Genomic DNA, 68,156 nt, shown 5'->3' on the forward strand with positions numbered 1-68,156 from the left:
TTTTTTTCAAGCGGCTTAGAGGACCCTCCACATATGGTCGTAGGACCCTCACTTGCGGGTCGTATGAACCACTTTGGAGGACACTACATTTTTTGCTCTAGGGACTTCCGCTTCCACCGGAACATGCTTAAAATCCATGAAAGTATGGAGACTGTAGGTAGGAAAATATACGTAAACTTTGAGACAAATTTTAGACACAAAACAAAAAATATATGAGATTTTGTAAAAATTGGCTCGTAGGTCCCGCCCTTCCCCTACATGTATGATGGTAACAAAACTGAATGAATACAAACGTAGCACAATAGGTAAAATTCACGAAGTCTTCAGCAGTAGTGGCAGATTTGCCTGTTCATTGTATGTTGCATATTTTTCCCGGCCACTGCAAAGTCATCCAAGAGAGAAAGTACTCTATAAACCTTGAAAACAATTTTATTGAAATTTAGGTTTGCCACATAAAGTGTTTTAATTGCGTTCGCGGTTGAATAAAATTTATATAAATGGCAGATTTGCCCTAGGCAGATTATACAATATTCATTCTAACGTTTGACATGGCAAATCAAACCTCACGACACTATTGTTGTCCGTTTATGGTTCAACTCAATTTAAAAAGGTTTTGGATTTGGTTGGTTGATTTGTTTTTGAATCTTTATCCTCGGACTGACAAAGCCTTGATTGGTTATTCCTGGTAGTTTCGTGTACTTGTAGAGCAGGGCTACTCAACTAATGTTAGCAAAGGTCCATTTTGACAAGTTGAATATTTTTGCAGTCCGGTAAATATTTCATATGCAACCACTAAAATTAAACAACCCGTGGCCTACGAGCACGGAAACACTTTTCAGGTATTATGTAACACGACTTGGATTTTTGTCTGACCCAAAGAAATAAAAAAGGAAAAAAATGTATTTGTGTTTCTTTGTAGTGTAGCTGTGTGGATCGCACATCAGAGAAGACGGCAAAGCGTTGGGGGGTCTGGGAGCGAATCCCCAGCTCTTTGGATAATCACAAAAAATTGCTTTTCCTTAATGGAAATCTGTTTAAAGAGGCCCTAAAATGTGGCAATGAGGTTATTCTTCCAGAAACCCGAGGTCCACCTTCAACACCCAGAAGGTCCGGATTCGGACCGCGGTCCGCCAGTTGAGTAGCCCTGTTGTAGAGACTCTTGACGCAGGGCCGGTTACCGAGATTGGCAGAGTGAAGTTTATCGATTGTTGAATTGTTTTTGCCTGGGAATTATTCCATTCACTAGGTGCCGCTGAATGGAAAGCAACCTGAAATGCGTTGCTCAAGCGCACACCCGGAAAGTCGAACCAGCGCCGCTTGATTTTGAGCCGGGCGTGTAACCACTGAGCTAACGGGTGGATTTAATCAGCACAACAAAGAAATTAAGTTTAACATATTGAAACTTTTACTTCTCAAGATGAATTAGACTTAATACGCCGTTGAATTCATCATTCATAGATTTATTAAGCGTATTTTAATCTTTTACTCTAACAACTGGATGACGCTATGGAGCTTTGTCGAGTGTATTTTTGGTCAAAGCAAATGGCAGCAAAAAGTAAATGACCTCACTTGATTTGTGAGAACATACCCTCTGGGCGGCTTGACAATGCGCCGATCAAAAAATCAATATTCTGTGCAAGAAGTAAAGACCTTTCTTAGAGATACTGTTTCATAACATTGGTTCTCCTTTTATTTCTAACTTCTTGCTTTCACTTTGTTAATTCGCCCCTGCTCGCCAGTGATCTGACAATGGACTGACATACTTGAAATGGGGATACAAACATTTACTGCCTTGCATGCCAGCCTTAATTCTAATTCTTCTTTTTCTACAGTCTTGGTAGCCTTTGTAATGTTTTGTTTTTGCTGTGATGGGCAGAAATGAAATCGAATTGATTTTTTTTACCTCCAAGCATGTAGGCTAATACTAACTTAAAAATTTCAAAAAGTATATTTTTAAAACTTTATTTGTTTTATTGAAGATGTCACGAGTTTCTGAACTAAAAACCACGTTTTTAGTAGTTGTTTTCTCCAGTTTCTTTGTATCTTTCTTGTATTCAAAGTCAAATGGATTATCGGATGATTGGAAAACGAAAGTTTTTTCATGGAATGAGGCCGATTTAAGAAATCAAGCTCAAGCGAAAAGGACTTTCCAAAGAATTTTAATGGAACTTGTAAATGCTTCAAATGCTGAGAGCGAATTAAATGCTGAAACGGTTGAGACAAACAGCAAAAATGAAGAAAAGAAAACAATTAAAGTGCAGTTAAGGGAAGCATTGGAAAGAGCGCAAAAGAAGGTTTGAAACTAAGTTTTTCTTTTCAACAATATATGCATATTGTATATTTAGCCATCTGAACTCAAGTATAATATATTGAGCTTGACAACTGGTTAGTGAGCCATTGGTTCTTGTGAGTTTAGATTCGATTCCATGTCGGGTCATATCAAACAAACTTTATTTTACAGCAACACGTTTCTTGCGCAAAGCAATAGGAAAATTTGTAAAAACCCCAGCCCCAAGAGAAATAGCCCAAGCAGTGACAACAACACAGTAATGATTGTGTGTTCTTGTACAAAGCAGTAATAATTGTAGATGTGTGTTGCTTCATAAAACATACAGTTTCAGCCCAGCAGCATGAGGCGTAACAGGGTATGTACGTTCTTGCCTTAAATCCATTCTGCTTATGCTGAGTGCCAAGCAGGGAAGTGATATAGTTTCATGTTTTTTCTAATGTTCTATGACCAGATTATGTATCGAACCAATATTTACCGACTCAGAGGCTACCACTTTATCCACTAAGCCACAGAGCCGATATCAACTATACGAAAGATTGAAACACTTTATGCAATAAATGCGTATTACTACTTTTTTTGGATCTACGACAAATACAAGCACCCAAACTATAGTCTCAGACTTTGGCGAAGGGGTTTATGCCTTTTTCAACATATTAGGCTATATATTGAGATTTTATAAGTGTAATGATTAGCAACAAGAAGGGACAAGAGATTAGTTTTTCCCCACGTTTTGTATTCCCGACTGCCAATGTCCAATCAGCTGCACAGCCGAGTGATGAGAGTTCTCACTGGACTTTCGAAATGACGTCGATTCTACGCCAATTGAGAACACGCCGCTGTGTATTCAGCAGAACACATAACAACACACTTGAAGATGGACACGAAGATTGTGTTCCTTGCTTTCCTCTCCACTCATATAAAATTTTTACACACTGAGCATAAGCCTGGGCGTAACAAAAATGTTTTTAATACAAAACTGGAATCGACTCTTGATAGTTCATTGATGTGTGTGAATCCTATGCTTCTAGACATGACATTATTTTCAACTGTAAAAAAACTGTTGGATTGGTCCATCAATGTCGCAAATTTAAAGTTTTGACTTCTCCATGCATGCGGTTGTACAATACACAAATTAAATTTGTTGGACAAGTGAAATATTTAGGTATACTGATTGATGATACCATCAGTGATGACGCAGATATTAAAAGGCAAGTGCGATCTCTTTATGTCGCTGCCAATCAGCTTAGGTCCAAGTTTGGAAATTGCTCTACCGAAGTTAAAAATGTAATGTACCAATCATATTGTATGCCAATGTATGGTTCGCAACTATGGTGTAACTATAAAACTTCTACTTTAAATCGCATACGAGTTGCTTACAACGACTCATACAGAATTATCCACAATTTGTCAAGATGCGACAGTGCTAGAGTGTATCAGGTACAGAACGACGTGTTAACATTTGATGCTCTATTAAGAAAAAATTGCTATGCATTTGTAGAACGTTGCAAAAGATCAATTAATCCACTTTTGCGCAATATTATGTCTTCTGATTATTACTTTAATTCTACATTTTATATTCACTACAACAGTATTTTGTACGTTGTTTGATGTAGCCTGCTTGATGTTGTGTTAGTCTGATATTTTGTGTGATGACTGTTAAAAATTTAAATTCTATGGACTTTGAGTCTGATTGCAAATAAATAAATAAATAAAATAAGTTTCTATGGCGTCATAACTTGGAGTGTTTGCTTCTAGGAGCACCATATCATAATATGGAATCCTTTAAAAGCAAAGAAATCTGACGTTCCATCTCCTGTCAAAGTCAGTGCAAAAAACTGTGGAAAATGTTCCGTCAGTTATGACCAATCGAAGGTAATATATGGAAGTAGAATACGTTTGTTGGCAGCCGATTGTAGCAAGAATTGACACCGATAGACACCGTGTTTCGCCCATGAGGCTGGGCTCATCGGTATTGCACCACTAATTCCTGCCACTAATTCAGTTGAAACCTTACCGTTGTGGAAAAAATAACTAAACCAGCATGTGCCAAGGGTAAACAATGTGAAACGGGATGCTCTTCCTGGCAGTCAGCACAAGGCTGAATTCGTTAGAACAACGAGCTATTTACGAGTCGCTCACCATCGCGGTCAAGCGAGCGGCGGCGTTTCGAGGTTATGTGTATTAGTGGTGCGATACTGATGAGCAAGCCTCATAGGCGAAACACCGGTATCTATAGCTGTCAATTCTTGCTACAATCTGCTACCGACAAACATGTAGGCCTACTTATCGAGTCTCAATGGCTAGCGAGCATGCTACACTGCGATGGTAAGCGACTCGCTAATAGCTCACTGTTCAAGCAAGTTCAGCCTTGTGCTGACTACCAGGAAGAGCACCCCTTTCTACATATTATCGAACTAGAGGTTAAAGTTCTCAGTCAGCAAATCAGTTGTTTGTACTATTGCATTTTAAGACGTTGAATCGATGACAAACGGACTGATTTGCTGATTAACGTAAAGTTATTAATGGGATTATTAATCGTTTTTTGCACTATACTTCTCTAATACTAAATGCATGATACTAACAGAGAGTGAAGTAACTATGATGATAATGTGATAATAATAAAGATGATAATGATGCTAGCACCAGTAATGAGATCCTTGTTTAGATGTTTTAATCTTATCTTTTTATTTTTCAGTTAAATGAAACTGCGACCAAGGCTGTAGTGTTCAACTATCTTGACCTAAAAGCTTCATCTTTACCAACACATAGGTTGGTGTGTTCAAGTTATTGTAAACTTTATTTGCTGTATATTTTATCACACTAACCCTTTTGAATCATTGGGAAATTCAGAGGAAGATTTAGACGAATTTGTATTTTGCATTATGATTATTTAATTTAGTTGAAGACTTACTCTCAAAATTGCTTCAAGGTTTAAGAATTTTCTATTTGTAGAAACGATCAACTCTTTGTGTGGTGGTCAATGGAAGCGCCCCCTGCATTGTTGCATTTTCGAGGGATAACTTTGAAAAAATTTGACGGGCTTTTCAATCTGACCATGACTCACAGGTTCGTGTAGATTCTAGAACATTCGACCAACTGGCACATAAGTAAATCAATGCAAACTTCAACAGCTACTTGGCTTGCACAATGGCTTTCATAGGCCTATTAAATTATTTATTCTATTTGCCAGTAAATTAAATAAATTTTCCATTTATCAAATGAAATCGATGCATTTTTGTGCAAACAGATTTTTTATTCTTTTGTCGTATCCAGGCTTCCGCCCGATGGCTGAAAACTAAAATGCGAACGCTGCGAGCCAAGTATGTGTTGGAAATTCGCAGTCGTCGTGATCACCTTCAAACGTAGTTTGGTTGGTTTTGAATTTATTCCCGGACTGACAAAGTCTCTGAAAGGTTTTTCCTGGCAGGTTTGCGTATAGCATACTTGTAGAGGCTTTGAACCACTGACGCAGGACGGTTATCGAGATTGACAGAGTGAAGTTTCCAATAATTTTTGAAGTGTTTATTGTTGAGGAGTAATTCCATCCACTAGATGCCACTGGATTTAGAGTAGTCCTAAAATGCGTTGCTCAAGCGCACACCGAAAGAGCCTAACCAGCGCCGCTTGATCTTGAGTCGGGCGCGTAACCACTGAGCTAATGGGGCATTTCATTAAGTGGGTTGCCATAGGCATTGCCGAATGCTGACGAACCTTGTCCAGTCGGCGGTTTTTTGCATTTTTCATTGATTATTTTGGTTCAATATGTCATTCACCGGATGTTTTATCTTGTCACTTTATTTGGTTAGGAGAGATTCTGACGTCTATTTTGGATACTCACTGGCTGGAAGACTTTGGGAAGCTTTCCAGAAGACGTCATCCGGTGACGTAGAGAAAGACATCAGTGATACAATTTCAAATAAACGCAAATTAGCCCTTTGGATTGTTTCAAATTGTAACGTAACCATCGGGGCCAAAAAGCGAATGGCATACACTGATCAACTTCTGGCAGCTGGCCTTTCCTTGGACCGGTTCGGGGGGTGTTTCCCGGAGCGTGGCAGGATTTTAACTATGGAAATAACCAAAATGTACATGTTTTACTTTGCTTTTGAAAACAGTCTGGGCTGCAAAGATTACATCACTGAAAAAGTATTTAACAATGCGTTGAAAATGGGAACGGTCCCTGTTGTCATGGGGGCCCCCAAGTCAGATTACGAAGCTATCGTTCCACCAGGCTCTTGTATATATGTTGAAGATTTTAAATCTCCAGCAGATTTAGTGAAATATTTAAATTATCTGTATAAAAACATTACTGCGTACAAAGAATACTTCAAATGGAGAACTATGTCATTTGAGGACATGCCTCAACATAACAGAACTAAAGGTTTTTGCAATTTATGTCGCATACTACATGGTATCAATGTGGACGATATATACAAACCGAAACATATCACTAACCAAGAAAGCATTCCTTTATTTGGGTATCCCAGTCATCCAAGAATTGTATCGTCATTACAAAGATGGTTTTACACAACAGAGAACAAAGAATGTTTGGCCAAACAATAATAATAGACTACGAAGGCTGTAATAGACTGTGGGTTGTTGGCCATATGCGCTTCTTTGAGACATACTGTAAATAAGGTGTGTCACAATTCCTTATGACCACTATGCCTCAGACCACTTCACCTACCTTGGTTCAACGGTCACCAGCAACCTGTCCTTAGATAAGGAAATCGACAGACGGATAGCCAGGGCTGCAGGAGTGATGACTCAACTCGGGGCGAGAGTGTGGGACAATAATCTTTTAACAGTTAACACGAAACTCAAAGTGTACCGTGCGTGTGTTCTTAGTACTCTGCTGTACGGTAATGCATGGACTTCTAAATAGTAGCATCTGGACTGGAAACTCAGTGGGCAACATGAGGCCAAACAGTTGGTACAACAGTTGGCCAACAGTGGACCAACAGCCAAGTAACTAACCCTTTTGGCCCACTGTTGGCCAACTGTTGTACCAACTGTTTGGCCTCATGTTGCCCACTGAGTTTCCAGTCCAGATGCTACTATTTAGAAGTCCATGGGTAATGAGTCCTGGACCACTTATGCCAGAAAAGAAAACCGCCTTGAAAGCTTTCACCTTCGTTGCTTGAGGCGCATTCTTGGTATTTCCTGGAAGGACAGAATACCCAACACCACTGTTCTGGAACGTTCTTGCTCCCTGAGCATACACTTCCTCCTCTGCCAGCGACGTCTACGCTGGTTGGGGCATGTATCCAGAATGAAGGATGGGCGCATTCCAAAGGACATTCTGTACAGTGAACTTGCCACAGGGAAAGGCCCAGTAGGACGACCTGCACTGCGTTACAGAGACGTTTGCAAACGCGACCTGAAGCTAACTGACATAGATCCTGCCAGCTGGGAACTGATCGCAGCAAACTGCAACAGATGGCGCTACGAAGTCAGTGCGGGTCTAGCAAAGGGTCAGTCGAAGCGGAGGAAGCAACTAGAGCAAAGAAGACAAAGAAGAAAAGAGAGACAGCAGCCTCAGAACTCCGCTGATTTCATATGTCCAAACTGTGGACGAGACTGCCACGCCAGGATTGGACTTCAGAGCCACATGAGAAGCTGTTGTACCCAAAGTGCTACCATCATCTGAAAAGATGGAAGGATGCCTACTACTATGCCTCTGGTTTAGATAATTGTTATTTTGCAAAGTTCACTTTGAATCAATTTGTACTATCTCTTATCAGCTCACTCAGTGTAGTCCGAGGACATCGTAAATCTGAGGTGGTAAAAAGATAGACCATCGGCCCCAGATGCTCATACGACGACGACGACCTTAATTGTTGCACAGCGACAATAAATAAATCCATAACATTATTATTGTTTTTGAACCTCCTAATGTTTGCCACTATTGCTAAGTTTGACTATAAGTGCCAAGTACAAAGCAAAGACAAGATTATGCTAGTTTGACTCTCAGTGTGCGTGATTGATCTTAGGCTATTGAATAACCTTTGTGCCGATATGAGTTACGCTTTGCCATTCACAACTAAGTATAGTAAAACTGCATTGTTATTACGTGTGTTACTTTACTTGCGGCTGTTGGGTTGTTGCATGATTCTGTTATAGTCAATGATTGAATCAGTTCTACCATGTAGAACAGTGGCTCAAAAGCGTTGCATGCTGTGTAGTGTACAGTGTGAGTGTATCTTTTATTTATTGAACTTTTTTGTATTCTGTGGGTTTAAGCTAATAAGCAGTTTATTAAAGCTTCAAAAAAGGCCAATACTATAGACGACAGACGTGTTCTATTTTGATGGTCTGCCCAAGGCCGTTGAGAGGATGATTAGGGCTGGGTACCAAAAAAATGCTTTGGGCCTTATTCTCAACGCACTATATCCAAAGAGTACGAGATGTTTTCTTCAAGTTTCATGGCCCCCTGGAAAGGCTACAGGCCCCTGAAATCATCCCAGTCCAAAAATACCCCCTGGACCCTCTCTCCACGCTACTGCTGATAGTATGCCTGTCAATGGTATGCTATCTCAAATATACATCTTGCATATTTAACTGTTTAATGTACAATTATCCAGTGATATCTAGACGCTGGTTCGACTCTCAGAGTGTGTGCTTGACAAACGCATTTTAAGGATTTCTCTCCATTCAGCGGCACCTAATGTATGGAATAATTCCCCGGCAACACTTCAACAATCGGAAATTTCACTCTGCCAATCTCGGTAACCGGCCCTGCGTCAAGAGCCTCTACAAGTATGCGAAACTACCAGGAATAACCAATCAACGCTTTGTCAGTCCGAGGATAAAGATTCATAACCAACCAACCAGTGATATCTATGCATTGACTCAATTATTCGTAATTACTTACACAATGACCATCATTTAATGGTGTTGAATGTTACGATATACTGCACAACTGCACTGTAACATTATTTTTATCATTTTGTCTAAAAGGTCATCAGTCAAATTAATAAATCATGTTTTCTTTTGTGATCAAATTGTGATCTATAAATTAAGTTCGAAGGTAACTCAAATGCTATAATTGCTCCTGCAACATTTGCTATTACCACGCCAATTTGTATGTCGTAGTGCAGGGCTACTCAACTGGCGGACCGCGGTTCGCATCTGGACCTTCTGGGTGTTGAAGGTGGACCTTGAGCTTTTGGAAGAATAACCTCATTGCCACGTTTCAGGGCTTCTTTAAACAGATTTCTACTAGGAGGAAGCAATTTTTACTTTGATTATCTTAGTTGCTGGGGGGCTTCGACCCCTAAACTCCCCAACACTTTCTCAGAAATCCAAGTCAAGTTACATTTTACCTAAGCAAGTGGTTTGGTACAGATAGTTTAACTTCATGGTTGCGTGGGAAATAATTTATTTATAGGACCGCTAAAAGTATTCAATTTGTCAAACCGGACCTTTGTTAACATTAGTTGAGCAACCCTGTCGTGTAGTGAGAAACCTTGTTTGACACTTGTGACGTGACATTGCTTATAAAGCGATGGCAATGATTTGTTCCCGGATTGTGGGTTAAAATAAGTTTTTTGTTTATGCTTTAAAAGAAACGTAGGCCTTCCTTGTTGCTGTAACCTTGGTCTGATTGAACTTGGAAACACGATTCCGAAAATACGTATGTTAAAACTATGATGTCACTTACACTTTGACCAATAAATTTAGCCAAACATAAACTTCTTTGCTTTAGCACGTGTGCACTGAACTGTGACAAGCAATCAAGATTTCCACCAATAGCGAATGCCAACCACAGCTCCTCACAGTCAACACATCAGCTTCATATCTACTGCAGAGTTGAGCATGGAGTGGAACCGGTGTTTGCCCGATTTTCAGAAAATGGAGTGGATTTGGAGTTTGATTCAGCGACTTTGCATTTTAGTGTAATCAATTATAAGTTCCGTACAAGTCTGTTTGTAAAAGAAAAAATTAAAAATGTCCACACGATTTTTGACCCAGCGGTTATGCTTATAATGAGCTTGCGTCTGTGCTACACAAAAAACAATTCCGTGTTACTAAACTTGACAAAGATTTGTGCACTCTTTGAGCTATTTCATGTTATTCGCATTAGCTGGTATCACGTTAACTCATAATTTGATTTTGGAGTGGATTTGGTGTCTAAAATCATGAGATGTTTTGGAGTCGGATTGGAGTGGAGTCTGGTTTCATGGAGTAAAAATGGAGTCGGAGTCTCAAAAATTACACTGCGCTTAGCAGTGCAGTTTCAGGCATTGCTGCATGTCAATGTATCCATGCTGACTCACTTATAATGTCAGGCTGCGTATACTCAGAGATGGGCAAGATCACCAGTATTGGTGATCTTGAAGATCAAAATCACCAAGAACAGGTGATCTTGAAGATCAAGATCATCAAACTATGTGATCTTGAAGATCAAGAACAAGATCGTGATCTTGAAGATTAAGATCACTTTCAAGATCACTTTTTGTGTACTTGAAATAAAAATGAAGTTTTTTGATCAATGATGTTGCAAAAAATAATTACTATAAGCAACCTGGGTAAAGGTATATAGTTGGTACTGCTAACTTTTACTTTTAACTGTGACTCGATCGCTGGCCTAAGAATTGTAATAAGGTAGTGACTGTTGCTATTGGGCCTATCAATTGTTGACGTAGTTTGCGTAAAATTGCAACGTCACACCCAAGGCCGAGGTTAATTACAGCAGTACTGAAAAAGTCGCTAAATTTGCAAATAATTTTATACTTTTGTTTATAATAAATAAATAAAATAAATTTTGAACTGCATTATTTTTTACCAAATTTTTGTTTGGTTCATGTGGGAGTTTTTATACGTGTTACAAAGTAGTTTCAACTACCACTGTATTATGCCAATGTTTATTGCATCATTTACCCATCTGGCAACCTTGATACTGTTGTCTGCTATCAAAAAAGTTCAGAGGTTTGCGGTCAGACAAACCGCTCCATACTCAGACCCTAAACGAGTCTTGGTCTGGTTGATTTGCTACAATAAACCACTTTACATGACCAAAGTCGGCTAGAGTCCAGATTTTTTAACACCGCCATTCTAGACTTTTGAAACATCTAAAATTGGTTCAAAGAAGGCAAACATTTCTTTAAAATTCACACATGGAAATTGTGAACAAAGTTAAATCATTTTTATTATATGTCAACATAAAGTACACGGAAGTTGACTTCTTTATTATGACCAACACAGAAACTTTTTTCAATTTTGAAATGGCAACACTGACCAGATTAGATGGATACTTTAAATCGCCTTTTGTTGGACACGTATCATATTAACAGTGGCTTAATGTCAGTAATTGTCACTAACTACTTTGTACAGTACGAGTTCTAAAAAAATGCCTCTTTCTAGTAAGTAAACTTCAATTTTAAAGTGATCTTGATCTTATTGTTCTTCAAGATCAAGATCACACAAAGAAAAGTGATCTTAGATCAAGATCACCAAAAAAAAGATGATCTTCAAGATCAAGATCACGCCCATCTCTGCGTGTAGGCTAGAGTAGACTACATACGATACTTTCACTTAATGCTGCGTCTGAAAAATAATTAGCCACAGGTATGCAAATTTTGTTATATTTAAAACTTATTTTGTTTGGAAAGCAATCGTCCCATTCATTGATATGATAACCATTTGCAGAAGTGATTCCAACTGTCGCAAAAAGTGACCAAAACGAAGTTAATCTTGTCTAAATTTTCTGGCGGCAAGCCCAGTCATCCACACACACTGGTAGCCTACTCTTTTTTTTATCTTCAAATTCTGTAGTTTTACACTTTTAGGCAATTATTTTATTTGTCGGAACTTTGGTGCTATCCAAAATTTGTTTTAGATCCGCAACTATTTGCGAGTATGCGAATTTGCGATATAGGTAGGATTAGATTAAGTTTTTTATAAAGTCTTGCGACCGTGCCATATTTTAAACTGATTGTCCTGTGCATGTTATAACGTCCTCGTTTTGTCGCTTATACCTTTTCTTGACTTCTGCTGTGTTTGGCACGTATTGTTTTCGTTGCGATGGTCAGAAATAAAAACAAACTGAAATATGTAATTAAGTTTTTAAAGAAATTTTGAAACCCGAGAATAAAGATTTCTTGTATCATGTGTGGGGTGAAAACGAGAAGGGAAAAAAGGACTGAAGAATTGTTGGATATGCTAGAGATGAGAGAGACCATAGACCAACTGGCAAGGGCAAATGGAGTAAGATGGTATGGACATGTGATAAGGAGGGAGGAAGGAAGTTTTCTTAGAAAGGCACTAGATCTAAAGGTGGATGGGAAGAGGAAACGCGGTCGTCCAAGAAGAACGTGGAAACAACAAGTGAAGGATGAATTTAAAAAAGTCGGACTGAAGGAGGAAGATGCAAGGGACAGGGTGAAATGGAGAAAAGGGATTAAAACAATTGCTGCGCGGAAACAATCGGCCACCCCCACTAGTGGGGAACAAACCGACGATGGATTATGATGATGATGATGATGTATCAATTAATGAATTTTCTTGTCACTTTCTAGTAGATTGAGAGTCCCACTATTTATTTTTTTATAAATGTTGTTTTCTTACTGTGGTTTTCCCAGATAAGGTCACGATTCGACGTGTTATACCACGTGATAATCACATGATAAACCTGTCTTCCGAAGTCAGCTACCGCTCCAACATCCTGCAAATGAATAGGAAAGATGCACACAATGAATTAGCAGTTTCCTTTTAATTCTGTTCCAATTCTCAAGCCTGCATCGGTTTTCACGTTTTTTGCTGCTTCCTTTAGCTTTGCAACGAAAGCGTCCATATCCTAGGAATAATTTTTTAAACCGATTAAATTATCTTCAGATCTTTCCATTATTAATTGATTGATGGTGGGAATCTTCCTTCTCGTACTAAAACTGCTTCCTTGAGATCTTAATTCTGGTACTTTCGCATAATTCTAGACAGTTTTGTTGTGTTTGTTTTTCAGTTGTATTTGTGCGTAGCTCAATGCAGATTGTAATTAATTTCAGTCATTTAGCCTATTATTAAGATTTTACGAATATCTATAGTTTTGTTTAGAATTCAGTTGTTTTCAACCTTTTTTATACCGCCGACCCATTTTAACAACCCAATGCAACTAACGACCCCCTTCCAAAAAATTTAATTCGGGCATATGTAATACATTTGCAGACAGTGCACACCGTTTTGGCCTTTTGGCGTTCTCAGTGCAGTAGGTAGGCTACACTGGGTATGGCCACGGAGATATATACCTCCGTGTGACGATTACCCATTTGTGGAACCTACGTTCCAAAAATGATACTACTGCCAACCTTGCCAAAGTGCTCAAACTGCAAGCAGTGAGCTTTGCGCAATGCACAGCAAGGTGACTGCAGTAAAGTACTCAATCGGCATGAGCCAAAAGCGTAATACATTTGTGTATGCGCAATAGCACAAAAAATATAGGCCTACAGTAATTAAAAATAATATAAATTATGAATGAAACCACTCTGTTGAAAAAAATACTCATTTATTGAATTGATGCACAAGGCAGCACCAGTGAGATGTTTTTTTTTCTGCTTAAATCTTTTACTTTTTTTACTGTTCGTCTTCGTGACCCCCAGAGAAAAGGCAAACGACCCACCCGGGGGTCGCAACCCCCAGGTTGAAAACCATTGTTGTAAAGGGTTTTGACGCAGGGTCGGTCACCGAGTTTGGTATAGAGTAAAGTTTCAGATTGTTGTTGAAGTGTTGTTGTCTGCGAATTATTCTATCCTCTATGTGTCGCTGGATGAAGAGCAGTCCTGAAATGCGTCGCTCAAGCGCACTATAAAACCACGTGTTTCATTGCAAGCTGGAGCTTCATAGCTCCACCTAGAGGTCAAAATGATACATACGAAGTGATACATACAACGCAGTGTTAGTTGTAAGTGTGTTAGTCGTCGGATATTATAAGGGAATCAGCATCGAAACTTGACTTGTCCTACTGCAATGCCTGAAGCTGATGGTTGAATTACACTTAGCACATATTGTGATTGAAATTCACTACAGAAGTGTGCAGTAATAAGATCTTGACCAGATCTTACTGTTTTTCAACGGAATAATTCGGCATAACTTTTTTAAATTTTGAACACAAAAACGAAAGTTTTAATTATGCTCACAGCAACATTTCCAAACCTGGAAAATGTTTTGAACCATGGCGTTTGCGTATATTACTGCGTAAAGTGTAGCCTACATGGTTTTGCCTAGCAAATTCCATGCTTTCAATGTTTTGTAAACATCTTTTATCATTTTGTAATAAAACATTTTTAATAAAATTTTAGAAATAAAAATATTTCGGATTTGTTTTGGATCCGGATCTGGGATATCTAAAAGTTGCTGCATCCGTCTGGAATTGTCAGGATTAAGCTTTTAAAGAAGTCTTCAATGAATATTACTGGTTTGGTTTTGAATCTTTATCCTCGGACTGGCAAAGCCTTGATTGGGTATTCCTGATAGTTTTGCATACTTGGGGAGCCTCTTAACGCAGGGCCGGATACCGAGACTGACAGAGTAAAGTTTTCGATTGTTAAAGTGCTGTTGCCGGGAAATTATTCCATCCATTAAACGCCGCTGAACGGAGAGCAGTCCTTGTAATGCGTTGCTCATTATGCTCAAGCGCACACCCCGAGAGTCGAACCAGGGCCACGTGATCTTGAGGCCGGCGCGTAACCACTGAGCTCACTGTGAACTAAAATCTCGCTTATTGGTACACGCAGTTAGTTAAAAGTAACTTTGATTTCTTTTACTTGCCTATTTGATATTAAATGCTGGACTATTCAAGATAACTGCAAATCGAAAGTCTTTAAACCTGCAACCAAACCTTGTCTAATTGATTATGCAAAATAGCCTTGCGACCAGTGGCGTATCCAAAAAATTAGGAGGTTCTACACAGTTTGGTTTAAGGTAAACATTGCAAGAATCAAAAGAACATAGGCATAGTGGCTCAGCTTAAGTTAGAGCCCTAACGAATTTAATGTGAAATTGTGACACACCTTGGTCGTTTTAGCTGAAAGAAGCGCTCATGACCAACTGTTCAAAAAGATCTGAGATCGATTCCAGGTCGGGTCAAACCGAAGACTTTAAAAACGATGCCGATTGTGTTCTATCCTCCATAGCGCAGTGAGAATGAGTCGGGTGATAAATTGATAACATCGTAACCCTGATATTAATTAAAAATGAGCCCTGTTGCTAAAAGACCTTAGCTGTTGTAGAGCGACAATGAATAAAACCATAACATTATTATTATTATTAACTGTTCAAAATCCGTTACAACCTGTAATCTAGTATTGTTGTTTGGCCAAACATTCTTTGTTCTCTGTTGTGTAAAACCATCTTTGTAACGACGATACAATTCTTGGATGACTGGGATACCCAAATAAAGGGATGTTTTCTTGGTTAGTGATATGTTTCGGTTTGTATATATCATCCACATTGATACCATGTAGAATGCGACATAAATTGCATAAACCTTTAGTTCTGTTATGTTGAGGCATGTCCTCGAATGACATCGTTCTCCATTTGAAATATTCTTTGTATGCAGTGATATTTTTATAAAGATAATTTAAATATTTCACTAAATCTGCTGGAGACTTAAAATCTTCAACATATATACAAGAGCCTGGTGGAACGGTGGCTTCGTAATCTGACTTGGGGGCCCCCATGACAACAGGGACCGTTCCCATTTTTAAAGCATTGTTAAATACTTTTTCAGTGATGTAATCTTTGCAGCCGAGACTGTTTTCAAAAGCAAAGTAAAACATGTACATTTTGGCTATTTCCATAGTTGAAATCCTGCCACGCTCCGGGAAACACCCCCCGAACCGGTCCAAGGAAAGGCCAGCTGCCAGAAGTTGATCAGTGTATGCCATTCGCTTTTTGGCCCCAATGGTGTGTTCACAATTTGAAACAACCCAAAGGGCTAATTTGCGTTTATTTGAAATTGTATCACTGATGTCTTTCTCTACGTCACCGGATGATGATTTCCGAAACTCTTTCCAAAGGCTTCCCGTCCGTGTGTATCCAAAATAGACGTCAGAATCTCTCCTAATGAAATATGAAAAAAGGATAATAGATCTATCGAAGAAGACGCTGAACCAAAACAATCAAGTGCTTTTGACTTAAACAAACTCCAAGAGAATTATTAAGACCAAAACAAACAAGTTGGACATAAATTTAAATTTTGATTTGACGCGTCAAAGTTTCAACCAGACGAAATCAAAACTTCAAAGTAGAAGTTTTTCTCGACCTGATCTAACTACAGTTTGATCCGGGATGTATAATTTTGTGCCAGGAACTTACAGTGATGAATTCTTGAGTTTTAAAATTGTACTTGCCCAGTACGAAGAAAATTTTTTGGTGTTTTTTTGATAAGTATCCAGCACATAGCCTGCTTGGTTTGCAGTTTGCGCAACAACTTTGCGATCACTATGCGTACGGTCGTTGGTGCGATGTTCGAAAGGACGCCGGTTCGACACCGCTCCACAGCATTTGGCAACATCTTTGAGAGGACACTTAATAAAATGCCTGAAGGTGGACACAAAAGTTGGTTTCTTTGCTTTCTCTTCCACATTATTTTTCTTATCTAAGTTTTCAGCCACCCAGCGTGAGCTTGGATAAGACAAAGGGATGAAAAATTTTGTTTGCACAAAAATGCGTCGATTTTATTGGATGTATAAAAATTCATTCCATTTACCGGAAAATAAAATAAATGATTTGATATGAAAACCATTGTGCTGAAGCTTGCGTTGCTTATATCAGTCAGCTGATTGAATTATCTAGATTCCAGAGTCTAGTCTAAAGGGGTCCGTAAATACTTTTTGGTGCGACCCAAAAAGCAATCGTTCGAAGTCTTCGCGACCCAAACGTTTCGGAAGCATATAATTTTGCGCAGAACACTTTGCAAATTAATATCAATTCCAATACGGTCGTCCCCACTTATTAAGGCCACATCGGGACCGGACGATTTTGGCTGCGGAAGACAATTTTCTACCACTCCTATACCTTCAGTAATTCCGGAATAGACCCAATTGGGCTTAATAAGCGGGTGGACCTATTAACCGTGCGCTTCGTCGTCGTGCAAGCCTCTGGGGCCGAGGGTCTACTCTATCCTTTTACCAGCCCAGACTCAAGATGTTCCCGGACTACACTGGAAGGCTATAATATAGAGAGCAGCCAGTATTTAGTTTCATCATCCATGACACGCAGACCTTCCACTCCGTTAGGTGGCTTGAAGATAGTACAGTTATTGATGATGTGGTCTGCAGTCTGTTCCTTGGCACCACATTCACAGGAGGAGGAAGAGGCCGATTCCCCAATGGCGCATGGTTGACCGGAAAAGCCCGACGCCCGTACGAAGACGGTTGAGGCGCACCCATGCCTGTCTTTGTAGTGTCAGGCCGATGGGGCATGTGTCGGCGTTGGGGATGAACGAATGAAGTCCGGTGGTACTTGACTTCCTTTCAGAATTCCATTTATAGTCCGCCCAAGTAGCCGCAGAGATGAAGTTCATCTGCTGCGTTGATCAGAAGTTGAGCGACTGGCACGAATGGTTGTCTTGACTTCAGTCGACTGGGGTGCTGGTTTTGGGAAGCAGAGATATTGTGGTGGAGAAGATGATTAGGCTTTAGTGCCCGTCGGCTAAGAAACAGAGTGGCTTGTTCGTGACGAAGCTCAGAAAGTTGGATGCCAGCGAGAATGGCAAAATTATCCAATGATGTGGGACGCATGCATCCGGTAACTGTGCGCAGGGTGCTGTTTATGGCAGTGTCGATGTTGTGGCAGTGTGCACTGCAGCACCAAACAGGTGCACAGTACTCTGCCGAAGAGTAGACAAGGGCTAAGGCTGCTATACGCAAAGTGTCAGCCCTCGCCCTCCAGCTGTGGCCTGCCAGGCGCTTGAGTAGTGCAGCGTGGGATGTCATTTTCTTGCACAGTGACACCAAATGGTGGCGGTATGTGTACGATCTGTCTAATGTCACCCCAAGATATTCTGTTTCGGGGCTGAAGGTCAGAGGTTTTCCATTGTTCTGAACATGTAGCTCACGATCAACTTCCCGACTGTAGGCTATAGGTGGAAAGCTGCCGCCAAAGTTTTGTTTTCGCTAAGTTTCAGTCGCCAGTTCTGGAGATAGCCTAAGCTGAGAGAGTTTTCATGCCCTGGCTCAAGCTGTCTTCCAGGCTATATATATAACCGTGGGCTTAACTACTGTACTACAATCGAAAGTATAAATTTTCTTGTAGCCTACCAAATTGTACGAAACTCAGCACATCAAAGACTATGATTGTATTTATTTTTGCCATACAAGTTATATTTATGGTAATTTTAAACCGTTTTGCGACCCACTGTGAATGGTCTCGCAACCCAAATTTGGGTCGCGACCCAGTATTTGCGGACCCCTGGTCTAGACGAACCTGTGAGTCATGGTAAGATTGAAGAGGCCGTCAAATTCTGCCAAAGTTAACCCTCGAAAATACAACAAAGCAGGTGGCGCTTCCATTGTCCACCAAACAAAGAGTTGATCGTTTCTGAAAATAAAAAGTATTTAAATTCAGAAACAATTTGAAAACTAACTCTGCAACCGAGTTACATTGTAATGACACTGGGAAACAAAATTTTGTTGCACTGTTGGCCTACCTAAATTGATGGTAAAAGGCAAAGGTGAGTCTCATACTTGATCCAAGCATCGGGGGATGAGAAGATAAGGCTCTCATTATACAAGCCTTTGGCACTAACGAGAGTAGGGTGGCCAGTTACTTTCTTTCGGTCACCTTTACTTCAGAAACTACGCCCACCCAATTTATTACACCCTGGGTAGAGGTGAGCGGTGTTTGGTTGACAAGCTAAAGCCGGGAGTCGAACCAGGATTGTATGATTGCTGCGCCATTTACACCGCTTCGCCGTTGATGATGGTGTTGAATTCAAATACAGTACACAATTGTTTTTGATTCTTGAAGCTAAATATTTATTACAGTTCAATCAATTCCTTTTCGAAAATTTTATAGTCTTAACGCAAAATGATAGGGTTTATACTGTAGGTTATTATATAATAGTCATAACTTACATTATTTAACAGGGATCTCATAATCAAATTGCACTTAGGGACGCTTAAAGTATTTAGCGTTTTATGCGTAAATAAAGTAAAGCAAATTATAAACAAATAAAGACTACTATTATATTCAAAACAAACATATAACAGCATAGTCACTTTTAGCCAAACATAGCCAAAATAACCAGTTTTGGTGACCTTGAAGATGAAGCTCTATTTCAAGATCACTTTTTGTGTACTTGAAAAAATGCAGTCTTTGATCAATGAGGTTGCAAAAAAAATTGTTTGTAAGCAACCTGGTTAAAGATAATTGGTATTTTCAACTTTTGCTTTTAACTGCTAAAGCGCCGGCCTCAGAATTGGAGTAAGATATAGTGACTGTTGATCAATCGTTGCCGTATAGTTTGATTGGGATAGCATGTAGTTATATCTTCATCATGGGTTTTCAGACTATGTCGTTCGGATAGAGGTAAAGAAAAATGATTGAATAGATTTGCGTGGCTGCCTTTTTACATTCACTAGAATTCTAATTATTTTTTGTGAAGCAAGTAAAACGTCTCGGAGTTACGTCAAACTAAAGATAGACTAGCAGCCCTGCTATGCAAACCTCACGTGATTGGATGCCTGAGGATGGATGGGAAGATATTTCGTTGGAGTGTGACAGAGGCATTCACTCACTAGCAACAAGAGGTCGCTAATTGTGTTGTCAATGAGGAGAATATGTACAATTCGACTTCATACTTAGGGCCGTTGAGAAGATATTTTAGGCCCGGTACCTATGAACTCCTTAGGCCCCGAATCAAAACATTTTGTGAAAACAACGCACTGTATCCAAATAATTCGCTGTGGTTTCTTCATGCTTCCGGCCCCTTGTAAAGGTTTTGGACCCCTAAAATTATCCCGGGTTCGGTTCGGCCCCTTGTAAAGGTTTTGGACCCCTAAAATTATCCTGGGTTTGGCTCCAAAAGCACCCCCTGGACTTCTTTCATCAAAGCATTGCAGCCACACAAGTGCACAACGCTCAGCAATGAGATAAACAAGTGCAAGGGTTGCTGTACACAGGGGTTGCTGTGCGCAGGTTTGCGTCGTTTGATCTTGACAGTGTGCAGTTGTTTATGTCTTGTACAGTAAATCCAAGTGTTGACAAAACTACGCAACTACTGTATAGCTGTCTTACATGGAGACGATATTGGTTGACTTGGCCTAAAAGGGAAGGGTTTCGCAGTCAGCTATTCGATTAACTAGTCACAGACTGAAAATATTTTCACATTACTAAAAAATATATTTTGCGCTTGATGTATTCAGATCTTAAATAATTCTTGGTCTGGTTGATGCTGCGCTAAGTCGCATAACATGACCAAAGTCGTTTAGAGTCGCTTCTTTAGCATCGCCACTGTAAACTGTTGAAACGTCTAAGAATGATTCAAAAAAAGCAAGCGTAAACAAATTTGAGTCATTTTGTATCAGACGTGGATACAACAGTGTGTGATGTACATGGATATGGATACATCAGTGTATGCACCTTCCAATTCAATTCTAGCTTTATTTTTTGATTTTATCTAATGTTTAATACTCTTCATCAGAACAACGGTACCGGTATGGCTCTAATTTGAGAAGTTATCTGGCAGGATGGTTTCAATAAATGAGTATCCCTACTTTTCCATCAATAATATATATTCTTTTTTTTTAATGTTTATTTTACTTTAACATTAATAAGCAGGAATTGTAAAAATAGAAATAAGACTATCTGTTGTTAACTTGTTATATTTAATTGGGTAGGCTACTAATTTCGTAAAGCAGACTACAATGATCGTAAACACACTAACCTATGTGCTGGCAAAGATGAAGCTTTTAAGTCATGATAGCTGAAGACCACAGCCTTGGTTGCAGTGTCATTTAACTGAAAAACAAAAAATATAACATTGAAACACCTCAACAAGGGCCTTGTTAGGCTACCGTTGTTATTATCATTATATTTCTCTTCGTTTTGCTTCAAAGAATCCTGGTCTTCATCTCGAAACATCAAAGTCGACCAGTTGTTTAGTAACTCCTCCATTTCTCGCTATCGTTAGCATCTTTAATTTTCAAGTTTATTTTCGTCATGTCATCTTTCACGTTGTCGTCCCATGCTTTTTTTGGTTTTCCTTTTCTCGTTTTTACTGTCACTTCCTTATTCCAAACTAGCTTTGTCAAATTGTTCTCATCCATATGTTCACGATGTCCACGTAAATGCTCTTAAATATCCTCAATATCCGCCCACTTTCTCGGAACATCCTTTCTAATTTTGTCGAGAAATAAGTTGCCATACATCATTCGAACCATCCTCATTTCTGTCTTTTGCACTCGCTTGATATTGTTTTGCTTTATCGCCAGTGTTCTTCTACTTCTATATTTATAGAAATGTATTATTAATTTATTATTGTTTATTTGCATCAGACAAGAATGTCCATATTGGAATGAAAAAAAAAAAGATAAAAAATACACAAAAATAAAAAGCATACAGCTGTACACAACAATAGCGGCGCAAAAGTAGCCAGAAGACATTTCAGCACAATCACAGGTAGTTAGAATATATTGCGATCGGCTCAGTAAAACTTGACAGAATCTTCTTAATTAAAAATTGAAAGCAATGAGCAAAGCACAAAGAAAACTGGTCATATGGATGGCACGCTGAGCATGTCATTGTCAGGCCCGGATTTAGGGGGAGGCAGAGGGGGCAGTTGCCCAGGGCCCCCCGACTTTTGAAGGGCCCTCTTATGTGAAAAAAATATGATTTTGTGTTATTTTTTTCCTTTTGGTCTTTAAAGTTTCTGCAAAATGCTGTGCAGTACTGGACTGATGCTACTGTAGACGTAGGCTAGAGATGGTTTTTCGTGCCGTAGGCTTGAAAATTTTTTTGCACGGGGGCCCCCCGATCTAAAAGTGCCCCGGGCCCCCCATCAGCTAAATCCGGCCCTGGTCATTGTAGTGTTTAAAATATTTCGATTTGAACAAAATGTCAGAGGACATTAAAGCTGCAAGATTTGTAACAAGTTTGTATAAAGGCAAAGTTGTACAAATTCAATGTATTTGTATCATAATTATTTTTATTATTAACTTCATTTATTAAAAGCCTTATGCAGCTTACACAAATTAACTTTCATAAGCGCTGTTTGAAATAAAACAATAAGGAAGTACAGTGCAAAGAAATAGTCAAACGAAAATGCTGTAGGCTATTACATCTCATTAAAAGCATTACTTTAATCAGCAAATCAGTCCGTTTGCCATTGATTTAACGTTTGCAAATGCAATACAAACAACTGATTTGCTGACTGGGTACTTCTACTTCAACATATTACCTTCATTCTGTCATAGCTAATGGAACAATTTCCACAGCTTCGTGCACTAACTATAAGAGAACGAGGGTCTACTTTCCTTGTTTCCAACGGATTCCATATTATGATATGGTACTTCTAGAAGCAAACATTCCTAGTTATGACGCCATAGACACTTTCAAGTGTCTATTTCAGTTTTGAATTAAATACATTTTTGTTATAACCAGTGGTTAAAAGTTTAGAAACGCGGAGAGGGAAGTAATCTTCTTGTCTACTTGCTATGTCATTAAGTGTCTTGCTAAATACACATCGGCGGGGTTTTCATTCGTGTTGTGCCAACGTCATTTTGAACATAATATCCACGCAGTGACCATTTGGCTATGTAGTTGAAGGAACATTGGAGTCAGAATGAAAGAAACTTAATAAAAAGATAAAAACTCATCTCTTACTTCTTTTTGCGGTTACCCATCACACTTTTAAAACCTCAACCACTGAAACAGTCATTAACTTCTTCAGTAAAGTCTGAGGTTGCAATTTGGGTGCTTGTAGCCTACTTATCGTAGATTCAAAACAACTAGTGATATGCAATTATACGTTAATAAATTGTCTTCAATTTTTCCTATATAATTTATATAGGCTCGGTTTCTTAACAGATAGAGTGCTTGCATCAGAGTTGGTAGACATCGGTTCGACACCACGTCGACTCATCAGTTCAAGTCAGTCGGTTTTTATTTCTCACCATCACAACGAAGAATAGTATATGCCAAACATAGCAGAGGTCTCGAAAAAGAGTCATACTAACTTCTATCCACTGCACATCGGTGCTCGTTGGATTAAACTTCTCTCTTCTTCAGTAAATATATTCCCACCTGTGTTTTTTTTTACATTGATTAATTGAGCCTCTGCTCCAGATTTTTCTTTCAATTTTGTCCCTTACGAAACCTAAATTTCTCTTAAATGCTCAGCTTTTCTTTCTTGTAGGAGATCCCAAGTTTATCCGGTATGCCTACAGGCAGACCGGGTATATGAGTTAAACGTAACTGTGCTGCGGTTGCGTTGAAGAGATGTGGCCGCTGCCCGGCGGTCAATTACCGTCGCTTCCAGCTTACACACGCGACGGCCGCCCAGCCCGTCTCAGGCCCACTTTTGCGCTACGCAAGAGTGGGCCTCTGGTCCGCCCCTCTACTCTAAATCTGTGAACGGGTCATGTAGAGTTTTCGATCCCCATTCTTCTTTCACTGGTACCTCGACTCCTCAGCCTGGGACCTCTTCCCAGGGTGCATTGCCACACCAAAATCATTAAAGTATTCTCGATTAATATAACTTGCATTATAACAATAAAGAGAAAACTAAATAGACTCCGGCTTTTTCAATCTGACCCTAAATTTAGGTCAATAACGCACATACTCGGTTAAGCTGTTGAGTTAAAATGTTGCAAGCGAACTGTATTGTTGAAGTATTTGTACAGTATGTTGCAGTGACGTTCGGTGGCTTAAACCGTTGGGAAAGCAACTTGTAAATATGCTGCAGCAAGGTAGTAGGCCTAGGCACGAAGGGCGTAACCGTCGGGCGAAGCCCGAAGGCGTGTTGCCGAAGGCAACACTTCCAGAGGGGGGTCTGGGGGCCTCCCCCAGAAATTTTTGAAAAACACTTCCAATTTGGTGCGTTCTGAGAGCATTTTCAAAACAAATCAAACATAAAAATCTGTCAAATTGTGCTTCGCCTATGTCGTGATCATACATCCATTTAATGTTTAGAAGTCATGAACAATCTTAATTTTAACGTTGCAGGACCAAAATCCAGTGTTAGACATGGAATAATAGTTGTCTAAATATTTAATTCGTCATGAATGTTCATTCTGAGATATTCAGTTAGGCCTACACTACAAAAACTAACACTTAGGTCTAAACATTACAACCGCAAGCAAATTGTACAGAAAGCTGGATAAGTTTGCCTCCTGCGTATAGAAGCTTAACAAACTAAATATTACATCCGCACCTGAACGTTCATTGGCGAAGTAACGCTATATCAACGCTGTAAAAAGGGCAAAAGCATGACTATGAAAGCTAGTAGGCTAAAGCACAGTACATGGCGAGGAGACATAAAAAAACAGCAACAATTATTTCGGCATTATGATGCTTGTGCTGTGTACCGTGATGACACCATTCTGACGAGTTAGTCTAGCCGCTCTAGCGAATGTATGCATTGACGTCACTGGGAAAGCAAGACTCACCTGGTCTCACCATAACACATCTGATTGGCTAAGCAGCTGGTGACGTTTTGCAAAACGAGTGATGATTGGATAAAACGAAGGCGTTTTTTGACATTTTTGAATCTGGGTAAGCAACTTTGATAGTTGCTTACCTTGGAGCCTCAGTGATTGTTTCTGACAGAAGCGTTTGCGTTAATTGGCATTTATAGGCAAGACATGCAGTTTGGTGAGGATTTAGACTACTCACAAGCGTTACGAGCAATTCTAGTCACGAATACAGTAATTTTCAAGTTAAAATAGACATGATAAAAATAATAAGAAGTTAAACCTAGAATTCAGTCATTATACTTTGCATAGTTTTCGCTCAGGTAAGCACTGCTTTCCTTGCTTTCCCTCACCGATCGTCACTGGTATGTTGGTAACTTAAATATGTCGGTGGCCGGTCGATTGGTCGAAAGACATTTGGTCGACAGTCATTTGGTCGACAGACATTTGGTCGACAGGACGTTTGGTCGACAGACAATTGGTCGACAGACATTTGGTCGACAGGACATTTGGTCGACAAGACATTTGGTCGACAAGACATTTGGTCGACAAGACATTTGGTCGACAGACATTTGGTCGACAGACATTTGGTCGACAAGACATTTGGTCGACAGGACATTTGGGTTACAGTTAGGGTTAGGGTAGGGTTAGGGTTAGGGTTAGGTTAGGTTAGGTTAGGTTAGGTTAGTGTTAGGGCTAGGGTTAGGGTTAGGTTAGGATTAGGGTTAGGTTAGGGTTAGGTTAAGGTTAGTTAACCCTAACCCTAAAATGAATCGTTCTGTCGACCGAATGTCCTGTCGACGAAATATCTTGTCGACCAAATGTCTGTCGACCAATTGTCTGTCGACCAAACGTCCTGTCGACCAAATGTCTGTCGACCAAATGTCTGTCGACCAAACGTCCTGTCGACCAAATGTCCTGTCGACCAAATGTCTTGTCGACCAAATGTCTGTCGACCAAACGTCCTGTCGACCAAATGTCTGTCGACCAAATGACTGTCGACCAATTGTCTTTCGACCAATTGACCGGGTACCAATATGTCTATATATGAGCCGAGGTGGCAAAACATAGATTTATAGTTGAAAAGAAAAACCAAATTTCAAACCTTCTTTTGCGCTCTTTCCAATGCTTCCTTCAACTGCACTTCGATTGTCTTCTTTCCTTCATTTTTGCTGTTTGTCTCAACCGCTTCAGCATTTAGTTCGCTCTCAGCATTTGAAGCATTCACAAGTTCCATTAAAATTCTTTGGAAAGCCTTTTTCATTTGAGCTTGATTTCTTAAACCGGCCTCACTCCATGAAAAAACTTTCGTTTTCCAAACATCCGATAATTCATTTGACTTCGAATACAAGAAGAGCACAAAGAAACTGGAGAAAACAACAACTAAAAACGTGATTTTTAATTTAGAAACTAGTGGCATCTTTAGCAGAAAAAGTATCGTTTTGAAACTAGAGTTTTTGAAGCTATATAGTTAATGAGTCAGATGCTTCGACAGCAAAAAAACAATACATAGCCCACAAAGGGTGTAGAAAAGAAGAATTGGAAATAAGAAGACTGGCAAGCAAGAGACCTCACTCGACGTGCATATCCACATTTCAAGCATGCCAGCCCATTACCAGGTCACTACCAAGTAGGGGATAATTAACAAAGTGAAAACGGAAAGTTACAAATAAACGGGGCACCAATGTTACCAAACCATATCTTTAAGAAAGGTCTTAACTTCTTGCACAGAATATTAATCTCCGGACCGGTCCACAGCTAAGCAGCCCAGCGGGAATGCTCTATCCCAGTGCTTCCCAACCTTTTTCAGTTCGCGACCCATTTTTAATGCAAGTTTTATTGTGCGACCCACAATGAAATATGACATCTTGGCTACTGGCGTACGTACTAATTGTTACATATTTGTTGCATTATTGCATAATTGTTACGTAATGATGAGGGCCGGATTTAGATGATGGGGGGCCCGGGGCACTTTTAGATCGGGGGGCCCCCGTGCAAAAATTTTTTTCAAGCCTACGGCGCGAAAAAACACCTCTACGTCTACAGTAGCACTAATCCAGCACTGCACAGCATTTTGCAGAAACTTTAAAGGCTGAAAGGAAAAAAATAACACAAAATCACATTTTTTCCACGTAGGAGGCCCTTCAAAAGTCGGGGAGCCCGGGGCACCTGCACCCTCTGCCCCCCCTAAATCCGGACCTGGTAATGATAATGCAATAATTTCCCGATCTAATAGAAAACAGAGTGCACAATTCATGAAAATGGAAAGTCAACCAATGAAGTGAAGATAAGAGTAGCGATGGCGAAGGCGCAGTACTGTTCAATACCAAAGTGCGGCTTGTGAGATCCACATGGTGAGATCCATAGTAATATCGGTATCTTTTAGAAAATTTTAACATTCAGTAACATTTAGAAATGCTTCGCGACCCACTGGTTGGGAAGCACTGCTTTAACCCAGTGGCGGCTCGTGGTATTTGTAACAGGGAATGCTGCAACCGGAGGTATACGTGCAAGAGCGAGGGCCAAAGGCACGATGCTAAGCTAGGGGGGTCTGGGGGCATGTCCCCCATAAAATTTTACTTTATTTTAGTGGTATTTCGTGCATTCTGAGCAGGGCCGGATTTAGACCATGAGAGGCCCTAGCCTATTCCATTTGTGAGGCCCCTCCCTATTTTTGAGCTCAGAAATTCTCTTTAAACAACATCACATGTCATTGCTTAATGTTAAAAATATGAATGCATTAAACTCTTCGTTCTTTTCATTTTCCACATTCATGTATGCAAATTTTTAATTAAAAGAATATAAACTTAGTTAAGGCAGTTTTGCTTTTAATTTTAATTTCTCTGATCAAACAACCGTTACAATAATTGTAAAGTTTATTTACGAGCAGTGGCGTAGCCAGAAATTTTGTAAGGGGGGGTTTTTGACGGTGTATTTGCCTAAAATGACACCCAGCAGCGGGGTTCTGGGGGGCCTCCCCAGAAAATTTTGAAAAATTACTTTGAATTTGGTGCATTCTGAGAGCATTTTCAACAAAAATGTGGGTATGAATATTCCTGTAAAATGGTACCGTCCGGTGGCACAGCAAAAGGATAAAATAACGTTTTCTTTGGCATTTTTCGGAAATAAAGCTAAGTCTCTATGTTTTCTTGTTGCTAATTCCTGGCTGAGATATTTGAATGTTTGGTATTGGCAAAACTCGCTCTTTTAATGCAGTTTCGTTTAAAATTAGGCAAACTTTGTTTTAGAGACATAAATAGACTGAAAGCATCATTCTCAATATCGTGACGTCACACGCGTGCCAAAGGGGGGGGGGGAGTTTAAAACCCCAACCTTCCCCCCCCCTGGCTACGCCACTGTTTACGAGGACATAAGAAAGAATTACAACCATCAAATAGAGTAGCCTAAGACTAGGCTACCAAATTTTTTTTCTAGCTTTCGTCAAAGCAAAATCATGCAACTTGAAACATTGTCGATCTCAGCTTATTTTTGATGCTTTTGAGCCTTGAGAAAGATCTCTCTCCTGAGCAGTTATAGTGACCATTAAGCTTAGAAACAGTCTTAATATTGCTTCTACATATTGAAAGGCAGTGTTAATTTTTTTCCTTACACATAGAAGTTCATCAGTAGCCTAAGTTTCGGGACTCGGGTCAACATCTTCCGGATACGCTTCCTTTAAAAGTTTTAAACCTACAATAGTTGGTTGTCCATTTTCAGTTTTAGCTAAAACTCTGGTGGGCTAAGGTTATCACTATCATGCAGAGCATTGCACGCTTGAGGCAAAGCTCCCTCTTGCAAATCATCTAAATCTTCTTCGTTAACAACAGAAGGAAAGTTGATGCTGCCAGTCTCAAAATTTAAAAAAAACACTAGATTCTCCAAGAAAACCACTAGATTATTTCATACTGTTTTTTGCAGAGAAGACTGCGGCACTTTAACATAGAAGCTTCCAGCAGAAAGCGCGCAATAATTGGCTTTATTATGATGCAAACGAGTAACGACGTAATAATGACTGTTTGCAACTTGTGTATAGAATTTTCTACTCTGAAAAGCTTGATATATAGGTACTTTAGGTAGGGTTTAAACTTGTCAAGTTTTTAAAAGAATTACAAACTTTGAAATCGAATTTCGAGGCCCCTGGACGTTGAGGCCCTAGGCTTCAGCCTGCCTAGCCTATTGGTAAATCCGGCCCTGATTCTGAGGCTATTTGAGCACTTAAATTTCTGATGTTCAACAAGTTTAAATAGGCTGTTTTAGCATGTGAAACCGCAAAAACATAGCTTTTTTGATGAAAATACAAACGGGGTGGTTATCAATAGCATGAATGAGTTTATTTCGCTCTTGATGAGCAAACAATACACAACAGAAAATGAACATAATAGAAAGCGAGGAATTGTAGCAGAGCGAAAAAAACGTTAAAGAACGCAACGATATCTTCTCAGCCAACAATAGTGTTAATATGTAGCCTAATGTAAAATGTGGCAGGCACTGCTGATAAAAAACCTAAAGAAGTTGCGTTGTTCTTAGAGTTACACTGAGAGTTACGACCTTTGGCCTTAACTAATTATCGTAAAAACTTTAACAATGAACATAGGTTAAATTTAGTTAAGCAACAACAATAATGATAACCGAGTCTAAGCTTTATCTTTTTGTGCAGAAAGCAAAGCACATTAGTCTAATAACAGCATCAATCACAGCCAGGGCCGGATTTAGGTGATGGGGGGCCCGGGGCACTTTTAGATCGGGGGGCCCCCATGCAAAAAAATTTTTCGCGCCTACGGCGCGAAAAACCATCTCTACGTCTACAGTAGCATCAGTCCAGTACTGCACAGCATTTTGCAAATGCTTTAAACATTAAAAGGAAAAAATAACACAAAATCACATTTTTTTTCACATAGGGGGGCCCTTCAAAAGTTGGGGGGCCCGGGGCAACTGCCCCCTCTGCCCCCCCCCTAAATCCGGGCCTGATCACAGCCACCTAATAACGTGCTTGAAAACGATGAAGTGTAGTTGCAACAGTAGCTAGCCTGACCACTGACCAGCAACTGCAGAATTTGCAGTGTGGATTTGTGGAATTTTAAAGCAACCTGAGGCACAATATGACGTCACAATTCCTCTTAGTTTCTTTATAAGATCTCAACTGTAGAGCTTGCAGTTCAGGGCTTCCAAATATAAAACTTAAAATATCACAATACTTTTTAAAATCCAGAAATTATAAAACTTCTAGGATCTATAGAGAAAATGAGAAAAAAAGTGAAATTAAAAAAAAAAAATGCTGAAATGTACAGGGGGTGTGCTGCAGTTCTGCAGTTTTTATGGACGAGCCGCCACTGGTCTTATAAATCAAGTGAGATAATTCTCTTATGCAGTCATGTGCTTTGAGCAAAAATACACTCGACAAAGCACCGTAGCGCCATTCAGTTGTTAGAGTAAAAGATTAAGATATGTGTAATAAACCATTGTAATTTAGATGACTATTATAAATTCAACCACGTATTAAATCCAATTCAATGTAAAAATTCCTTTTAGTGGTTTGTTTGGCTTAGGGATCGCGACGACCAGAGATCTTCTCCATACTTTAGGAATCTTGAGGCGGCGCAGGCAGGACGACAGGAAATCGCATAACAGCCTCATCGACAGCCCAATCAACGACGCATTGCGAATTGTGACTGGATGCCTGCGCCCAACTCCAACAGAGTATTTACCAATCCTTGCAGGCATCCAACCTGCTGAGCTTCGCCGAAAGGGAGCCATTATACACCTGGCTCGCCGGGCGGGGGATCCTGACCACTTGCTCCATGCAAAACTCAACATCCCACCTCAGGAATCTCCCCGGCAACTAAAGTCAAGACACCCCTTTGTGCCAGCTGCTGTTGAATTACTACAACCATTCAGCGATCGTGCCATCAGCGCAGCACACTTCATGGAAGACACTTGGAATGCAGCATGGTGCGCCACCGACACCAAACTACATGGTTTTATGCCCCACCCGGTGGCGCGCCCCCCTGGTATGGACCTTCCTCGGCCGACTTGGGTCAAGCTCAACAGAATCCGAACCGGAGTCGGTCGCTTCCATTCCAACATGCACAAGTGGGGTCTGGCTCCCTCATCGGCCTGCGAATGCGGCGCGGAGGAACAAACTGCTGACCATGTCGTTCTCGAATGTCCCATCTACAAGGCACCAAATGGAACGCATGGTATAGCAACGCTGGACGAAGCTACACTCACCTGGCTCTCCACCACCTGCCCTGAAATTTGATCTAGTCTCAAACGAAAGAAGAAGAAGAATGTAAAAATTTTTTTTTAGTAGATTAAACTTATTTCCATTGCTGAGAAAATAAAATAGGCCTATCTTTTGACAGGTGTCAAACTCACAGTATATTGTTATCACAGTATTGTTATGTGGCCAATAACCCATGGGTGGTCGCTTCCTGGGAAGGCAATGAGATGAAATTGATAGGAATGTTCTGACCTTTAACCAAAAACAGGTTGCTGGTTTTTTGCTAGTAGCTGGTGCTTCTTTTACGAAGCATGAAACAATGTGACGTGATAATTCAAGTGAGGCTGCATTGCAACTCCAATGATGCGCACTTTGGGTGTTATTGCTGCTGGTACTTCATAAAAGCTTCTACCTCTCTAACAATGCTTGATAGGAACATTTTGCTGACATGTATTGCAATACAAATAAATTTATTTTAACGAGTATCTGTATAATCTTATATAAGTAAAAATCAGTTTCGATTTGCCAGATCACCTTCAGTTTAGCCGAAAGCAAACAACACAAACAAAACCAAAACGATGAAGATACGAACCAGTGAAAAAGTTGCACTTCTGATATGAACGAGTTGGTGGATAAGTTTAACATCTAAAAGCAGCTTGAGAATCACCATGGTTTATGACGTGGTGTGGCAGCGGGGCTCAGACGCGGTTTACAAGAGCATCGTGTATTTTCAAACTTCCAAGAAGAAGGTGAGCTTCGAACTCATACCTTTTGTTTCACCCTTAAATACCACATCTCCAGTCATTTCAATCGGCACCTTGCTATTATGAACTTTTTGCTTGCATTTGTTGACCAGCTCATGGGCTGTTACTGCATTGCCTGGCCCTAAAACTATCATGCTGGAGTGTTTTCGTAATTTCAAATTTTTAGAAATATAATAATTTCGAAATGCAATCATTGCAATCAAACAATTGATGAAATGCAAAACTGCTCAGCTTATCAGTCCTTTTCAATAAAAACCTTTTCTAGTCGGCAGTAATTTTTCTGTTTAAAAATGTACATCTATCCCTTCTAGAAGTTACAAAGTCATTTGACTAAAAGCAATTATAAAGACAGAACTTAGCCTGAAGTATTTTCCACAAGCTCTTCAAAAAATATTCATAAACCGGTTTTGCTTCAAATACAAACTTGTCACTTTTTGTCTACAATGAAACTGATTTTGATTATTACAAACCATGACAAGCCACGCTTGTCTGACCGCCTTTGTCCAGTCTGAAAATTATTACTATTTGCATTGCTTTAACGTCTCTAAATGTTGAATTATGGTTAAAAACGACTGATTTACTGTCTGAATAGCTTTGCTGGAGTTTAGCCTCGTGGCTTTGTAAGAGGTTAGAAAACTTTTGTGCGGTTTCTAGCAGGTTGAACGTGACAAGACCGAAGGCGGTTTTCACGCGCTGCATCAAAGCAACCCTGAAACTAATTTATTTCCTAGTTTTATTCCTTTATAAATTTTGGCATGTTTTAGGAAACGACGTTTGCATTTTCTACTACATTTCTACACCAACATGATGTGAAAAATAGAACTGGCAAAATCTGCATGGGCACATGCAATAAATGTACATGTGGGTTAAATTCCAGGTCGAGTTAGTCCACAGAAATTTTATTTTGTAATAGCAGAAATTATTCTTCATGCAATGTATTGAAAAAAGTGGTGGCCACATGTCAGGACCATCGGTATTCGAAGCACAAGCTATGGTTTCCATACCAGTTCACTCATAATGTCAGACTACATCTATTTTGCATATTTTCAACTAATGCTGCGTTTGAAAAGAAATTAACCACGTCCACAGGTATGCAAATTTTGACCAAGCTTTTATTTATATTTAAAAATTATTTTCTTTTGAAAGCAATCGTTCCATTGATTGATAGACATTTGCAGAAGTGATTCCAACTTTTAAGTATTCTGAAACTCCAAGTATGTAGTTATTCTTTCTCGAGAAGTTCTGAAATGGAAGCAGAATTACTTAAAGGGATGAATTTTGTAGAAATTCGAATAAAAATGGTTGCAATCCAGACAGCAAAATCCGTTATTTTTACATTGATTCTACGCCTGCAGACGTTGAATCTACGTCAAACAACGAATTTTGATCTCAGGGAAGTTTGAGTTATCTTTTCTGCTATCGCGACCACATCACCGCATCGGTTTCTGGGGCAAAGCGTATTCCAGAATAAGTCAGGAATCATCAAGTCATGGGTTCCACAAACCTTCTTGTGATGCCACTGGCTTTATATCATTATCAAACAATGCCTCCTCAGCTAACACACTAGGAAAAGTGGCAACTGCGCGAAGAAAAAAAAAATACTCAGCTAGCAAAGTGGGTCTTTTTTTACATTAATTCACAAGTTCTGCAGACGTTGAATCAATGCAAAAAAGACGGATTTTAGTAACTGGGTATTACATTACGCTGCTTTCCTATACGCATATGAAGAGTATTCAGCATTATATTCTCTAGATGTGCGCTTGAGCAACGCATTTCAGAACCGCTTTCCATTCAGCGGCCCCTATAGTGAATGGAATAATCTCCCGGCAAACAAGACTTCAACAATCGGAAACTTCACTCTGTTAATCTCGGTGGCCGAACCTGTGTCAGTGGTTCAAAGCCTTTACAAGTATGCGAAATTGCTAGGAAGCTCTCAAAGAAGCTTTCCCAGTCTGAGGATAAAGATCAAATCAATCAATTAATACTACGTTTCGTTAATATTTTTACCGTTATCTGTGTCTTCATCATCAAAAAGAGCGTCAATTATCTCGCCCCTGCTTGTATCGTCGTCATCTTGACCCGAATCGTTTGAATCGAAATAACTGTGGAAAATTAAACTTTTATCAAACTTCTTTGAAATATTATTATTTTTGTTTTCTGCTTTAGCTTTGTAAAACAATTCTTACATTTTGTTAAATTTTTGTTTGTAACTCGATTTAAGGAGGAGAGGGTGACTTTGACCAAATGTTTTACTGTAACCCCCTCAAAATATGGAGACACATGCACAAAGACCAAAAATCCTAACGGTGATGAACTGTTTTAATTGGATTATTTGGATCAACAATACACGAGTCCAAAATAATTGACATGGCCAGAAGAACACAATAAACTAGCCAAAGGCAATTAATTGCTTGTTGAAAGACGGAATATTACGGTTGATTCTTAGAGCAGTGTTCAGTGTCTCTCAACAGACACTTATTTGCCTGTCACTCATCTTTCCTTTTGTGTGAGTTCAAATTGTTATCACATGCTTGCACATAATACATAACTTGTAAACATATTTGTATACTACTATACTTTATCGATGTAGGCCATGCAGGAACGCCTGGAATTTTTCCGTTTCTAGTTCCTTGAGTTGAACGAGTGACTGTTATTCTCCGCCTAAAGTCGAAACTCTTGACAAGATAAGCTGAGACTAAAACCAAAACAACAACAAATAATAGTTTCTTCATGGTTTTAAGATGACACTAACACCTAAGTCCACTTTATGCGCCTAAACAAACATAACGAGGTTTTTACTTAGGCTATATCTACACTCAGGGTTACATCAAATATATAGTTGTTATTATTCTCTAAAACCTCTACAGCCTGTTTCACCCTAAAATGGGGATCATCAGAAGGTCCTTATAAGGACCTTTTGTAAGTTACCTTATAAGTTATAAGTAACCTTCTGATGAGGGTCTTTATAAGAACCTTCTGATCCCCTTCCTTATAAGGACCTTCTGATGATCCCCTTTTAGGGTGAAACAAGCTGTGGAGGTTTTAGAGAGTAATATAACTATATTTGATGTAATTCGCTCTGCTTCGCTTTTTGCTTGGTATTGAGCGCTTTTTGTAATAGCACTCAGGGTTATATTTTCCGGGGAGAAGAGAGCAAGGGGGAGAAGAAGTTATTGGGCATGTGCTCCAACACTTTTAGATAAATATATTGGAACCAGCTTAACAAATTCACGGATAATAAATCCATCCGCTTATTGAACCCAATTAGCTTTGGAACGGTTTTTTTGAGGATATTCCCTCCACTGCTTGTTTATTATAAAATCACTTAGGACAGAGGTGGATTTATTAAACAGAATTATTACACAGGTTTATTTATTTATCATTGTCAAGCACCAAACCATGCATCTGTCATTTCAAATTTCAACTCAAGTTAAGTTAAATTCAGAAAAAGTGATTTTCTGGCTGTGACAGTTCAACTTTTAAGTAAAATAACTAGTTCAGCTCTTTATAAACTCATCCGACTGCATTCACCTGAAACCTCTCACAATATAGAAACGTGTTTGAAAAAAACAAAACAATAAACATTTTTTTATCGCTTTAGTTTTTAGCTGAAAGTGTTACGCTCTAGCTTACGCAAATGATTTTATAATAGAAAGATTTCATGACAGTTTAATCGTTTAAAAAAGCAAATATACAGTAAGGAAGTAGTTATTCTTTTGTTCATATGGATATGGACGCTTTCGTTGCAAAACTATAGAAAGCAGCGAAAAACGTGAAAACCGATGTTGCTTTTAGAATTGCACTGGAATTAAAAGGAAACTGCCAATTCATTGTGTGCGTCTTTCCTATTCATTTGCAGGATGTTGGAGCGGTAGCTGACTTCGCAAGACAGGTTTATCACATGATGATCACGTGATTATCACGTCGAATCGTGACGTGACCTGCGAAAGTTACAGCAAGACAATAACATTTGCAACAGAATAAATAGTGAGGCTCTAAATCTAAAAGAAAGTAACAAGTAAATCCATTCACGGATACTGGAAATCTTCATTTTTTGACTGAGAAAGTCTTTTTGACATCTTAACCCTGTGGCAATTTTACATATTTGCAGAGGCTTTGAATCACTGACGCAATCCCAATTTCTTATTGCCGTTTTCAAGCTTACGCCCGGTGGTTGAAGATTTGAAGGGAAGGCAAGGAAGCCAATATTCGTGTCCATCTCAAGCATGCCTTTAAGCGACTTGCCAATGACACAACTACGCGCTCTTGAGCGGTTTCAAACGCAGACCCGATCAACGAAGTATCCAGTATGAAGTTTCCGCTTTAGTATAAAGCGTTGTAAGTTTTTTCCAATGCTATAGTAACATGCTACTTTTTCATGATTTATTGACTGCCAAACAAAGGTAAGCAACTTGGCGTCTCGTTTAAACTTCCTTGTACGGGCATTGCATAAGCTTGGGCACAACAAAAGGGTGCAGTAGGTATGTTGCGTTATCGTATCAATTGATTTAACGAAGTTTTTTTTTCCAACATTTGATTCGGGTGCGTTGCCCAGAGCTTAAGATCCAAAAACTGTTTTTGTGGCCGAGGTTCTGTTGTAACTTGTCCTATGTCACAATCAAAGCCGATGGGACGATAATTTGGGCTCGGTGTCAATGAGATTCTCACATCCCAAATCAATACACTTACCCAAGAAAGATCACTACATCCAAAGAATTTTAGATGGTTTCTTTAAGTTCCCGAGTCCTAAAATCATCCCGTGTCAGGGTCTAAAGATACTTTCTGACCCTTCTGTCAACGCTACTGAAACTGCTTGCAACTAAGGCCCTGTTCAGGCGTCAGTCTTTATTGATAAGTAATTAGTAGTTTTCATAGGTGCATGTTATGTTAAGGTTGCATTTAAGTCGTTAAAGACTGAGTCGCATCAAATGTGTTTTTTTATCCCAATTCAGTTCAATTTAATTTTTACTGTCGGGATGCAAAAGTACACAGCCTACCATGCAATAATAGTCATGCAAAAACAAAAGCAACAAAAGGAAAAGCTACCAAAACTATAATACTGTAGTTTGAAACATGCATACAATGTTGACTGGGAAGTTGTATAGTTGTTGTTGACAGATATAAATAATTATTTTGTAGTTGGAATGTGAAAACGTGATGTTTTTGTTGAGTGTTCGTGCGGGTGTCACTGGATGATGAATTGGCGAAATTGAGTCAATGAAATAATGCAGACTTTCAAGGTGGGACAAAATCATAATTAACAACAATCCCTTCAATATGTATGAAATTCACTAACCCACCATGTGAGCAACAGCTAACATTTGAAAATAAAACTGAAATTTAAACATCTCCAAGTTGTTTGGAGCACTGAGACGTTGTTGCACTAAAAAGTTTTCTTAGTCATAGGGCGTACACGCACCCCTCCCCTACCAGACAGGCAAAAACGGAAACATCACACAGGAAAAAATTGACGTTTAATTGCATCTTTCAAACGTTTCTTATATCAACAACTTAGAAGGTTTTAACTAAATCCAAAGCGTTAGTGAGCTGTTAGTTGAGATTAGTCTTGCAGAAGCTTCGTTGGCTCATGTAACTTGTGAATGCTTTATCAGTTTATACAAATCGCTAAAAGAGTTTTGTAAAGTAGATCTACTACTTACATACATTGTAGGTAAACTCAGGTACACTGTAAACGAAAAAAGCTCGAAAAAGAACCTATAAGGGAGCTACTGCGAATGGGGTTCTTTTCAAGAAAAAAACCCTTTGGGGATTCTTGAAAGAACCAATACAGGGTTCTTTCAATAACCCCCAAAGGGTTTTTTCTTAAAAAGAATCTTTTTGAGGAACTATAATAAACCTTCTGAAGGTTCGATAAAATACCTTTCAGGTTTTTTTCTTATAAAGAACCTTTAAAGGAGCTACTGCGAAGTGGGTTCTTTTTAAGAAACAAACCCTCTGGAGGATCTTAAAAGAATCCCGTGTGGGTTCCCACAGTACCGACATCCCACAGTATTGTAAATGGTACCCCGGTTGGAAACTACTGCCTTAGACTGTGGTAGTAATCATGCTGTTGACAAAATCAGTCCAAAATGCAATAAGTAGGCCCCGCTTAGTAAGTCCACAGTTAATAGGCCCACCCGCTTATTAGGCCCAATTTGGTCCGGTCAGGAATTACTCCCATTTATTCATATAATAAAAAACACCGGCTTATAAGCCAAAAACTCCGCTTGATAAGCCCAACTTTTTATTACAGTACATTTGCTTGAAATTATAATGTTTCAAGCAAGAAGTTGTGTAAAAGGCGGCACAATTTACTATAGGCTATTTCGTCTTGTTTTCGACAATTTCACGCTATATTGAGCTGCTAACTCGGTTCTCATGTTGTGTGCTCGTTGGGTTGTACAAAACACAGCTCGTTGCTGACACAACTCGTTAAAAAGGCAAGTTTCGTCGCTCCTCAAAATATGTGGCGTATAACCGAAAAGAACCGACCATTGTGTGCAGTTGTTAACAAATTTAGCAATTTTTAATCATAGTACAGTCGGCCACTGTTGGCTAGGCGTATGGGAGTGGCACAAATTCGTTTCCCGCTCGTGGCCAACCCGCGTAATAAAATCAAAAAAATCGTACGATAGGTGGTTTGAATAAGCGAGGACTACTGTAGTATGAAAAGGATCATCAGGGTTTGTGACAAGTTGCCTTTTCAAACCTGATATTTTGGAAATAGTCTGCTGCGAATTGATAAAAGAAAGGTTTTTGAACTATTTAAAATGCTAAAAGACACAAAAAAGCCAAAATATTTCAAAATGCCGAACTCAAAATGACCTGCCACATGCAGTATGAACGCCGAATTTCTTAAATTTGTCAAAACCACCAATCCGGCAATCCTGTTTGAGCCTCATCTTGAGCCGTAACGTCTGGTTTCTAGTCCAGATGTTATTATGCTATTGTAGCGATGTCTACGTCTAATATATCGCCAGGCAAAACTAGCAAAGTGATTCTTCCTAGAATTTTGAGATAAAAGGCGCCCCTTTGATTATTATTATCAAAACCTTATTTTTGAAAAACACAGAAATGCTTCTCACTTTTTATCATGCAGTAAAAATTTGCATATTTTTGTTGAAAGTAATGTTGGGCTATAGCTAACAATTGCCCAGTTCCTCTAATACAGGGCTTCTCAAACTATGGGTCGCGACCCCAAATGGGGTCGCGTAAGGAAATTTTGGGGTCGTAATGAAATAGTTTAATTTAGTCCAGTGCCGGTAGGTTGTAGTCTTGCCATGATTTCAATTGACCACAACCGTCGGTATGAAATGTCGAACGATAAAATATAACCAATCGTAACAATTGATGCATTGTTACGGTATCATTGCTGTAACGTGCTGACCAAAAGTAACCCTTCATCATCATCATTATGTTCCTTCCCGTATTGAGGGTTGGATACAATGCGCCATTGTAACCTTACCGCTCGCATTATGATTTCAGAGTAGCCCAGCAACTAGTTTCTGAAGGAACCTAGACTAAAGTTTAAAGCAGTTACAAGATTAATTGACTATGGATCAGTGGTTAGGTTCCGTAGATTAACCGATCCTCTCTGGAAACTGTTGAAGATGCTCTTCGCTCTGCTTTGTCTTGTATCATTATTTCACGAATGGATCACTTATGCAAGAAACATCAAGCGCATCCATTCCATTAAATGATTTGTTTTTGTTCACTTTTCATCATGTTAGCGGATTTTTTTGTGATTCGTGAATTGGGTGCATTTGTATTGTTTTGTTATAGTCTTAATTAGGGTCGCATTATTCGTTTGTTATTTCTTGTTTTCATTCGTTGCTTTTTTTCATGTTTTATTGTTGTTGTTTTCATGCTCCTTTCGATATTGTTTTACTACTTCAGTAAGAGAATTATAAAGTAAGCCAAAAAGAACCGAAACAAATTGAGAAAAAAGAACTAACCCCGTTTTAATGTCATTAACGTGGATGTCCCCATAATGGGGTTGCATAGAAATATATTTTTCAAAATGGGGTCGCCGAACAAAAAAGTTTGAGAAGCCCTGCTCTAATACTTACAGGACAGTTTTCTTGTCATATCTAGGCTTTAAGCCCGATTTTTTATTGTCGTTTCAAGCTTACGCTGGGTGGTTAAAGATTTTCATTGAGTGGATGGGAAGGTAAGGAAACCAATCTTCGTGTCCACCTTCAGGCATGCCTTTAAGTTTCCTGTCAATGGCACAGCCGCATGCTCTGGAGTGATGTCGAACCGGTGTTTTTCGAACGCCAAACTAAGCTCTCATCACTTGACTATGCATGTGGCGTACAATTACAGGACAATGATCAGGGGCGAGTTTAACTGATGTGGGGCCCGAGGCAGTATTAGATCGGGGGGCCTTCGTGCAAAAAAGTTGTTCCCACCGAGGGCGCGAAAAGCTTTGCAAGGTAACCTGAAACTCACCCACAATGTTGCTAATGCCTTTACGCCAAGCTCACCACCCACCTTGTGGCTAAAAACTAACCTATAAGAAATAAAAGGCATTTTGCAGAAACTTCAAAGGCTAAAAAAAAAACAATAATCAAAATCACATTTTTTCACGTCGGGGGCCCTTCAAAAAGGGGGGCCTGGGGCAACTGCACCTTCTGCCCCCTCTAAATCCGGGCCTGACAATGATAGATTGTGAAAACTTCCGGGTTGAAAATTAAGAACTTTCCGTAACAAACCAAAAGATTTTGGATCGAGATCACAAGCACCAGCTTAATTTTCTATAGAAGATATAACAAATGGAGAGAGGTTAAAAGAGAAATCACAGCTGATCAAACATGATCAATCTTTTGCGAAATAAAATATAAAGTTTTAAACAAAGTAAGTAAAACTGTCCATTTTAGATTCGTATAATTCGAAAGAATGAACCTAGGTTGTGTTTCACTAATTTTCTTTGGTTTTGTTTTGTGCATTGGTGTATCTGGAAGGCAAGGAGAAGTTTGTTTTCCATTTGGAAACCCTGACACTGGACCTGCGCCTTTAGAACCAAGCCAAGGTCGGCCCGGTAAAATTGGTCCTCCGGGCCCCCAGGGTCAAAAAGGTGATCAGGGGCCTATTGGGCCGAACGGAGAGTGCCCTTGCCCTTGGGATCCTGCGGAACTAATAAGGAATGAGCTACAGAAACACAAACGTAAGAAAAACACAAGTTTTGAAGATACGTTAATTTGGATATTATAAAATAATACTTATAGAGCCTTTGAGCCCGCTGACTGATAGATAGAGTAAAGATTTTATTTGTGAAATTGCTCAGTTGAGAAGAAGCGATCTTCTTGGCGTCAGAACTACCTGACTATTCACTATGAATTAATTATTGGTGCGATACTGATGAGCCCAGCCTCATTGGACAAAACATGTGTCTATAGCCTATAGATGAATCCATGCTACACTCGACAGCCGAGAAACACATGTGGAATTGCTGTTGTTTGTTAAATACACCCACTGAGTTCACCTGAATAGAAACCTCAAGAACGAGAAAGAAGTGATGTTGCCATCTTAAAACAACAAACTAAAGTATGTTTAGTTGATTGGATGGTCTAAATGGCTAGCGTGGAAACTACACCGTTGTCGTTAGCGAATCGCAATTGCTCGCTGTAGCCTACTAGTGAGTGCTCAGCCTTGTGCTGACTGCCAGAAAGAACTTTCCCTTCTTCACAAACAAAAATATCCTTACTCTAATATTAATACTTGTTCTCTTTCTACAAACCAAAAGTAACTTTTGTTTGCAATAAACAATGGGACTTGGCAATATATTCTGTGGCCGTCATTTATGTAAAGACTTTGATACTTGAGTCTACAAGACAAAGCCATCCTTGCATCTGATAACTATTTTATTTCAGCTGCTCTTTGTGGAGTTGGGATGAGAGATGGAAGAGTCAAAAATGAAGACATAACAGCATCCTCCACTTATAGTGCTACCTACAGACCCATATTTGCAAGGTTGGATCATAGATGGGGATCAGGAACAAACGGAGCTTGGCTTGCCTGCACAACTTGCAGTGAGTAAAACAGATTCGTACTAAGTACAGTAGAATTCGCCTATAGTGACTTTGGCTATAGTGACACTTCGCCTATATTGACACCTGTTGCAAAGTCCCGTTTGCATACGCAACAGTTGAGTAGAATTCGGCTATAGTGACACTTCGGTTATGGTGACACTTTTTTTGCGGTCCCTTCAGGTGTCACTATAGGCGAATTCTACTGTAGATTCAGCATTCAGCAAACTTCTTGCTCATATCAAAGCTTTGCAATATTAGTTTGACAATGAATAGACTCGACACCCGTATTTCATTCAGGACTGTAGAGTCGGGCAAAAATGTACGACTCTAACTCCTTGGTTTATACCTGGCCGACTTCGGCTTTAGTGTTGCCAGATTTTTGAAGATTGTCAGATTTTTTTAATTTTTGCTCTTTTTCATGTTTTTTAAATTTAATTTCACTTAAGTTGTGGTCGAAATTTAAACGGCAACTTTCATAAAATTTGAGAAGAAAAATACTTCAATTTTCTGGAAACGATGTACAGTATAATTTGCCTATAGTGACACCTGAAGGGACCGCGGAAAAAGTGTCATCATAACCGAAGTGTCACTATAGACGAATTCTACTCAACTGTTGCGTATGCAAACGGGACTTTGCAACAGGTGTCATTATAGGCGAAGTGTCACTATAGCCAAAGTCATTATAGGCGAATTCTACTGCAGAGAGCAATACGGTGAACAAGAAATATTTTAACAATATTTAAAAAAAAAAGATTTCAAACAAAATTTTTATTATTTTTGTTTTATATCAAGCCGGAGTCGCAGTCGGCCTTTTTCCAACGTCTCCGACTCTCAGCCCTGGTTTTATCTTTAAATTTCAAATTTGGGAAACACTATTGCTGCACCGATCCCGCATCACTTTGTGCATGTATAGTCATATTATTATGTCATTAGGATTGTTAAAATATCATCATGTCATCATGATTGTTGTGATATTATCCTGTCATTATGATTGTTGTGAAGTTATCAGGAAAACCGCATGATCAAGAGACTAAAATTTAAGAATTTAAAAGGAGATTGTTTGATTAAGCTTTGCTTTGCAGAATCACCGGGCGAATGGATCCAAGTTGATTTGAGGGAAGCAACAAGACTTACTGGGGTCGTCACTCAAGGAAGGCACACCGATTCTGATGGCCATGAGTTTGTGAAATCTTACAAAATTTCTTATGGAAATTCTACCTCAGAGATGCAAACAATACAAAGTGCGACTGGTGTCGATTTGGTAATACACCTAGTGTGATTACACATACTTACAGGCTGTCAAAGGTTTAGATAGTAATAACTATATTTGATTTAGTTCGCTCTGTTTTGCTTTTTTGCTTAGCATTGAGCACTTTTTGTAGTAGCTTTTTGTAATATTAATCGTTTTCATTGTTTTACTTAGTTTTTTTGCTCGAGTTTATAGGCTACAATATAGGCAAAATAAATTCAAGCAAAATAGGACTGAATAAAGCTTGTTGTATGGGGTGCTTGCAAGATCACCGGTATATTAATTATGTTAATCCGGGACTTTCATGGCCTGACATTGAAAAATTTCTGTATTATTTTTACCCATTTTTTTCAGATTTTTAAAGGCAACGTGGATATTCATAGCTACGCAATCAATGAGTTCCCTTCTCCAATTGTTGCGCGGTTTGTTCGTTTGATTGTCCAATCATGGAACAGATGGGCCTCCATTCGTCTCGAATACCTAACCTGTTAACTAATTGGTTGAAAATATTTGCCCTCTCATCAAACTTTGCTGATTGATCAGTCGAATTTATTGAACAAACAAACTGGAACACTCAGAAAAATAATCGTCCATTGCAATACCGAATGATTGATTAAACGTATTAGAATAACTTTTATTTTTGTGTTACTTACAAGTCTTGTACAAGAAAATCCGCTTAAATCGACACTTGCATATAGCAATCGGAAACAACATTGAGTTAGGTTAAATTTAACTGAAAGAACTGGAATACTCAAAAAGCTAATCGTCTGCTGCAATACCAAATCATTGATTTGACTTATTAAAATAACTTACATTTGACTTATTAAAATTACTACTTCTATTATTTTACTCTTCTTACTCTGTCAAACGAAATTAATGAGAATAGTTCACCCACCGCCATTCTTTTGCCCACCCCCCACCGTATTTTCAGTAACTTTCTTGCAATTGACTGAATGCACTAGTAGGCTAAGAGTAAGGTAGCTAATTTCCTTCTCTTGACTGCTTTTCCTAGTTGTATTATTTTTTGAATTATGCAATTCAATCTTATAAAGCTGTTATCAATTATCTGTCTATGGTTTTCAAAAAGTATTTCTCTACCAAAGCCATACTTTTCCTAGATGAGGAACTACTATGTCGACGCAATCGATCATAGTTACATTTGGGAAGAATGTGAAAAGCGGTTTAAACATCAAGTTTGGTCAGTCAGCAAAGCAGTTCTAATAAAAAATTAAAGAGCCCAAAATGCAGATACTAAACTCATGTTCAGCAAACGTTTTGAAAACTGAACTTTCGTCATTTTCAGTTCTATGAATGTTTACAGCACAGCACTGAAAACTTTTTATTCACTAGATCTTTTTATCAACCAGAAAACTCTTACTTCACCAGAAGAAATGCAACAAACAAGCAAATGTTGTAAGAAAAGTACAAGCAATACTGAATTTCTTGCATTCTTTATTGAAATAAATTCTTATTTATTGAATTTTCTTGTTAAAATCTTACTATTGTCATTGAAAATGGTAACTTTTGATGACCATCTGAAGGACTGTAGTTTAGGATTGTATTGTTTGCAGAAATTAAAAGGAAATGACGGTAAACCTTTATAATTTTACGTATTAAAGAAGGTAACAGTTTTCTACTAAAATAGAAGCGTAAGCATATAGAAATATACAATACAAGTTTGCAGTTTACACATATGATATTCTTTTATATTAGTATAAAAAAAGCAAAGCTGATATAAGCTTTAGGCGAATTTCTTTGATGATAAATGAATTGATAAGTACAACGGCATACAGTGTTGGAGTGGCTTGTTCTTTGAAAAATAGCTACTCACTTAACTGTAAATAAAGTGGCTGACATTCGACACGAGCACCGAACCTAAGCCTTCAGAACAGAAGGCTCATGCTTATACCAATCACTGCATCCTAGTGGAAACATGATAAAAATTTCAATCAAGTTATTCTTGGTTTTATTCGACAACACAAATTGGAATTTTTTCTTCTTGTAATTTTTCTTCTCAATTTTTTCATAAATTGTCTTTATCACTAACTGGACGATGTTGAGCACGGTTGGCTAATGATTCGGGCTTTTATACTATTTTAAAACTCGGGTTCAATTCCCGTGTCATAAAGTCTCTGATTTTTCTGAACTGGAAGCTGTTTTATATCGAAAGTACTTTTGCTATAAAACAATATGACAAAGGACTGGTTTCACAATATAGCCTACTATTGGCCTTTTTTCTCCCTTCAGGTAAAAAAGTTAGCAAAAATTTTAACCAGGTATTGCCTCATACTTCATAACTATGTCATGAATATAACTGTGTTGGCATGTTAGCGATGATATTTTTATAAGGTTGCATAAAAAATAATAAGTTTTATAATTTGAAGATGGCATATTGCTAAAATTACTGTTGCGTTACTGTTTTTATTTACGTTTACTCAAATGTTGAAAATTAATATTTCTTCAACAAAAACAACGTAGCCTATCGATACAAAACGTTGAGAGACATGTAAAAACGGTTATATTTACAATCGATTACTTGATTGTGTGTGGATGGGATAACGGAATTAAAATGTGTTGGGTTGTAAATAATTAAAAAACTATGTAAATTTTGTAGTTGCTGCCAACTTTCATTTTAACGTTTTTCATTAAATATTTTTCATTTATTTGTAAAAAAGAATTTGAACATTATTGTGACTTTCAGGAGAAAATAAATTTGTATCAAATGAGAGAGTATGACGTCATAACCACACTAAATTCAAATAAAAACTTTCATAATAAATGACAAAAGAAAAAAAGGAAATAACAACAATGGAACAATTGATCGCGCCGCTTCACTGGACTGGGGTTCTCTCCATGACCTGGGGCTCAGGTTGGTCGATATAGGGGTCCATGGACATAAGTTGGGCCGCTTCTTGCTGGATTGCGCAGGTGGTCAGGCAGCAATACGTCATACAATCATTTTGGAAGGAACCAGAAATGCCCTGAAGAAGAATTTAGTTGTCAAGAAACTTTCGGTACTAAAAATAAAAAAATGATTGAAACCAATACTCATGAAGAGTCGGTGCATTCATACAATAAATACCAGTAATCACAACTATAAGATTACTCGAAGTGGAAATAAATTCCATGCATTGTATGCGATGAGAAGCTAGTGTAAAACAATCAAATTCAGCAATACATCACTGATAAAGTAACTATCTATTCCTGGCCTTTTGTTTTTGTTCCATTTACGATTGTCGAGCTTCATTTGAAGACTTGCGAACATTTTAGTTTGTATCTTTGACTTTCTTAGAACGTAATTGTGAATAAGTTTGCCATAACTTTGTATGGCAAGTCGTACATAATGTAATGCAGCCTGCCTAACATATGACCAAGTTTTCATAATGAACATGCAACCACCGACAGATCAGCTGATATCAAATTTAATCGAAAAACGTTTATCAGTTCTAAGAGTTTTTTTTAACAGAATTCTAAATATTGAACTTAATATCGAAATAGAACTGGTGTGAAATCAATAGTGCACTTTATAATGTTAAAGCAGTGCGCTTCCTGTACGACCAAATATGCATAATTGTAGTGGTGTGAAAATGTGAAAAAAAAAACAAGAAGGTATACTACTGTATATTAATTTGTTGAACATTTCAGCAAATGACTCTCTTTAAAGATTTTAGCAACAACCGGTCGTGTATGTATTGCTGGACTTATAAAGTATTTCTACAATTATTCTCCCTACCATTTTACGTCTGATCATTCCCCTCATATAAGCCCCAGCGCAGCAGGGGGCTGAGGCAAGGCCTATTGCCCACAGGACTCCGTTTTCACCCATTTTTTCAGCATTTTTCCCGAACACGAAGTATGGAGCCATGCATGAAATAATGCAAAGGCTTGTATTGTCAAAACATCCAAGGACAGTATGGTTCCAATCAGCCATTCTTAGTTTGTTGATGATTAAAAATATTAGCTATTTTGATTAATATTGATTCAACCTTCTGAAACACAAGCAAGTGGTTTGTTTGATAATGCTATGTGAACATTATCACTAGTAGAAGTACTGTAGTAGTAGGAGTTTGCGGCAAAGAATAATTCTCACATTCACGTAATTTCGTTACGGCAAGGTGTAACAAAGTAAAACAGATTTAACAAAATAAAGCTGCAAAGAAACCAAGAAATATGGTCTTTGAATCAAGCAGTCACCTTTACAACGAGGAGATGTTGAGTTTCCGATATGAGAACAACTTTGAACGTATGTTGCCTTTGATTCATCAACATTGCAAAAATACTACCGAGACAGCAAATTATGTCTTTTGTCATCGCTAAATCGTCTGCAAACGTTGAGTCAATGTAAAATGACAAATTTTGTTATCCGGGTAGATTTTGTGACATATATAGAAAATGTAACAATCGCGTATTTTAAGCACATAGGTTGCACCACAAAGGAAATACTAATTATCACAAATCATAGCAACTATAACAAGTGATGAACTGTTACGTTGTTTTTAAATCAATAAAACGACAATCTCTTATTTTTGAAATTCTATGAAAGACAACATACAATTGTGTTTAAGAGCTTTTGGTGACATCATTCATCTGATATTGTATTTGAACGAAACAACAACAAAAAATTTATCGCTTTATTCAAATCATCTCAAATAAATTTACTGTAGTCTTTAGAGAACAAGATTAATTTAATTGTATAACAAACTACTTCTTCCACAGCTTTAAATGTTTTTTTCTTGAGCACGGTTAAAAAGCGTTTAAAAATAAACCTGTTTGCAAAGGCATATCAAAAGTGAAAGTTTGTTTTTAAATCCATTGATGCTGTTCTGCTGACAAAACACTTAAATCGTTCCACAGTGTTCTTTTATTTACAAAAACAAACGTAACAATTGACGACGACCCTTCAATGCACTGGGGTTCTCTCCATAACTTGGGGTTCAGGTTGGTCTAAGTAGGGATCCATGGACTGTATCTGGGCCGCTTCTTGCTGAATGGCACAGATAGGGGCACAGCAATACGTTATGCAATCGCTCAAGCAGGATCCTTGTATTCCCTGAAATAAAAATTATTTTAAAAAAATTACAAAGGGTTCAAAAATCAATTAACTTTGCTCTAGTTAGACTATTTTCCGAAAAGTTACCGTACTTCGAAAATTTGAGTAAAATCATAATTGTAATTATTAGCACGTACGCTGACTTGCACTGAATACTTAAAACAAAATACTCTCTAAATTATGTGTATTTGTCACATGCAAACCTCTGCCCGGTGAATTGGCTGAAAACTCAGACAAACTGAACTAGAAGAAAGTTAAGCTCTGTACTTTCCTGATATGATATCATTGCTTCAATAAGATGTATGTATGATACCATCTTATTGTCTTATAACATCTTATTATTTTATAACATAATATTATAACATCTTATAAACACCACAGCATGGTGTGAAACTAAGATAGGATTGGGTAACAATGGATAGAGACTGGGTGATAATTGGGTGGGCATGGGGCAATAATCAAAAGGGAAGGGAAGTAAAAATTAAGTAGAGATGAAATCTTAAAATCTTAGTTCGTAGACCAGCTAACGATTTAACGAGAAATTTTGAACTTGCTAAAAGTAAATTAGAACTATAAATATGAAGTCATAATTATTTTCGCAATAAAAATTATACCAAAGACAGGCAAGACACAACAATAACACAGGGTTGAGCATTACAACAGTATATTACATATTTACAAATAGTTCAACATTCAAACGTTTTCGACTTAACTTAAGTCCTCATCAGGAATCTGTAAATTATTGTTGTGTCTTGCCTGTCTTTGGTATAAAAAAGCAAACTCTCTCCCGAAACTACAATAAAAATTATGTTCACAACTTCTGAAAAGCCTTATATTTTATAATTGTTATATAGGCCTAGTCTGTTTTATAATTATTCTTACCAGTTTACGTCGGATCATTCCCCTCATGTACGCCCCTACACAACACGGGGCCGATGCAAGACCAATGGCCCACAAAACCGGGTTTTCACCCATCTTTTCAGCAGTTTTTCCAAATACAAAGTAGGGTGCAAAGCATGTAATGATGCACAGGCTGCAGTTATCAAAGCAACTAAGCGGAGTACGGTCCCATTCACCCATTTTAAATTGTTTCTTTTAACAGTTATTGACTTTTTGACTAAAGAAGGATTATGTTTTCTGTAACTCAAATGAGTGCCTTGTATTAGTCTACGGACATTACCATTGTAGTTTTGTAATAGAAAACACTATTTCTTGTCATCTGAAAGTCTTTATGCATCTAGTTTTAATCTCATGAGCAACTGCAAAATGTAAGCATAATTACAATGAGTCCAGGTGCAAAACGATCAAACTGCCAAAACCAACTTTTCGAGTAGCCTAAAATGAAAATTAAGTTTGAGATTGATCGTTTTGTGGCTGAACCCTGTTACTTTAAAGCCTTATGTTTTGACAGATAATGATCGTTTTACCGCAAAAAGATGCTTGTTTGTTTGTTTGTTTGTTTATCTTTATCCTGCATTGCGGGAAAGCGGACTTGAGCGCTATGCATCGGTGTACGCCTTCCGACATACACCTGACCCACGCTGCAGCCGACGGCAATGTCTGTTTCCGGTTGTCTACTCTACTTATGACAACGGGAGATGGTAAAATTTAAAAATCACAAATAATGGAGTTTGATCGTTGTCCACCTGGACTCTTCAATAAAATATTAACAAGAATTATCAAAAAGTTTCTTCCAAATGTAGCTAAAATATCTCAAAAGCTTAGTCGTTTGATAATTTCTAAGTTCTACTTGCCACCTCATACAGTTGTACTGTTCTGACAACAGTCACAAGTGATCCAACTGATGGAAATGTCACAACTGATAGAAACAGCGCCTCATGAAAACATACATTGTAACATGTAACAACTGTTACAAAGCATTGTAATTATTGCGATAAACGTGCTTCCTGTTCATAAGACATCTGCGGCTCACGATTAGTTTGCATGGTAGCGTTGGCAGGAGGTCCAGGGGTACTTCTAAACTTGGACCCCGAGATGATTTTAGGGGCTTGAAATTTTTCAAAGAAACCCGAAACAGCGGCGTAGCCAACATAAATTTCAAGGGGAGGGCAAAAAATTATTTTTGCACAAGTAAGTGAACCCTGCAGTGAGTCATCGTAGGTAGACTATCACAAGGGGTGTTGGGAGACTCCTCTAAAAAAATTTGAGAAATTACCTTAAAATTGAGCATTGTAAGAGTAATTTCAGTCGAAATCAATAATCACACTTTGTGAAATAATGCTGTAACAATTTCATTTAAAATATTTCAGATGGGAGGGGGGTAAATTGCCTCTCCCTTGACTACACCCCTGGCTAGGAAGCTTGAAGAAACTACCTCGTATTCTTTAAACATTGTGCGGTTTTCCTAGAAGTGTCTTCATTTGAGGGCTAAGTATCTCATTGGTGCCGGGCCCAAATTATCTATTCAACGGCCCTGGTTTTGTAACATTGATCGAAAAATTTAGTTTATGAATATAGCCTAGCTCAAAATAATGCATAACTCGTCAGCTTACGTTTGAATATAGCAATGAACATAACGTCTTTTAACTAACCTAGTTAGCTGCTTAGGTTTATCAAAGTCCAAATACAGTGCTATTACAGATGGCCTTCTTTAAAGTGACTTTAGTTTTTTTCCATGCTGACATAGGACCAGCTAGACTGCTCAACGTCCGCTAAATAAATGTCGGACAGTTGGGATATGATTTCAAGCACTTTTGTTTGTATCGTGGTCGACAGGGGTTGCCAAGGCAGTTTTCAATAAACAATGAGACAACACGTCCTTAGAGTTAAAAAATCTTGTATTTTCTCATTGATACAACATAAGATGATGTTAAATCGTCGAAAAAATACCAAGTTTGTTCAATTCAAGTACGACACAAGACAAAAGTTTGGTCGTTAACAAAGAAATGTTTCGTTGCAAAGCTATGGACAAAAGCATTGTGGCTTACTGTGTTGTAAAAAATATGTTCTTTTGGAACACAAACTCAAGCAATTGATTAATGGTATTCTACATGTTTACGTCGTTTAAATTAACAACAACGTTGAATATCAATCAAAGGAAATCTTTAAAGATCTTTGTGTATTTTGTGCGATGCGGTACACCTATTGAGTTTTCAACATTAATAGGAGGGCGCTGTAATGTAATATCACTATCAGAAGCCTTTGAATCTCATTCCGTTTTTAACCAAAGCCTTTGTTTTCATTGCCTACAAATACAATACAAAGAAATCTGGGAATCGTGTATGGCCTAATCGAAGCCTACTCTTCAGCCCTCAACAAAACAAGAAGCAGGTTTTCTGATAACGTTGGGCCGAGAGCAGTTGAGAGAATAATTTGAGATTGTTACCAAATAGAGACATCGGGTCCCACACGCAACACACCATCAAAAGCAAAATATCGCCCCAGAGAAGGGAAAATTACTCGCAACTTCATTTAGAAAAAAGTTAGTTCTTTACCAAAATCATGTTGACTCTAAAAAACAGTAATTCGACATGAATGCAAACATATCATTCAGGAATCTACGCAATGTGTCTTCAGTTCCTGATCCCTGTTGGAAGATCCCGCTCACCTAAATTCATCTGGGGCGAGTCCAAAATATACTCTAACATCTTGTTCACGATACTTTTTGGGTAAAAAAGCACCCGGTTCTGTGTACGAACAAAGCGATAAGATCAAGCAACGATGGTTCCACTCTTGGTGCGCGCAGTTAAGCATTCGTCTTAAGAAACATTCCCTTCAGCGGTACCTAGCAGATGGAATCGTTTACAGAGAGTGACACTTTAACAACAAACGGAAACTTTAAACTGCAGACCTCGGTAACTCCAGTTCAGTTGTTTTTATTTCTGACCATCACAGAGAAAACAACATTGCAAAGGTATAAAAAAAAGATTAAAGCGAAAAAACTCGAACGTTAAAACGTGCTTGAGACTGATTAGCCTAATGTAATTAGCCTAAGCACAAAGAAACTTGGCACGGTTCCAACACTTTCAGAAAGATTGAAGATAAATAAAAAATAAATATATCAATCGTTTACAATCTATGCGTAGCCTATATTGCCATGACTGTAAGCATCAGCCATCATTATAAAGATCACACTGTCAACTAAAACCTGGGACTTTTACTTTAAATGTGTATCGAGTTGAAGCAATCTGCTAATCTTCGTGTCCACCATCGAGTGGCTGTTGATTTAATTGTTTCATTTAGTCGCAGTCGCGTGCACTTATTGGTAGTCGAACAGACGTCGATCGAGCGCCGACTCTCCCCCACCCAGTCAAGCATTGCAGTGAGAAGTAAAGTAAAAGAAACCAGTTGGCAGAGACTCAAACTCATGTAGAACTGATCTTCTATTTTGGATTTTTTTAAACTGACATGTTGACCTGCGTTCCCATATCAGCGTTGGCTGTGCCTATTGCTTGGTTTACAGCAAGAATGAAGATCTGTTTATGTTGAACCGATGTTTTAGAACGTTAAAATAACACTGCACTGTTGTTTCTGTTTAGTCAATTTATCACAACAACGGCTGCTTAAATAAGCGCGATTTTTCATACTACAACACTAAGCTAGCCGATATGAGAGGCTTGAGTGCTTGTTTGAAAATTTGTCTGACGATCTGTTTGAAACATTTAAATGTCTATCTCAAACCACAAACACAAGCCAATATTACACTGGTGGTGTCTAAATATGTCGTCACAGTTGGAAACAACTAAATCTGATTTATGACCTTCTGTATGATATACAATACACTATCTGTTCTGTGCCCACGTACGTTATTTTGTATGCTTCTAGAAATGTTACATTGGTATTCGGTAATACAAACCACTGTATGTCTATCTTCTGTAGCGCGTTTATTTTATGTTATGCTATCTCACAATGACAACTCAGTTTGTTTCACTATTTTTTTCATTAATATTTTAAGAGCCAATATCTGAAAAAGCGCGTTGAAAAAGTCTAGTTTCAAGATTACATTGATGAACAATGAAGTTCTTTCGGAAGCCCTGGTTTAAATAAAGGTTTCCATACTAACTTAAAATTCCAAGGTTGTTTCATGGAAAATTGTTTTTCTATAAAGTATGACGTCATAATCACGCAATTCATCATTCTCACTAATTTACGTGATTCGCTGTGAAGCGTGATTTTAACATGAAAACAACACTGCCTGCTCTCGGATCTAACCCAAACAAAACTATGCGTGATTGTTTCTTCAAATAGAAACTGACACACGCCACAGATTCAAGAGGATAACTAAAAAAGCTCATCAAGTCTTATAAAAGACTTGAAACATAATCATACAATTACATAATTTGTAACTGTTTATGCGCACCAAGCAACGAAAAATTGCGTTTATGTCGCCGTTCCGATCATTTTTAACGTTTTAACCACGTAAAAAGAAGAACATCTTTTAGATGAGAAGTAATTAGATCGATTAATCTTTCAAATATTTGTGATATTTTAACAACTACAAATAGATTGTGTGAAAATTGTCACAAAGCAAAAGTTGTTTTTGTCATCAGCGAGCATTGCTTGCTTGGACAAGCATTTGCGCGGAGAGTTTCTGGAAACAAACCATGATGCTGTAAAATTTGCTATTCAAAAAAAAGCCTTTCTCCTTAGTATTTATGGTGTTAATATCAAAACTTTCTGTGTTTTTGAAACGGTTAAAACATAAAAGCTTCTATGCAGTAGCTTTGCCAGGAGTACAAGAGGTACGTTTAGCAGGGGGTCCAGGAGGTACGGTTGGACTCAATCGCAGGGTGATTTTAGAATCCCCGGGCATTTCTAAGGAACCCGAGACCAGTGCCGGTCTTAGGGTATTTCGGGCCCTGTGTGGAATATGCTTTGCGGGCCCCAATGACAATGATCCAATTCAGTAGCGTAGCTATAGGTACTTTGAAAGGGGAGGGGGGTTTGACGGCCGAGGGGCGAAGCCTCATGGCGTGTTCGCCAAAGGCGACACCCAGCGATAGGGGATATGGGGGTCCTCCCCCAGAAATTTTTGAAAAATTACTTTGAATTTGGTGCATTCTGTGAGCATGTTCAACAAAAATTACTTCATTTTCTGAGTAAATTGCGGGCCCTGTGCGATCGCACGGTTTGTACACCCCAAAGACCGGCACTGCCGAGACCTTAAAAAAATATCACATTATCTTATGTGTTTGTGTTAAACTTATTTTGTTTAGAGATGACCTCGAAGTTTAGGAGAAAATAAGCCTATTTGCATTTTAATGATTTTACCAGCATTTTCTCCTCGCTTGTAATCGTGCTTTTCCTATTGTTCGAAGTATTTGCTTTGTTCGATAGTTTTAAGTAAAGAATACAAAATTAAAGCTATCCAAATCAATCCGAAAAATGAAACTTTAAAGTAATCTCAAGTTTCTTTTTTTCTTGCTCTGCAGAGGTCCCCTAAGGTCAAAACAGTTGTCGTCTGTCTGCAGTTAACCGAATGCCTTTTTAGGCATTTTGTTTTAACTTATAAATAAGAATTTTAAAGTCATTTAATTTTCACTTTGTGTGGAGCTACATGTGCTTGAGAGGTTCCGGGAGAGGTTGGCAGGTTGCTGATCTTTTTGTTTTCAATTCATATACATACACCTAATAAACATGCAAATGTTTAATCATAGCTTGAAGCTAAAATGTTGGTTTTATGATCTCTCGGCTGATTGTGCCTTGTATTTCTGATAGCCTAAATTTCGAAAAACTAAACTTCAAAAGTGCGACTGCTATCTCTCAATACTGCAAAGCTGCTGGTTTCATTTTCATAAATGACAAAGTCTTTTAGTGTTGCCAGATTTTCAATGTTATTAGCGTGATGGCGCGAAACTTTTCGGTGGCCCTGACCTAATAATAAGAATGTCCACTTCTGAGGCGGTTTGATGCCTTGTCAGGCCACGCCAAAGATTTTTTAATTGATACTGCGCCTCTTTATCGGAATAAACCTGACACTGTTTACTTCGTGAAGCGCTGAGAGCAACGCATATTTGCAATATATACAACGCTATATGAAAACGCAAATGTTATTGTTAACCTCCAAAAAGTAATTCATTGTTTGCAATGTCACCAGTAATACTGGTGGCACAAAATATACACAGAAGCTATATTTACCAAGTAGGCCTACCCAAACATTGTAGTTGAATGAGTTTCGCTTTTATAGTCCAGTCAAAATACGGTTTGACCCTGAACAAATTCCAAGAAAGCGTTTTAATGTTTTTTTATTACTATTATATGTGGGGAACAACATACTAAAAGTTTACCAAAAATTGATTACCACAAAGGTTCTAAATGTGACGTCATAAGACGATGACAGCCATCGCACTAAAAATAACCAATATTTCCTTATTTGCAAGTGCACCGAACTGTACTACAACCACGAGAACAATTGCAGTGAATTATTTTCAGAAGTGTTTCTGGCGCAGGTGAAGTATCTATCATCACTGGAACTAGACTGTTATTCTGCAATTCCCATCCCCATTCAGTAGTGCCCATGGTCTCACCATTGTCCATCCAAAGTATTACTTGGAGGTAACTCCGAAGGGCATGATACTTCGTTGCAGAGGAGGTTGGTGGCAGGCGTTCAGGTGTGACAAAGCTTTTGGCTGAACCAACTTTTTGGCAGAGACTAGAATACCTCATTGCAGACAGATTGTCTCCAGGTTTGCCCCCGAACAATGCCACCATCGCTTTACACCCAGCGTCTTCAATCTCAGCTATGTTTTTCTTAGGTGTGGAAAACATCGTAGCACAGCTATTTAAGACAGAGTCTCCCTTCAAAACCTTGTGTAGAGCGAGTTTTTTTCCGATTCCAAAAACCGCGGAAGTGGTATCGCATCCCGTGAATGCATGCAGAAACAGAAGACTGCTGCAGACATCGTTTCCAAGCAACTTCTTCATAACCTTAATGTCGTATACTGTTGCAGGACTTCCTTTATCCGAGTAGAAATAAAGCTTGTTGCCATTGCTAGTTGACGCGTGATGAAGTAACAACACTAGTCACTAATAGATCTGTATCTTCGCCAATGAGACTATTACTTTTGTTGGATGACATTGACACTGCTGCCTTAACAATCTCCACATCTGCATCTCCCTCTGATTGTATTACGTGACAACCTCTGTCCTTCATGCATTGTGAAATGAGGTTGATAAGAGACTGTTTGTTCTCCACATTCGAAAGGAAATCCTCCTTTTTCCCGACAAATTTCGTTCCTTCAGCAATGTTCACTTTGTTACTTGTTCGATTTTTGCGCCGTCTCTGATGGGTAATGTCCTTGGTATTTGGTCCTCCAATGTAACCATCAAATACTATCGTAGCCTTACCATATTGCTTTACTGTGAAAGATGCATAGTCGTCAGCGATTGAACAATATGTCTTACCTTCTGACCACTTCAGTCGATGGAGAAGAGAACCTCCGTCAAGAACATTATGTTCCACTTCTGGTACATCCTTGAGTACTGCGTCATCTTAACTCTGTTCTTTTATAGTAGCCATCAGTTGTGCTTTGTTTGGTTTGCGTAAAAGATGTTTTGCCTCAAAGAGGTATGGTGGGTATGGTGAAAGTTCATAGGCCATCACCTCATCAAGGGAAAGATGAGCAGTTTGAGACACCACAAGAAACCTTTGGAACAAAAGAGCGGGGTCTATTGTTTTGTCCATAGCAACGTCAATTGCCACACTAGATGCCAGGGTCTTGGCTTTCATTGACCGCTTGTACTTAACTGAAAACAGTGATTGACCCTCCATTGTTGCCACTATTTCTCTGCCAATGGTAAACAGGTTATGGACATTCACATCCTTATTTGTATTGACCCCGGTGATAATGTTGCGAAGAGACACTTCATCAGAAAAAGGTGAAAAGATCTCGAGTTTATCTGCAATTTTCTCCAGGTCTTCACGATCTCTTCTCGTCCTTGACGTTCTTGCCTCCTTGTGTTGTTCACTAGTGACAAAGCTCTGGCGAGTGAAACCCTGCATTGTATCACTGTAGGAAGAGGACACTGGCACAGACAAAGTCCACAAGGCCCTCTGATGTTCGGACATTCCACTTCCTCTGGTGAGTCCTCCTGCAGTTTTTAGGGAGCGCATCAGAGCTTGCTCGATGACTAGGTCGCAACCCAAGCCTGCCCAGTACTGATCAGTACGCCTTACAACATGCAAGCCATTCATAAATCTATGGAACACTGATGGCATATTAAAAAAATGGGCAAACATTCGGCTACAGCATGAAGGTGCATCAGCCAGGATCCTGTACGATCGGCCTCGATAAGCTCCTTTACAATTCATACCATCTGTTGTAATTCAGCCATAGTTTACTGGTGCGAGAGTGAGCGGATAATCCATTTCTTTTGGTGGACAAGAGGTGGACAATTTCACTAAGGCAGGTAGAAGTGATGACCGAACTCAAGTCACTGTCCCCTGTCAGTGTCCGAGCATACAACTGCTCAAGTTCTTGCAACAGGTCTGCAAAACCGGGATGGTCGCAAAGTACTTTGTCTGCAACTTGCTGTGTAAGACACTGATCAAGGAGGAGATGGCCACGAACTGCACGCTGAACTGCCTTTCCAGTCATGATGTGTTGCACAGCATTGTCACCGTAAATTGCTCCCAAGATCTCTTTGATTCCACTCCCATCCAACAACTTTCCTATGGCACCCATAAGATTCATCAATGTGTGGAAGCTCCCGAGCATCAGGACAACATCTTGAACCGGGCTGTCTTCAGGCACCTCGTGTTTGATTTTTGACGCTTTCCAGTAGAGTGGCTGATCGAATGTAACAACTGCAGCGGAGCGGTGTTTATCAGCAAGTTTTCACAGATACTCAAGAGTGGAGAAGATGCATGACTTGTCTCCGGAATACATGTCAATGATGGGCAGGAAGATTACCTAAGACGACCCCGGATGATCACAGTCTTTATGTAGCATGTGCATCATTCTATTCCAGCTCGGTGCAGGCTGTCTGAAGCGGAAAGACATCTCCCACAATACATCAACCCGATGGTCAATGGCGTCGAGAAATGGCAAGGGCTTGAATGTTATGTTTCGGCGAGTGTGTTTTGCGAAACGGTATTCCCTTACATCAACTCTGCTTTGTTCAACTATCTCCAAGTCCGCAGTGTTCCGTCTGAGAGCAGTGCGACTGACCTTCCTTCTTGGAGTAACAGTAGCTACCATCCCCATGCCGTGGAAAGTCCCCTTCCCATCTAAAGTGATGCTATTATGATCGACGTTGTCCGCAGCGAACAGCAGTGCCGTATCCAGTCTGTCTATGGTACCACCGAGTACATCCTGGCCAACAGAAGCGGCAGCGTTTTCCTCGAATCGCTGAACTTCCGAATATGATGAACAATATCCCATGGCTGAGAGACTGTCTACAAGAAATCGAGACCTGAAATGATGATGTAGCTGGATTGCTAACCCAAGCTGCAATGGAGCTACTACAGCCCTGGGACGTACTGCCTGAACAACTGATTGTCCAATGCTTGCGACCTTCCTGTGAATGTCCTTTCCAACGAAGAGGTTTTCAATCAAGCAACGCAAACTCAGGGGGAGATAATCTAAGGAAGACTCACATTCAAGCGAAGAAGTCTTCGGATATTCATCGGTTGAAGATGGGATCTTAGACTTGATATCGCTCTTGATGAGTTTCGCCGCAGTCTCTATGATGGCTCTCTGCTGGGCTTCTTCATCCTTTTCCTTAATACTGAAATAGTGCCTCAGGATTGTTCTTGTCTTTTCACGGAACGTTACAATGTTAGGCAACCCTTCACACTCTGCTATGAATAGCGAATCGCCATACTTCTCCTCCAGCTTATACCTCAGCCATTTATTACTATAGGTAGCACTGTCTCCTTCTACAAGATACTCCGTCATTTTCTTTGCAAGATCTGTGACAGTCAGTTGCTTTTCATCGTTGTCCTCGAGAAAGGCACACATTCTCAAGAATGCTTGCTCTTGGACCATGTTCATCGGCCTCCCTACCTTCCGCGGTTTCTTTGTAGTAGATCCACCACCATGACGCATAGGAATTCCGTAATTTGTCCGAAAGTTAATGTCACATGAACGATGATACAGACAGTCTGCAGCATGTAAGTCCTTCTCAAAGTACGCGATTCTCCCTTGAATGGTGATTGCCCAGTCATCATTACGCTGTTTGCAATGTGACAAGATGGACCTTACAAATCCATCCGTTTTAACAAAGCTATAGTCATCGAAATTAGCACTAGACCTTGTCTTCACCACTTCATGTCCATAGAAGAATCACTGCATCGTGCTACCATAGGATCCAGTAGACACCCGTGTACCTCTCTTGGCAGATGAACGATGAACGGAAGTAGCTTTCTTATCCAAGTCTATTTGCTTCTTGTTTATGTAGTTCATACGAAATCTCTCGTGCACCACTGCTCCAGCAGCTACCACAGTGCTAACGCCCCTCTCAATACTGGCTTTATTGATCCCTTGAGCTCCTTTTGCACCAATCACAACTCTTTCTCTGTCATCTTCTACTTCATGGCTGCATAAGGGGCAAGTTTCTTGACTTTCCATCATTATTATATAAGTTTTCTTATACAGATTATTATCAGATTATTATCGATGCTTTACTGTTTACATGTTTTTACAGACCTTCTGATGATCCGTTAGGTGAAACAAAGATACTATCCAGTTATTATAAGTTTTCTTATATATATTTAAGTTATATACATTCTCAGCTCTGTAAGAAAAAAATCAATTGTTAGAACCAACAGAAACATTACTGCAATCTATTTATTACAGTCATCAATGAAATCATACACAGAAAACTGTACAAAATATGATAGACACTGAAAGGCGAGTCGCCTTTAACATTTTATAGCTTTGGCGGCCATATTCTTTGACGTCACATTTGGACCCTTTGTGGTAACCCTTTTTTGGTAAACCTTTAGTATGTTTTTCCCTACATGTTATACTACTAAAAAAAACAATAAAACGCTTTCTTGGAATTTGTTCAGGGTAAAGGTTTTTTTTTTCGTATTTTGTCTGGACTATTAGCAGCATGATCGTTGCTTACTTCACAGTGTAGATTCAAACGATCTGTTATAGCCTGATGCTGCGGGTTCTTTTTGGCAATATCAAATTACACTAGCTTTCGGAACACAGTTCCCTAGTCATGTGCTATGACGAATGGTGTTAAAGTCAGTGAGTGGTTTTTTAAAGTGGCTCTTTGGTTTAGCTTGAGGCTGCCGGCTGTTGAGTTTCTGTGCTGTTAGGCGTTATTGCTGTGAGGTTTTGTTGGATCAGTTGATTAGGTGACGTAGTTCTTCCCTTTCGGCGCGGTTGTTGATTTAAGGATTTTGTTTGCTAATGAATATGGCCTCTTTGAAACGTAATTGTACCGCGTCATTTTCTCTTCCAATAATTTTAAATTCAAAGTCTGCTTGGCATTGTTGTTGGATGTTGGTGATCAAATACCGAACTTTTATCCGAGCTGAGATGTTCTTTGAGGCGGGAATGGAGTGGGCGGATCGTGCTGCCTATGTAGCTTTCCTTGCATTTTTTGCATATAATCTTATAGACACAGTTCTTGGTGTTGCACATGTTGTCGTTCCGTAGTTGGCAGTTTTGCATCCGGCAGGGTTCGGGTTTTTGTGGTTTTTTAAGTGCGTTTCGGAGGGTTCGGGAGCGCCGAAAGAGGCGGACTGGTAAGTCCAGGTCTTTGAGGATAGCTATCCAAAATGCTCTCAACCAAGCGCACCCAGCCATCAACTTTGAAATAGAATTACCAACAGCAGACAACACCATCTCACTTCTGGACTTCACCATAAAAATCGACAAAGACGGCACAGTCCACCACGAGTTCTACCAGAAAAAAGCAAAGACAAAACTACTTCCACACTTCGACTCGGCCCTACCCACAAGCACTAAGAAGACCATACTCTTAAACGAAATACAGAGAAGAAGGGATAGATGTTCTTCACCCAATAAAGCAGCACCACACCTGACTGAATTCGAAAAGACAATCAGGGAAAACGGATACCCCAAAGACTTCCTTAAACAACCACCCAGACGACGACGACAAAGCAAACAACCCTCCCCTCAGACATCATACAACCCAATACATTTAGAATTTCCTTATATGAGCGACGACGCGGACCGTAAAATAAAGAAAATCTTCAAAGACCTGGACGTACCAGTCTGCCTCTTTCGGCGCTCCCGAACCCTCCGAAACGCACTTAAAAAAACACAAAAACCCGAACCCTGCCGGATGCAAAACTGCCAACTACGGAACGACAACATGTGCAATACCAAGAACTGTGTCTATAAGATTATATGCAAAAAATGCAAGGAAAGCTACATAGGCAGCACGATCCGCCCACTCCATTCCCGCCTCAAAGAACATCTCAGCTCGGATAAAAGTTCGGTATTTGATCACCAACATCCAACAACAATGCCAAGCAGACTTTGAATTTAAAATTATTGGAAGAGAAAATGACGCGGTACAATTACGTTTCAAAGAGGCCATATTCATTAGCAAACAAAATCCTTAAATCAACAACCGCGCCGAAAGGGAAGAACTACGTCACCTAATCTACTAATCAACTGATCCAACAAACCTTCACAACAATAACGCCAACAGCACAGAAACTCAACAGCCGGCAGCCTCAAGCTAAACCAAAGAGCCACTTTAAAAAACCACTCACTGACTTTAACACCATTCGTCATAGCACATGACTAGGGAACTGTGTTCCGAAAGCTAGTGTAATTTGATATTGCCAAAAAGAACCCGCAGCATCAGGCTATAACAGATCGTTTGAATCTACACTGTGAAGTACTCAAACATTATTCTTAATGCAAAGTCTTAGATTAGCAATCTGACTGCTCTCAAGCGTGGTAAATCAAACTTGAAACTTTGCACAATGCCGTGGCCAATTACGGTACTTTTTCAGTTCTGTTGTTTTTATTTCTGACCATCATATTTTTAAATGTAATATTCATTTCCGTCTGGATGTTGACTGTGAAACGAAAATTCTTTTGGATTGAAAAAGTTAAATGGTGTTCGACTTCTTGGAGTGTTGGGTGATGACTTGCAGCTGGAAGCCAACAGCAGATATAAGGCATAAGCTTATTTATTAATGTCCGCATTGCATTAGTGCGATAATAAAACAAAAATACAAACCGCAGCGAAACCTTGCGGATATAAACCACAAAATATTATTCACTAGAGAGCAGCGCATCATACTGTTATACCCAGACAGAAAAATCCATTATTTTTACATTGATTCAACGTGTGCAGACGTTGAATCAATGTGAAAATGACGGGTTTTGCTGTCTGGGTAATTTAATTCAAACGGTTGGTTTATTTTGCAACTACCAACGTTTTAATAGCAGACTAAAGTTTTGTCGAAGTAACTACCCAGAAGCATCCCGGCTACAAATCAATCATTTGTTACATTAATTTAACATCTATAGATATTTAATCAATGTAAAACGATTGATTTACTGGATGTCAACACAAAAGCACAACCCAGTTTGCTTTGGATGGAAACACGAACCATTGGCTCATGCAAGTTGTCAAAAAAATCTTAAAAATCAGTTGGGATGGAAATAGAAAAAAGAAGTTTATTTGTACAGATGGTTAGTATTCTGTGATTCAAACTTATATATAGTTGAGTTAAAGTAACAACGAGTTTAGATCACAAACTTAACCGGAATCAATTGCCATCGTATTGTGAGCATGCATCATCCAAAAAGAGTTTCATGAAATCTGTGTTCTTGAAAATATTTCATCGGTTCGCAAGTCTACTAATTTGTTCAGAACGATACCGGCCTCATGATCTTCAGAGCAATTGTTTTGAAAGTTTGGTTTAGTTGTTGTTTTCATAATGAAAAAATTAGTCTGATCGTAATTAAAAACACCACAGATGTTCCTTCTCAATGCTGTTTGCCTTCCTCAGTGTGAAGTGTTATACAGTACAAAGAAAATTACCGATACCAATTCGTAAATTTTACGTAGTATCAACATTATTAGACACGCGCACGCAAACAAAGTTCGCCTGTTTTACATCGTTTCAACATCTAGTAACATTGAAATAATGTAAACCATGTGTAAACTTGGAGACTTTTGCTGACTGAGGTTGCGTTTTCAAGAAACAACACAATGGTTGGAGCAAGATATCACGAGCTATTGGTAACTTCTCGTTGCATTGCCTGCATCTCAGGTTGCCGGAGGTAATCCATGGATCCCGTTTCTGTGGTCTCCTGGCACAGTACGAAGCAGGGAATAACGCACCAAAGCAAGCAGTCCATCCAGAAACTACCTTCTATTCCCTGGTTCATGAAATATGGATTAGAGCAAGCAAAAAATAGGGCAAATAGTAAACAAATTATACCGAGCTATCGGCAATCGGCATATCCTAGTAGTTACAGGACTGGTAAGGTACTCAAAAGAGCGCCAATTCGACACAGCTCAAAAGAAGGGGTGGCTGTGACTTCGACAGGACACTTAAAAGCATGCTTGAACATGAACGGGAAGATTGTCTTCCTTGCCTTCCCGTCCACTTAATCTAAATCTTCAATCCCAGGTGTAAGCTTGAAAACGAAAAAAAAAACCTTTGACACCGGCCTGACAAAACAGTAGGAGGGCCTCAAGTTTATCTTTTTAAGCCTAAGACACGTCAAACTTAACACCGTTTTGAAGGCAAGATTGGGTTTGCAAGCTGCATTCTACAAGGGAGCCAAACTGGCAAAGACATGTTGGCCTGCTGCATGCAAAAATCTGATATATTCGTAATCGAAATTTTACACTCTTGATGAGGCTTCGTAGGTCACACTCACAGCTATTGAATGTCGGCTTCATTGCCGAGTGGTGAGAGCCCTGGAACGACGTTCGAAAGGGCGCCGGTTCGACACCGCTCAAGAGCATGCGGCTGTGTCTTTGGCAGGACACTTAAAGGCATGCCTGAAGGTGGACACAAAGATTGGCTTCCTTGCCTTCCCGTCCACTTAATCTAAATCTTCAACCACCAGGCGTAAGCCTGGATACGACAAACAGCTATTGAATACTCGAGATACTCGTAAGCAAGGCAATCCAGCTTATCTACAATTTGTGATCTCATTGGCATCAGTGTGTTATTATAAAATTTGATTTGGGTAACTTTGATTTGTTATAAACTATAAAATCACTGACGTTTGCAAAGTTTTAAAAACATACGACCTACCTTTTTCTTTCTGATCAAAGCTCTCAGAAGAGCCCCCGTGATGCAAGGAGCTGCTGAAACCCCAATGACCCACAAAACGGGGTTATTTTCCCCAACAGCCTCAGCGTTTTTCCCCACGGAAAGAGGCCAAGCAAAACAGGTGATGACACTGAGACCTATGTTCCCAAAGCAGCCACAGAGGCCAGTTTTCCAAGCCATTGTATGAAGTATTGTAAAAACAAAAAACTTTAAATAAAGTCTGAAAAGCAAAAATTTATGTTATCACTTAGCAAATCAGATGGTTTTTGTATATTGTTGTTCTGCAACTGCGCTTCACAAATCGCAAAGCTTTTTACGACTATGGTGGTTATTTCAGGTTTTGTATCTTATAGTAGTAACGAGGCTATTGGACCTAACGACTGCTTCAGCCTTCACAGACAGAGGAACACAAGTCGTCAATTTATTTTGTTTCAACAGCGCCATATATTAACAAACAAGCAGAGTAAATGTAATTGTTAAAACAATGCATTGTACAACTGTTAGTTTGATTACGGCGCAATCAGGATGGTAGTGAAAGACCATAAGCACTTAAGTAGTCACCTAGTCAACCACCCTATAACAGTAAATCATACACATTCATACACACATGAGGGCAGAGGCAACCACACTACTTCAATGAATAAAAAGGGATCCATTTTAAAGTCTTTGACCTAACCTGACCTAGAATCGAACCTGAATCTACCAGGTCCAGGAATAGAGTCAAAGAGAGTTGCTACCTGCAACAAAGCTGGTAACAGCTCAATGTGCTGCCAACAAACACGACCCGTCAAACAAGCTCCTGTAAATCGTTTCTCATTAATAAACATGCAAAAGTGGCTTACGTTGCATTTTCTATATAGCAGGCCTTAAAACTCGTGTTTTTTTCCGGCAGCCATCGTGGCCTACCGAGAGCTCCTTCTCGGCGGCTAAATCTGTGCGCTTGGAGGCCAAAATACAATAACGATAGCACAAGTAAATAGCATTAAACTTGCAACAATGTTAAAATGATCACTTAGCGTTGTTGAAGTCTGGGCGACGTCCTGCAATAGAACCGTTGTACCACGCATTAAATGCTTTACGGGATTGTAATCCGGTATTGCGGGACCATCTAACGACCCTAAATTGTTTTAACTGCTTGCAGCTCAGTAAATTGTTTCAACTGCACACCGCCTTTCATAAAACCTGACCATTTATTCCGTTATGATGTCACCATTGAGGGTGTGAAGTCACTAACCCACAGCGTTCTCAACTATGAAGACACGTGTTTTACCCACAGAGTCAACTAACCTAGTTCTCCTTTTTAACAACGATTCAATGTCCGACAACATTGAATCGATATAAAAACGACAATATTGCCAGCCGATGTAAATTAGCACTTCGGATTAACACTTCGTTAAAATAAACATCGGGAATTGCAAACAAGACTTACAGCGCTGGTGATCGCAGCTGGATATATTCAATACAACAGTAGTGACTATGATGCGCTGACCTAATTCTGCGTCACTCTTTGATACTATATATTTTCGACATTTAATCCACGATCATTCTATTGCGAAATTAAATAATTGGCTAGAAGAAACCGGCGGCCAAACTTGGCCGACGGAGGAGGTAACACAGGCGGCAGGCGCGAATCTAAGAGTTTTTTTCGGGGGGGCCAGAAAATTTAAAAATCAATTAAAAAGAAAAAAAAAGCTAAACAGATATGAACAATGATACTACGACATATACGATATGCTAGAAAATAGACATTAAAACAACCATTTTCATCAATTGTAATGCCGAGGGACTAATATCAGCTGTTTAGAAGCATATCAAACCATTTGATGCGGAAACATACAATTTTTCACAAAATTTCGGGGGAGGCCCGGGCCCCCCCCCATAAATCCGCGCCTGACAGGTGGTCATTCAAGCACTACTTAGCGGCCATGGCCGCGATGGCCGCCGGCTGCTTTAAGGCTTGATATAGTAAAGTGATTAAAATTAACAACTAAGAAAACACAGAGTAATAAAGTCAACAAGGTTTAGCAGCTTAAGCGGAATTAAAGTACCGTAACTTGCATTCGTCTGGTGATTATAGGCTACTAGGTTACCTCATGAGTCATGATGTTAAAGATGATACCCAGCTTTTATTAGCGACGTTTCGTCAGTCAGCACGACTGACTTTATCAAGGGGACAGAAACAGGTAAACACAACCTGTTCAGTAACAAAACAACACAAAAACATACTGACGAAATGAATAAAGTAGCAAGAATCAATTTATTCTTGCTACTAGCAAGAATCATTACTTAATCTAAATCTTTAGCCACCCGACGTAAGAGTGAAAGCCACAAAAACCAATTTTGTGGCACACCGCAGTGTTGTCAAGTGACTGCACCCTATTCAATGCAGCTCTCCATTGTAGGTCAAAGTAAGTAAACAAGTTTTTTGTAAATTTCTGTTTTTGTCTACTTTTATGTCAATCAATATTGAAAAAATTTTGTTTCAACACAGTCGGTATAGCAATCCAAGACATCATTGATATCACCAACCCACAATCGAAGAAAGAATCGAAATGATGTATTGCAGATATAACGAAATATACCTTATTTAATAATTTATTAACGTACACTTCATTAATAGAACCATACTTTCTCAATAACATCTGGAAACATCTGGTTGATAGACATAGGCTGAAGAGACATAAGAGTCCACCTTAGACATAGGCTGAAGAGACATAAGAGTCCACCTCATCATTGTAATTAAATTCTTGCACTTTTTCTATCAAATTTTTAACATTATTTGTGAAGAAGCCTCTCCGACGAAGAATCTTTCAATTTCTAATCAACAATGCTCGCTCGACCCGACTTAAAATTCGTAGCGATCATGATTAGCACAAACAAACGAGGCAGTAACAATCTTTAACGCTGTTCCTTGAATGTACTTTGCAAATTGCATTGAAACCACGCCTAGAGCCTTTCTCATTCGTTCCGCACCAATGCATACCGCAGACTGGAGATATGGCAGATCTCAATCTAAACTCAGCCACTCACTTATTACGTTGTTATCACGTCTCTAAATGTTTCATAGATTAAACAAAAAAATGACATCATTTTCCCTTTTCTTCAACCTAATATAAGATAAACGTAGTATCTCGTCGCGCAAATACCTCGGTATTGCCAAAGGCTACATAAACGCGAACAACCACAAGAGACCGGCTTACAAAGACAACAGAAGTTTGGCTTCGAAAAAAGTTCTTCTCTGAGTCTCATACCCAGCTCGGTGCAAAGCCAGTTCCTTTCCTGTTAAGATATATTCCAGATTTCAGTTCAAGTTCATTTGGATGGCGTTGCTTCTACAGCTTATTAAATTTATACGAATGTCTCCTCACTGTCTGACTTTCAACAATTGTGAAAGGAAGTCGGTGAGGAAATGATTGGCAAGATGTTTGGATATTGTCATTCAAAATGTTTTTCCGGCTTGCATTACAACAATAAACGATGGCATTTGTCATATTTACGTCGTTTTCATTCCCGTTTATATTTTGATTGAGGCCGTTGGTAAAGATAGCTATGATATCAAACACGACTCATCTTGAGCTCAAATATCCCGCCATTACAAGTGTGCAGGCGCGAATCTAAGAGTTTTTTTCGGGGGGGGCCAGAAAATTTGAAAATCAATTAAAAAGAAAGAAAAAGCTAAACAGATATGAACAATGATACTACGACATATACGATATGCTAGAAAAT

General features: G+C 39.1%; 6 protein-coding genes and 1 long non-coding RNA gene across 8 annotated transcripts; 2 read left to right on the plus strand and 5 right to left on the minus strand.

The window, feature by feature from the left end:
• Positions 1-2,162: 2,162 nt before the first annotated feature.
• Positions 2,163-6,853, plus strand: LOC145766843 (4-galactosyl-N-acetylglucosaminide 3-alpha-L-fucosyltransferase FUT5-like). Its single transcript, XM_082578544.1, has 5 exons — positions 2,163-2,294; positions 4,046-4,162; positions 4,986-5,059; positions 5,243-5,356; positions 6,097-6,853. The coding sequence occupies exons 1-5, from the start codon at positions 2,163-2,165 to the stop codon at positions 6,851-6,853; spliced, it is 1,194 nt and encodes a 397-aa protein (XP_082434670.1).
• Positions 6,854-15,070: 8,217 nt separating this feature from the next.
• Positions 15,071-26,292, minus strand: LOC145767503 (3-galactosyl-N-acetylglucosaminide 4-alpha-L-fucosyltransferase FUT3-like). Of its 2 annotated transcripts, XM_082579335.1 has the most exons (5): positions 26,024-26,292; positions 22,686-22,799; positions 21,174-21,247; positions 18,713-18,826; positions 15,071-16,345 (listed from the first exon to the last, which is right to left on the minus strand). In XM_082579335.1, the coding sequence occupies exons 1-5, from the start codon at positions 26,180-26,182 to the stop codon at positions 15,583-15,585; spliced, it is 1,224 nt and encodes a 407-aa protein (XP_082435461.1). In that variant the 5' UTR covers positions 26,183-26,292; the 3' UTR covers positions 15,071-15,582. The 2 variants fall into 2 exon arrangements, with proteins under 2 accessions (XP_082435461.1, XP_082435462.1); XM_082579336.1 differs by lacking the exon at positions 22,686-22,799.
• A 6,488-nt stretch (positions 26,293-32,780) lies between these two features.
• LOC145767590 (uncharacterized) lies at positions 32,781-34,671 on the minus strand. The gene is made up of 3 exons (XR_014288815.1): positions 34,480-34,671; positions 33,910-34,004; positions 32,781-33,144 (listed from the first exon to the last, which is right to left on the minus strand). It is a non-coding gene; the product is annotated as an uncharacterized LOC145767590 (long non-coding RNA).
• A 6,118-nt stretch (positions 34,672-40,789) lies between these two features.
• LOC145766192 (lactadherin-like) lies at positions 40,790-43,861 on the plus strand. Its single transcript, XM_082577855.1, has 4 exons — positions 40,790-41,068; positions 41,775-41,933; positions 43,016-43,194; positions 43,537-43,861. The coding sequence occupies exons 1-4, from the start codon at positions 40,801-40,803 to the stop codon at positions 43,672-43,674; spliced, it is 744 nt and encodes a 247-aa protein (XP_082433981.1). The 5' UTR covers positions 40,790-40,800; the 3' UTR covers positions 43,675-43,861.
• Positions 43,862-44,425: 564 nt separating this feature from the next.
• On the minus strand, positions 44,426-47,114 carry LOC145766193 (uncharacterized). Its single transcript, XM_082577856.1, has 2 exons — positions 46,916-47,114; positions 44,426-46,163 (listed from the first exon to the last, which is right to left on the minus strand). The coding sequence occupies exons 1-2, from the start codon at positions 47,111-47,113 to the stop codon at positions 46,014-46,016; spliced, it is 348 nt and encodes a 115-aa protein (XP_082433982.1). The 5' UTR covers position 47,114; the 3' UTR covers positions 44,426-46,013.
• A 966-nt stretch (positions 47,115-48,080) lies between these two features.
• LOC145766194 (uncharacterized) lies at positions 48,081-49,368 on the minus strand. The gene is made up of 2 exons (XM_082577857.1): positions 49,115-49,368; positions 48,081-48,232 (listed from the first exon to the last, which is right to left on the minus strand). Exons 1-2 carry the CDS (start codon positions 49,310-49,312, stop codon positions 48,083-48,085), a joined length of 348 nt encoding a protein of 115 aa, XP_082433983.1. The 5' UTR covers positions 49,313-49,368; the 3' UTR covers positions 48,081-48,082.
• Positions 49,369-62,305: 12,937 nt separating this feature from the next.
• LOC145767235 (uncharacterized) lies at positions 62,306-64,643 on the minus strand. The gene is made up of 2 exons (XM_082579024.1): positions 64,413-64,643; positions 62,306-63,522 (listed from the first exon to the last, which is right to left on the minus strand). The coding sequence occupies exons 1-2, from the start codon at positions 64,608-64,610 to the stop codon at positions 63,370-63,372; spliced, it is 351 nt and encodes a 116-aa protein (XP_082435150.1). The 5' UTR covers positions 64,611-64,643; the 3' UTR covers positions 62,306-63,369.
• Positions 64,644-68,156: the final 3,513 nt, after the last annotated feature.

The sequence above is a fragment of the Aplidium turbinatum genome, chromosome 3 (genome assembly GCF_918807975.1).
Source record: "Aplidium turbinatum chromosome 3, kaAplTurb1.1, whole genome shotgun sequence".
Lineage (NCBI taxonomy): Eukaryota > Metazoa > Chordata > Ascidiacea > Aplousobranchia > Polyclinidae > Aplidium > Aplidium turbinatum.

Bases quoted from the DNA above. Each gene is read 5' to 3' on its own strand.
- LOC145766843 (XM_082578544.1), top strand. From the start codon at position 2,163: ATGGAACTTGTAAATGCTTCAAATGCTGAGAGCGAATTAAATGCTGAA. The intron at 2,295-4,045 runs GTTTGAAACTAA...GTTTGCTTCTAG, and splicing joins TGGAAAGAGCGCAAAAGAAG to GAGCACCATATCATAATATG. The intron at 5,357-6,096 runs GTTCGTGTAGAT...TTATTTGGTTAG, and splicing joins AATCTGACCATGACTCACAG to GAGAGATTCTGACGTCTATT.
- LOC145767503 (XM_082579335.1), bottom strand. From the start codon at position 26,182: ATGAAAAAGGCTTTCCAAAGAATTTTAATGGAACTTGTGAATGCTTCA. The intron at 21,248-22,685 runs GTAATATGTTGA...TTTGTTTTTCAG, and splicing joins TTAGCTATGACAGAATGAAG to TTAAATGACACTGCAACCAA. The intron at 18,827-21,173 runs GTTAGTGTGTTT...TTTTATTTTCAG, and splicing joins TCATCTTTGCCAGCACATAG to AAACGATCAACTCTTTGTTT.
- LOC145766192 (XM_082577855.1), top strand. From the start codon at position 40,801: ATGAACCTAGGTTGTGTTTCACTAATTTTCTTTGGTTTTGTTTTGTGC. The intron at 41,069-41,774 runs GTAAGAAAAACA...ATTTTATTTCAG, and splicing joins TGAGCTACAGAAACACAAAC to CTGCTCTTTGTGGAGTTGGG. The intron at 43,195-43,536 runs GTAATACACCTA...CATTTTTTTCAG, and splicing joins GTGCGACTGGTGTCGATTTG to ATTTTTAAAGGCAACGTGGA.
- LOC145766193 (XM_082577856.1), bottom strand. From the start codon at position 47,113: ATGGCTGATTGGAACCATACTGTCCTTGGATGTTTTGACAATACAAGC. The intron at 46,164-46,915 runs GTAGGGAGAATA...ATTCTTCTTCAG, and splicing joins GAATGATCAGACGTAAAATG to GGCATTTCTGGTTCCTTCCA.
- LOC145766194 (XM_082577857.1), bottom strand. From the start codon at position 49,312: ATGGGTGAATGGGACCGTACTCCGCTTAGTTGCTTTGATAACTGCAGC. The intron at 48,233-49,114 runs GTAAGAATAATT...TTTTTATTTCAG, and splicing joins GAATGATCCGACGTAAACTG to GGAATACAAGGATCCTGCTT.
- LOC145767235 (XM_082579024.1), bottom strand. From the start codon at position 64,610: ATGGCTTGGAAAACTGGCCTCTGTGGCTGCTTTGGGAACATAGGTCTC. The intron at 63,523-64,412 runs GTAGGTCGTATG...TTCATGAACCAG, and splicing joins CTTTGATCAGAAAGAAAAAG to GGAATAGAAGGTAGTTTCTG.